Source organism: Anser brachyrhynchus (assembly GCF_964034855.1).
Source record: "Anser brachyrhynchus genome assembly, chromosome: 1".
Lineage (NCBI taxonomy): Eukaryota > Metazoa > Chordata > Aves > Anseriformes > Anatidae > Anser > Anser brachyrhynchus.
In genome coordinates, this window is record NC_137694.1 from 121,546,617 (window position 1) to 121,618,705 (window position 72,089).

The window sequence follows — 72,089 nt, forward strand, 5'->3', positions numbered from 1 at the left end:
CTGCCTGTCTTCTCTCAGCTCATTGAGAAGGAAAATGTTTTTAACAACAGTCTTGCCAAAGCTATCCAAAAAAAGGAACCCAGACGTAAAAGGGGACAGAAAAATGCTAACACTGTCCATCGCCTTATTGCAGCACCGCATTGCTGCCCAGCTGGCACAGCTGGAGTCCTGTGCTTCTGCACAGATGCCAGGATGCATGGCTTGTGGCAGTCACAACCTGTGCAGGTCATTCAGAGTAGCTAGTGGGAAGGCCAATTCTATGTGGGAAATTTGGGGCTGACCGACACCCTGCTCTTGGCAAGGCCTATGTAAAGGTCTTGTAGAAATGGTACACAGAGATAAGTACGTGCTGGCTGTGTCTGGAAAATAAATACAGAAATAACAAGTAATAATAATAGAATACAAAGAAGCTGGTTGTGTTTTACCCTGTATTCTTTAAGGACATCTGGATGAATTTATACCTCTCTCCTACTCCCCTGTGTTTTGAGAAAGCAGGATCTGGATCCAATGACTGCCGTGCAAGAGCAAACCCTGGCGTACTGGTACCTGGAAAACTGCAGTTACTTCTGATTTCTGCTTGCTCAGGCTGGCTGTGGCTAGGAGGCTCAGCTCAAAGCCTCAGCACCGCTGCTGTGGCTGGCAGTCAGCAGTACCACCAGCAGCAGAAGACAAACAGAAGGTTACTTGGTCCACCTCGTCGTTCCTCACATGCAGCGCGTGAGGTCTGCAGAGGTTACTCCCCTAGGCTGTATCACAGGCAGGGAGCTGAGGCTGAAGATACTCCTGCTAAATTGCAGAGTATTCCTGGTGGTGTCTGAATAATTTTCTGGTCAGAGGGGTCATGGGGAAGGGAAGGAGAGATATATTTCTTTGCAGAACGAAAAGCTGACCTGTCTAGCATTACTAATGTCACCAGTTGGGCTAGGAAGCCCACCGTTGAAGCTGCTGGGGACTTAGTGCTTGGAGCCAGTCTCCTGGGCTTTTCCCTCAATCCCCTTTCCCATGGAATGGGAGTTTTACTTCTCCAGGCCAGCCAGAATTTGACAAGGCCATCTAGTGAGTTTGTCTCACTGTGAATCAAGAGTTTTGTGTCCAGAGGTATCTCCTTCCATTTTCCCTGGCAATGGGGCTGCCCTGTGCAGTCCTCTGGGGTTTGACAGAGCCCTTCATGAACACCTGCCCATCCTTTGCTTTGCGGTTTGTACGTGGGAGGGTTTTGAGGTGACGAGGAAGGTGAAGGCTAAGGCCTGTTAAGCTCCATTCCCTTTCCTCCAAGAGACTTTGAACTGTCTTTGGGGGCTTTCTGCTAGCTACATCCCTTCTGTGGCAAAACTGGGAGGGGATGATCTGGCTTCATGCACTTGTAAAAAGCTTGAGAACTAAGAGCATTAGCTTCTCCACGCTGGCTAAAAAAAGGCTTGCTAAACCCATTGAAACCAATTGAGGAGCAGAGCTAAGTTAATCCCGGAAAATGCTCACGGTAGCTCAGTGACGCACAGCCATGCACATGCAAAATGGTGCTGCTAATGATCTGCTTGAGAAGAACTAGGAGAAGATGCAATTAAATTTTGGGGTGGGGGACAGCTTTTGAGGTTGCCTGGGTGGTAGTGAGGGCTGCTGCTGTGAAACTTCTCACCCTGCGTCCTTAACATTTTGCCCTTTCTCATGTACGATTTTCTCTGTTGGGAATTTTTGACATTTTCCCATCTGCCTTCTGAATTCAGGCTCACGGAGAACAGGAACCAGACATATGCCTTCTCCTTTGTAAGGGCTGTGGGTTCTGGTCTCACCTCTGAAAAACATTTTACACTGTGTTACCACTATTTGTTATCACACAGAGGTACAAACAGCACCCAAGTACCTGACGTGGGACTAAGGCCCCTCTGTTGCAGACACTGTACTTTCAAGGATAACAGATAGTCTCCATTTTTAACTCACGGTTTAAGTATCAGAAAGCATATTCAAACTTGTAACTGCATTCATACTGGATTAAACATATTTGGGTGAAACATCCACTCTTCATTTAAGGTAATTGTGAGAAGCCATAAACTTTTCCATGAAATTAGCTTGCTGAAGCAATAGCACCCTCCAGCCAAAACATGGGTTCATATCAAGGCTGGGATGAAGACGTGTGAAGCTCCTAAGGAAAGTGTATTGTGTGGAAGGATGAGGCTTGCTAGATGTATCTTTAATAGAGGGCTCTGTGTCTGTAGATACAAAAACACAAAGGAGGAGAAAAAAAAAAAAAGCAGGATAAAAAATAAACAAAAAGAAGCAGAAATAAAACCTCAGAGGCGGATACAGAATTGCTGAGTGCAGGACCCTGGGAAATATTTGAGAGAATAGGCGTTTAGGGTCTGAAAAGGGCCTGGAGGTTTGGGAAAGAGGGCTACTGGCTGTGTGTGACTCCCCTTGGGAACAAGCAGACTGCTTTTTGGGCAGTCCTTTTCAACTAAAAGAACTGCATCCAGGAAGAAACTGTTGTCAGTTCTTTCGATAGAATCAGCTCAACAGACCTCAAGGCTTTGCTAGTGGCTTGAGTTTAAAAAAAGTTTAGAAAGAAATCTTAGAATAAGAATTTGCTACTTTTGCTCATTTTTAACATACTTCATTTCCAACAGTGAGTTCTCAATAAGCAAATAAAAGTGTCTGCAATGGAAATTATCTTCTAAAAACTATACTGCTCCAATAACAAACAGAAATCTCCCATGTGATGTGATGTATCCTATCACGACTGCACCACACTACCTGAATTTCAAATTCCAAATGACTTATCACACCTCTGTTTGGTTTCAGTTTCTTTGAATTAGTTTTTGTTGCCTTTCTGTACAAGGAAGACAGCCAGTTAAAGCCCACAAGAACCAAGCAAACATTATCCTCCTTATACAAACACCACAGAAACCCTCCGACACTGTTTGTTCACTGACATGGTTTCCATAGGGGCCACTCCCTCAAGTCCCTGTTTAATTTTCAAATTTGCCCTGGAACCAGATTATTCAATTACATTCTCACCACGTGAAGTTCTGCGAAGGCAGCTTAAGCACAGAGTTTCCAAACTGCGACGTGGTAAGACACAAGGTGTCTTCTCTAGTGCGTCACCTACCCACCCCAGCTTTCCACGGGTAATCGGAATGAGGATGATGACTCTGCAGCTTAGCTGATGGAGCTTTTAAGGATCTCAGCTATCTCACTGACAAACTAGGAGGTGTCAAGCATTGCTTCATATGTCACTTTGCCATAAATACGATAGCTTAAGTAATCACAAGCTGGCATTAACTCTCCACCAGACTGATGGCTATGAAAGGTTGGAGCTCTGGCCACTGTCTTGGAAGAGATCCCTACTTCTGTTGCTGTTTTCCCTCCATAGTTTGGACACAAGCTGAGAAGGCAGGATAGCCCAAAATCTCTCCACCTGCAGCATCACGAATAGCATAGACTGTGTAATGTGGGCCTAGGGAAAGTCATCTGGGTATGCATGTCATCTTCTCAGCTGGCCAGGCAGGCTCTTTTGGTGCTTATACAGGGCAAATGACAACTAGAAAATAAAAAGACAAAATCTAGCACTGAAATGAGTTTCTGATCAGTGGTCATATTTGCTCGACTTGCAAGGAGAGTAAGAGATGTTATTAACAGCTCTAAATAAAGTTACCGATACTTGCTTGAAGGCATCACCCAACCTGTCCCATGGCATGTTAGACACCTGATATCTACATACGTACATCTCCCTCTTCTTCTCCTGGTCAGTCCAAATCTGTCTGAGCAGCTACAGTGAGCAGCAGCAGAACCACTTGGTTTCTCAGGCTTACACACCCTTTTGCAGCTCTCTGTATAGCAAAGGCATTTCCACCATGCTGTTTCTTAGACATGTATTTAAGAACGTTATGGGCAAAGAAAAAGCTAAACAGCACAAACTGCTTTATTGGATCTCAGAGAAGTAGCTATTAGTGAGACCTCATAGTGGAAACCAAAGACCAGAGTCCAAAATCCTGCAAAATTTTTATCAAAGGTTGTGTTTGGGTGAGTTTTAAACACAATGGCCTGCACTCTTCTCGTCCTTTCTCTCTGTAAATCATAAACAACTTTCCTGATATTAATAGAGGGTACGCTGCAAAAAACTTTCTACTGGAGTGGGAAATCACATCTACTGTTTTCCCAAATTAGTGTGCCTCCCTTTCCCCTCCATGGCAATGACTTGATATGATAGACATCTTCTAACTTGTGTTACCCTCCCTTTGCATTCTTCACATAGTGACATTTCTTCTACTTCTCCATGCTGTGCTACCCTCTAATACGATGACAAGGCAAAGTGTGGAACAGGGTGAGAAAAAATCCTGAGGCTGTTTTCATTAACATGGAGAAAAGATTCAGAATAGTCCTTGGAAGTGTTTTTTTTTTATTTCTTAAAAACAAACAAACAAACAAACAAACAAAAAACAGCAGAGACACATCAATAGCACTTATTCTGTTGTTTTAAATCAGTTCTGATCCATCCATCAAGACCAACTAGGTTGAGAACTTCAGGTGGCCATAAGGCCCTAGTGCATAGACATGTTTTGCTGCTATCCTTGTCACCGAGTTCAAGGGCTCATTTTCCTGAGGAAGACATGGAGGAAGTCCCCTTAGGAACAGAAGTTTTCCTGTTCTTCCCAAAGGAGGAAATATTCATGAGTAACATCTGGAGGTCTTATATCACCAGGACGTGACAGGTTTGGTTTTCCCCACTCGTGCAGCATGATGCCTCTCGTGACTTGAAGGCTTAGATACAGCCCTGCCCATTCCTCAAGAGCTCACATGCCGTGGCTGGATCGTACTTCAAGTGTGGGCAGAGTTAGGCTGCAAACGTCCCTTCCCATCCAGGACAGCATACCCCAGACCCCATGCCTAGCCAGGCTCTGACCTCTTTGCTGAGGCTGCTAGCCTCCAGGATGAGTGATTTTTCATCAACAAAGAGAGACATGGAAAGGCACAGATCCTACTAATATAGGCAGATGGAGGCTTTTGTTAATTACGCTGACAAATTCCCTTGGAAAAGCTGCAGCATGCAGGCAAGGTACCTATCCAATTCCCTGGATAGCCAGAGGCTAGCCAGAAAGCACAAGCCCAGGAACCTGCCCAGCATGCTTAACATGAGTGAATTTCCTTCAGACCGTGAATACCAATTAGAAGCTACTTGTGGTATTACTTTGCTGGAAATACGACTGGTAGCAACCCTTTCACTGGGTGAGTCAGAGCTGTCACCCAGACACCAAAGTGAGAAAGCAGAGCTTCATGAGCACTCTTTGCAAACTGCCAATGAGTCCTTTTGTAAATATGACCCTGATTTAATTGCCTAAGCATGAGGGAACTTCTTTAGGAAGGGAGGCTGTTTGGCTGGGTAAAACCAGTAATCACTGGTCACCACCAGACTGGTCTGGTTTGAGCCATTTACCAAAAATTAATATAAGTGTATACCTGATCCAATCCACGTCTGTCTGTCTCTCCTTATTACAGTCATTTCACAAACAGCACAGAATATGCAACAGGACAAGATCTTAACGCACTTGTTAGAACATAACACTCCATCATTGTCAGGCAGATAACCGAAAGCCCAATGCTGAGGATACAGTGCACTTTTAAAAGGGCATAAACAATTTAGCACAAATGAAAAATAAATCTGGCCTGTCTTAATAAAGACCTCGTAAATTTACTGATGAATTACAATGAGATATATGAAGGTTGGAAAGATATCAGTCTAAAACAGGCTTTTTCATCAGACAGTGCTGTTTTCCCACTTCAAACAAATAAGGGCAGGAGTGGGGGTGAATAAGCCAGGTTACAAATGAGAGCAAGAATCAAAATTCTTAGCAGTAAGTCCTCTCTTTCAGAAGCAAGGAAGCTCCTCTTTGATGCTGGTAGAAAGAACATTATTAAGCATATTTGGAGACGCACATAAAAACATATCAAGCAGTAAAGGCTACTCACTATCCTTCCAATTTTGTGCATTTTAAATACAAACATAAATACATACACGTATGTAGCCCTGTGTGTGTGTGTGCTTGTGGCCCCTGGTGTCTGAGACTTAGAGCTTGTCGCGGTGTACTCCCCCTGCCCCCCACCCAACCTGAGCTGTATCCCTGCTTGGGCGATAACCATCAGCGGCAATCGTGATGAAAGCATCCAGTCATGACAGTCGTGACAGCTGAATCGGGCTCAGGGTGGATTTGGGGGAGATAGATCCAAGGGCTAACAGCACATATGGCTGGCATGCAAATATGACTAGTAGTCAATCATCCCACCCCATAAATAAGGGACAGCCCGGAGCCCGTTGAGCTCTTTGCAGTGGGCTGCATGCCAGGATCTTCCCCTTGAGCAGGGGTGCCTCTCAAGGTTACTTCTCGAGGTCGAGAGACTCCTTACCTGTGACAGACACTCAGTAAGTGACTAATAGCTGTCTTGTTGAAACTGCAAGTAATTTGCTAACCATGCGGAAACTTTGTAATCTTAACTAAGTGATACAAAGGATTGATTGTGTATATAATCCTTTAGGGGGAAAACATTAAGTTTGGGACTGGGATAGGATCTGGTTGTATTTACACTCCTCAGAGTTTGGACACCAAAAGGGACTCCCGTCTGAACCTCGTGACTGAACGTGAGGGTCTCCCTGATGCTTTTAGTCTGACCCTGTCCTCTAAGCAGTAAATAATCAAGGTACCTTGCCATCACAAAACTAGTCAATGTTGCATTTACGATTAGAACTTTGTTAAATCTCTGTCTCGTTCATGATTAAGCACTACTAAATCACTATTTTCATCAATAAATATATTGCTGCCCCTCTCTTATGAGTGAAGTGCATAATTCCTTTCCCAACAGAGCATCACAGAGGGTAGAGTAGTACCATCTACCAGCCCATCAATAGTTTCTTGCCCCTGTATGGGCTGTTGCAGGGTAGGAAATCAATGCTCCACACAAGCAAGATGACAAGACACTAAGTGCTGGAGGCGTTGCTTTTCTCCTCTTTGCAAAGACGATGGGGAAACGGAAATACGTTCCACTTTGGTAATAGGCATTGACACAGTCAAGTAACAAAATCACTGCAGGGGGTTGTGTCGAGACCCTTTGGAGAGCTAAAATGGTGTGTAGCAGGCCAGGCAAGGTGTGCACTGCTTAGGGAGATCCTGTCTCAGGTGGAGCTCAGCCCAGTAACACATCACCAGCGCCTCATCTCTGTGCAGCGTTTTGTCACTCCATCCAAGGACGTACGAGGAACAACTTTGCTAGGCTCTGCCCTCCAAATCCCAGTTCTTCATTCATGCAAAACAGACAGCAATGATTTTGCATTTTGATCTACATTTGCTCATGCCAGTCAACCTTTTCTCCTAGAATCTTTGCAGTCAACCCTCCATTGCAGCAGAGACAGAAACGCCCTTAATCCTCAGGAAAACCTTGGGTTTTAATGATCGTATCATCCTCTCCTGTCTGAAATAGCTCTAGGTGTTTTTTTCAGATGGGAAAAATGTTTTTTTGTATGGCAAAGCTTTGCAGAGGGCTATTGTTTGCAGAGTTAGGAACCTCCCAGTGCCAGAGCAAAAAATTAGGCAGTTTGCATGCAAGGTGTCCCTGGGGCAATGAAAATGCAGATAAAAATTCAGAAAGGATAACATTAAAGCTTAACTTCATTACATAACACTAGGTGTGCATTTCCATAGTTTGACTGTGTTTGGTGTTAGGAGGAGCAGGTCTTTCTCACAAAATTTACCAAGTATTCACTTTTCTTTCAATTTAAATTGCCAATGGATCCAAAGCTTGATTCAAAGGTAATACTGCTATGCTTGCTAAAGAAGCTTATGTTAAGGATTTTCTGTTTCTGCACTCGTCATGTCCTATGCCTCATCTTCCTATATAAATCTATTGTTGCCTTTTGAGCTATGTGCATCTGCAAACATTATGCTCCAAAGATATCACGTGTCCTTTTACAGTGGCACTGAGTAAGGAAAAGCTCAAATCATGACATGAAGTTGCTCTCTCATTGCATATCTCTCCAGTCTGACACAATGAACTTTTGCCTCTTAGTTTGCACCTGTTCCTCTCACCTGGTCATAGAAAACAAAAAATACAGTATCAACAATTTTGGTGAGAACATGCAAAAGGAGATTTTACAGAATTAGCATGTTGGGCATAGTGAATTGCTTCTTAATGGAGCAGACACAGTGGTTTAGTAGTTCTGGGAATATACTCAATTTTTGTAATTATTGATGAGAAAAAGAGTGAAAGAAAAGAGAAGAGACACGAAGAGAGACGTTCTTTTCCATCTGGGAAATATGAAACTAATTGTTTTTTCTCTTAAGACCATGCACAGAGAATAACAACGTTTCATAAGTATTTTCAAATAAATTTATATTGTGAATCAAAAAACCCTATCCCAAACCAATTCTAAAGACTGAATCTCACAAATAAATTTTGCCTTAGAGATTTCAAGTTCAGAAATAAATCCAGGATTTTAAATGGTCAGAAAACAGTGCTAATTCTGTCACTTCTGAACAAAATTTCCTCTGCTTGAAAAAAAAATAAAATCTTGGATTTACTTGTTTAGAATGCCTCCTAGATAGAAAATGATGTAGCTTTAGAAGCTTCAGTTTATGCCAGATCTACAAGTTAGGCCAGGTTAAGCCATGGAATTAGCTACAGTCAGCAGGAGCCACCTGTATATCAAAGGAAGAAATATGGTCCTTAGTAACTGAGAAAAAGAAAGCAGAATTTTTGTAGTGGAAGGGAGAGACCAGCATCTCTCTCATCCCTCATTAAGGAGCAAAGTGAACAAGCTTCTTTTAGAAGGATAAATTTTAATCAAATGAGTGAACTGAAAAAAAAATATCTAATGAAGACTAGGAAGGTACGTGGGCTATATTTCAAGCTGAGAAATATAACGATGAACTACCACCACCACCCCCTAACTTGGTTTTCCCTCATTTTTGAGAATATGGTGTATTGCACATTTTTTTTTCAGAATTGAAACAAATCAACAAATTTATCTCTGATGGCATTGTTGACAGGCATCTGAAGCATTACAGAGAGAAGCACCAGGCAGGACTTAAGATCCCTTATAATGAAGAATATTAGAACCTAATTTTAGCTTTACAACCTTACAGGTGAAGTAGAGAGGATAAACTTCTTTAAAGAAACCCAGCAAGCAGATAGCCTGGACTTACTCACAGACTGCACCTCCCAGGGTGGCTAGTTCAAATTAAATCATTAGCTGAGAAGGAATAATCCTGGATAGGTTCAGAAAACCAGCTTTAAATTTGGCCTGCTAGCAAAATTCTGAATGTATTTACTCTGGATTCCATTTCTCAACCCATATTAAAGCTCCATAGCATAATCAATTATGGGCTTATTGCAAAGTACAATAGGATTCAATCTCCAGGAATGCCTCCGGGTATGTCTTAGAAGGACGATAAAACTAACAGTAATGGGTCTACAACTTCTAAGGCTAATTTCCACAGTTACAAATTTTATAAATAAATAGAAGGAATGTCAACTCTCAGTCACTCAGCTTGTGGTCTCTCATACTGATAACTCTTCTCTTCTCAGATACTTTCTGTTTCTCTGATATATTCCGCTTTCTGTTCTGAAGCCCCTGGGACTTGTTCAAGGCATTCTCATTCCTACCTTTGACATCGCTAAATGGAGCAAAGAACTAACACAGGCAGAAATATAGCCCCAACGCAGACAGAGCTCCCAAGGAGGAGGCAGCTCTGCAGACCTGGGGCTGAAGGGGTGCCTGGGGCCCATAGCTGGGGCTGGGGCTGAAGGGGTGATGCTCCGTGGGAGAGGGACAATCACTTGCAGTCAAGTGAGCAGGTGGAGGAACAGGCTGGCAAGCAAGGGTTGCAGGGTGATGTGGACAAGGGGAATCTCATGATCAAAAAACAGGGCTAAAATGTGCCCATCCCACGTGTATGCACACAAATAAGGAAGCTCTTACAAGACAGCATGGTGGAGGAAATTCTCATACTTTGGAAATCAGCACATCTGAGTGCCTCTCTGAAGTGCATCCTGGGCTGCATTAGGCAAAATGTCTCCAGCAGGCTGAGGGAGATGATCCTTACCCTCTGCTCAGCCCTGGTGGGACACATCTGGACTGTTGGGTCCAGTGCTGAGCTCCCCAGCACCAGAGAGATAGCAACATACTGGAGCAAGTCCAGCAAAGGGCCATGCACATGATTAAGGGTTGGAGCATCTCTCCTATGAGGAGACACTAAGAGAGCTGAGACTGCTCAGTATGGAGAAGAGAAGGCTCAGAGGGGATCAATAGGTTTAAGTATCTGATGTCAAGTGTAAAGAAGATAGAGCCAGGCTGTTCTTTGTGGTTCCCAGTGACAAAGTGAGGCAACAGGCTAAAATACTGGATATTCCATTAAAACATAAGAAAAAGGTTCTTGTGCTGTAGGGGTGCTTGAACACTGCAGCAGGTTGTCCAGAGAGTTTGTGGAGTCTCCATCCCTGGAGAAATTCAAAACCTGGCTGGATGTGCTCTGAACAACCTGCTCTATGTGGCTTTGACTCGATCAAGGGGGCTGGGACTAGGCAATCTCTGGAGATGGCTACCTGTTTCAACTGTTCTCTGACTCTGCCCTTCCTCTCTTCTCTCCTCCCTCCTGTGCTCTCAGAGAAATTGTCCCACAGGTTCCCACACCAGTGCAGCTCTTCTCAGAGATGCCAACACAGGCAAAGTCGTAGGCTACTGTTTCTTGATGGTGTGGTTAAAATCCCAACAGTATTTTGTCTGTGTTAACATTCCCAGTGTTCTTATCCTGAGAGGGTTTGCACCAGAAGCAGTAAGACCAGAGACAGGAGGAGCAAATACACTTCAGGTTGCTTTGGAACCCCCAATAAAATGTAATCCATTGTACATTGTTAGAATTTTTGACAACAAATGTTGGTCTTAAAAGATATGATTAAATAACATAGGGAGATAACACGCAGTTGAAACGGCCAAAAACCAATATCGAATCCTCATGCGGTCTTCAAGATCTAATATGATCTAATGGCCTGGAGCACAAGTCCTATAAGGAGCGGCTGAGGGAACTGGGGTTGTTTGGTCTGGAGAAGAGGAGGCTCAGGGCAGACCTTATTGCTCCCTACGGCTGCCTGAAAGGAAGGTGTGGGGAGCTGGGGGTCGGCCTCTTCTCGCAGATAACTAGAGATAGGACCAGAGGGAATGGCCTTGAGTCATGTCAGGGGAGGTTCAGGTTGGAAATGAGGAGACATTTCTTCTCAGAAAGAGCAGTCAGGCGTTGGGATGGGTTGCCCAGGGAGGTGGTGGAGTCACCGTCCCTGGGGGTGTTCAAGGAAAGGTTGGACCCGGTGCTTAGGGACATGGTTTAGTGGGTGACATTGGTAATAGGGGGGTGGTTGGACCAGAAGAGATCTCTTAGAGGTCTTTTCCAACCTTATTGATTCTATGATTCTAATAAACACAAGATCAAACTGGAATCTGAGAATGTCCAAATCCTCACCTCTGCTGTTCGCTTGGTTGTCTAGCATCACACCAGTCATTTGACTTTTCTTTCTATAATATCACTGACATACACAGTCCTACTTGCTCCTACACGTGCTGTGAAACGGGGTTTAAAATAATTAACTACCCACACTTCTTATTTGATAGCAGAATTAATTAGTTCCTTTGTCTGTGAAGATTTCTAATGCTGCTGTTGCCATCAGAGTATTCCTTCTAGACAGTAACTGCATTTTATGAGAATACTAATACTGTTTCTTTGCAGTTACACAAAGGAAGTCTCATCACCTACAAACAGCATCTTGCTTTGCATTAGGTGTTTACATGCGAGAAGGGGAAACCTTGTGGGGGAAATTCCCAAAATCTTTCACCAGGAAACCCTCAGTGAAAGCAAAATTTATAGGAGTCCCATGTGGGTTTATAATCATGCATGTATTTCTCTCCCTGCCCAAGTTCAGCAAGAACTGTGCTTCTGCACTTTGAGACACCTGTACCTTAAAACACTACGTACACTTTCACCTGTTGGTACACAATGGTTATGCATAGTGAAATAGCAAGATACCTATTCATCATTCAAAGCCTTTCTAGGTCAGCTTTTCAAAAAGAAAGAAAGATCATTTTGGGTGTCTCTTTTTGTAGAGGTGGAAATTGTCAGAGAGCATTCTAGCTGCTTCACAACTCACAAACCTGTGGTATCATGTTATAAAGAATTGTGGGGTTGCAAGTCACAGGCAACACCAAGACTAACACATGAATACTTTATGTGGGTTTTCAATTTATTACCCCACTGACCATGCTTTTCTGCTTCATTTTTAGCAGAATCCCACAGACTGGGAACTTCTCATGTAGATAAAGCATCTTACCTTCTCCATTTTCCAGCAAATCCAGCACCTTGCTAGTACTGGTAGGCCAATGACTGCAGGAAAAGGACCCATTTGCTTTTTTGTCTGTCAATGTAATCCCCCCTTGAAATGCCAGTGACAAAATTTTGCATGGAAAGACCTGTGAAAAAGTTTTTGTGTGTGTCATTAATGGTGTGTTCCCAGTTCTGGACTCGGTAGTTCCACCTATGCCACAAAAAGACGGCATCATTTTTCCAGGACCTCAGTGTTACCCAGGGGAACTCGCTCTCTGAGGGTGCAGCTGCCCTGCCAGGCTGGCAGGACTGTGAGGTGCAAAGCCCGAATCATCAAACTGCCCGGGAGTGCAGGCAGGATCACTACGAGAGTGAGAAGCAACACAGGACAACATGGTAGTCTCCTGGGTCTTCAATATGTCTGTCATGTAGAGCTGAACAATATAGACCTTTTAATTAGAGGTGGAGACGGATACCTCATGCATCCATGCCAGAAATATCCAACCCGCTTGCTTTAAATAGCTTTTCATCCATGGCCGAGCTCTTTAAACTTTCTCCTTTTATTAAAACAGCTCAACTGAGACCATTTTAATGTGCCCCCATCTAGTTATTTTATTGGAAAATATTAAAAGTGTGGACCAGGTGAAATTAAATGCTTTGAAAGTGGAAATCAAGCAGTACTTTCAGTTTTTAAAAGCAGCTTCCCCTCCTTGTGCTGATGCACTTAATATTATCCTCTTATTTAAGAGGTATTGTTTGAGCTAAAATTGTGAATAACACTGTAATGGGCACGAACAAAGGAAATGATAAGTAAGAAAAATATAGCTCGTTAGAGAGAGTGTGATTAAAAGGATAAATGGACTTCCAAAGGCTTGGGCCATTTTTCTCTGGTTATTAACCACTCCTCTTAGCATTCCCTCCACAACACGCCAAGGCTGGATGGGAACAAAGGCTGGAGAAGCCAAGGATAGCAGGTCCTCTGCTGGCTGCTGGGAGCAGCGTGTCACCTCCGGGGAAGGGCTGAAAGGGGTGCACAGGACAGACCCCTTCCTGCTCAGCACAGCAGCCCTGTCTGTTTTGTGGGAAGGACTGGGTTGCTGCAGATACCCCTCCCCAGACTGGCACGTCCTGGCTGAAGGCCTAGCCAGGCTGGTGGAGTCTTTGTCCTAGGTTAAAAGCTCCCTCCCGAGTTACTCTTCCATCAGTAGGGTGGTTTCCTGCACTGAGTGAGACTGGCAAGGTGGTATGTATGTACCAGGAAGCTTTGTATGCCAGGCAATTGGGCTACTCGATGACCCTTCCCTAGGTGAAAACCCATGCCAGCACCTCAGGGCATACAGGGGAAGCTGTGGGAAGACAGTGGATGGTCGAGCCTTGTGTGTGAGTCAGGAGGGAGCTGATGTCCCGGGGTTAACGTCAGGTTAAAGTCCACAGCCAAGGGACAGCAATGCCCACACACCTCTATCAAACCATCTGGGCAGCCAGCTTTCAAGGTACTTCTAATTCCAGGTGAGAAAGGCTAAGACAAGGGTGTGTGTGTGTGTATGTTAGGACAGTAATTGGCAAGAAACTAACTCCAAAAAGGCCTACATTAAAAAGTTTTCTCAGCCATGTTTAAAATCTCTCCCCTGTTTACCTCTGGAGCACTGCTTGTGCTTTAGGACCCATCCGTGATAAATCCTGAGCTCTCAACACTGAGCTCATTTATAGAGGACAAGAACAAGGCCTTGGGTGCCATCGTCACGGACACAGAATCACTGCGATGGTGCTAACAGTGCTGGTCCCAGCCCTGTGCCAGGTGGTGTACATGTTCAGGGAGGGATGGGAACCCAACCACACCGCTTCTCCCCGGTGAGTGCTGCTCCAGCCGTGCTGCTTTCAGTTCAGTCATCAGCAAACCCTGGAAGAGCTGTCCAGACACATCGTATAGTGTTACTATAGTAGTACAGTATAGCTGGTATAGCGCCAGTGACACAAAAGGGCACGTTTTGGTGCCAGCAGGTGGTGCAGGCTGGTTGGTAAAACATGGCTATCCCACCTGTCCTGGCGGAGCACTGGTGTAAGCTGCACCAGGCCAGCTGGGAGCGAGGTGAGGGCTTCCTCAAAGGCAGCATGACAAAGCTGGCCTTTGGTGAACATGATGGAAGATGCAGCAAATCCTTTTTATGCAGGTCCCACTGAAAGGACAGCTGTGTGTGTTCATATTATGATATTGTGGTGCTCTCACAATAAAGGAAAGGAGAGCTACAGGAATAGTACTTCTCCCAGATTTGGGGCTGTGCCTTTTTTTTTTTTTTTTTTTAATGAGCAAAGCAATAAAGACATAGCGATACAAATCAAAAATGTAAAATATGACTTCGATTTGACCTAAAGAGGATATGGGATACGGACAATAAATAAAACATTTCTGAAACTGAGGAATAAATCTAGCTCTGGGAATTCTCAGGGAGGGGAAAAAAACATTCATAAAAATTCACTCCTCTCTGAGCTGCAGCCCTGAACCTCCCATGCACTAGATGGGAGACACTGATAAATCTGGGAGGCCATACGTGCCAACCAGCTCATATGTTTTCAGTGAGCAATGACAGGGAGCCAAATTGCTTTATTCCGATTAGTGAAGGTCCTCTGACTGCGAAATACACTGTGCGAAAAAAAATATTGAGTTTTAGTTCGCTGACACATCAATTTAAGAGAATTATTGCTCTCACACAGAGGCCAAAGCATGTATCTCCCTTCATGTATGTGCAGTAAAAACTAATTGTCAACTTTTATGTAGGGGCGAAAGGGGAGCGAGGGATGGGAAGAGTACCCCTCCAACCTGCGGCTGTGCGCTCTGACTTGCGCGGTATCTCACAGTGCAAACAGCTGTGAACGACTGGCATTTTGCTTTACTCCTAAGCACAAAATAAACTCTCCATAAACAGCCTAAGCATGACTTGCATTTTTGAGTTGTATTTTCTAGAAAGCTCTTTCATCCAGCTCCTTAGCCATAAAGTCTCACAGATGGTGAAAGGGACCACTAATGAAACCCACGACCAGATTGTCTCCCGCTGCAGCTTAAATCTCGCATCCTTTACTTGCAGAAGTAATTTAGGGGTGGGGGGGTGCCCATGTGCTCGTGATATGTGGTCATTTCAGTGCCTCGTCCGGTCCGGTCTGCAACCTCGTCATGTGATGGAGCTGATTCAATTATGCCATTTCCTGACTTGCCATGATGCTCCCCTCGCTCGGAGAGACGGGGGCGGGGAGTCCTACACACACTAATACCACTCAGACAATAGGCATGCGAAATTGATGTTCATGCAATATCTCGAAGTCTCCGGAGATTTGTATTTTAGCTATTGTACGGAGCGCTTTGCTTTCATTGCCTCTCTCCTTCACCTTTGTTTCCCAGCTCACCGTCTCATCTTCCGTCTTGGCTGGGGCTCCTGGCTGCTGTGGGATTGTTCATTGCATATTCAGTAGATCTACCGGTGCAAAGCAACTCATTTTCACCACCTGAAATTCACACCGTGAAGGCAGAAATAATCAAATATTTAAAAAAAAAAACTGGCGAAGCAAAACACTGCACATTAATTATTGTGATAGTTATAGGATAATAACTAATTATTAATTATGCTTTCCAGCAATTCCTGCCTGGTATTTTGTTGAAATCATCACCTAGGCATTGAAATTTGTATTAATTCTTCTAATGCTGCATTTTACAATCGCGATATATAGCATGCTCCCGTTTTTACTGGAGTGTTTTTCCCTGTGATAAAATAGGAACTGGTCTTCCCTACGATGAGAAAAGAAGAATCTACACAGCATATTTCTCTGGCACAACCAGAAAAAGGAAAAGAGAGAGAGAAAAATAAATGCCTTTTTCTAATCTCAGTTTCCTCTTATTGCCAGTAATTTCGCCACTTCTCCATTTTCTCACAGCAGACTGCCTTTGATTTGCTTTCAAAATGAAGGCCTTGCTGACAGACAACTGTAGGAACAAAGGGGTCCAAACAGAAGAGAAGGTACATGGGGTGCTGGCCATGGGGGAAGAGAGGGGATGTGCCTGGATGCGGCAGGGAGAAAAGAGGAGCTGTCAGGGAGTTAAGGAGGCTGGGAGAAGGGCATGCAAGAGGCAAAAGAGAGAGAAGGGGAGAGAAAAGGGATGGAAAGAAAGGGGACAAATGAAAAGCGAGGTGTGGCAGCACATGGAGACATCGCCTTGCTGAGACAAAGGGAGGATGCAGGATGCTGCACGGGGCCTGTTGAGATGTCCCTGCTAAAGGGGAATAAGATCCAGAAGGAAGGTAGGAAAATGGCTTTAGGAAGAGGATACAGACCCTCACAGCACACTCCTCATGGCTGGGAGCTCAGAGGAAGCACGAGGGCTTCCCCAGCCCACACGGCCGTTCTGTGGCCTGGGCCACAGACCCAGCGCTTCCTTCTCTGGGGTGCTTCCAAAGATGCAGTCGCCAGACTCAGGCAGGTCACCCAGGGGAGCAGGCATGGAGATGAGGATGGGGAGAGTAGGGGAGAATCACTACCGAGCCCTCACCTTTGCTCTTCTCCCTGCTCTCCCAACTCCAGCAGCCGCTGGCTTTGTGGTTCTGGGAGCAAGGGGAGAGCGGGACCAAAGGCTGCTACCTGGTGGAGGTGTCCCTCCTGGTGAGGGCTGGCTCGTCCTCCTCTCCTGGTGACCCGAGCTGAACAGGGAGGGATGGGAACACCACCATCACAGGCATTTCTGTGCCTTGTGTCCCTGGGGAAAACCCAGTCCTGATGGCTTGGCCAGGGGCAAGGTGGAAGCAGGCCCCCATACCACCTGGGCACCATGGAAGCACGGCAGTGCGACAGGGAGCTGGGGACACCAACAGGAGTGGGCCGTAAGGTAGTGACGGGATGCAAAAACATGCCATAGGGGAGAATTGGGGGGGCAGCTGCAGACAGGGTCAGGGCTGACTTTGCTGGATTTAGGGAAGCTGAAGTACTTTCTCTAGGCTCAAAGCAATTTGGGTTGTTCCGTCTAGGGGAGATGAAGAGCTGGAAACAGAGACAAGTGTTTGGGTTAGAGCAAAGCACATCAGAAATGCATGCATGGCAGGAGGCAGAAGTACTGCAGGATTAAAAAAAAAAAAAGTCTTAATAGTTTTACAGTCACTACGTGAAAGACCTAAACAGTAGTTAAGCATTCAGACCTTAACAGCCAGAACAGAAAGGGAAATTTCCTAATGACAGCATTTCCTACCCAGTCCTTTATCCATACCAGAGATGCATAACAGGAGCTGGGCAATCTAATGGAGATTAACTGCTCAAAAGTAATAAAAAACCCAACACTTCCACACGGCACTGGCTGCTGCCTCAGCTCCCCATCCCCTGGCAGCTTCCCAAACACACAAGTTCATACCGTGAATGCTGAATTGGAAAAGCTGGAGGGCAGAGCTCCTGTGGAAACCACAGGGGGAGAGCATGCACGAAGAAAAAGCTTTCTGCATGACAGGATTTAAACTGGAAGGCACTTCTACTGGGGAAATAGCCCCACATGCCAACACTGAGCCAGGAAAAAATGGCCTCGCTGGAGTGTTGTTGATTAATCCTACCGTGACCCAAAGAAACAGCAATTTGCTACTTAATTGTAGCTAGCCACAAAAAGGAAAAGAAAAAGAAAAAAAGAAGAAAGAGAACAGTAAGAGAGCATTTCTTCACTACATCTAGGTCAGTTTTTTTATTATTATTATTATTATTTATTTTTGGTCTTGGTGATTTATTGCACATGCAGAGTGTAGGTATTTATTTAAATAATAGATATATACCTACCTCCAGGTACAGAATCTGGCATGCTACAAAGCATGTAAACAGATTAAAGCTGGGCTTGGTGCCCAGTTAAGAAACAACAACCTTTAAAGGCTCGGGTCTCAGCAGAAGAGAAGAGTCCCAAGATGAGGTAGGAGGGTCAGGAAGCTGTAATGCACCTGTACGGGACTGTCTGATTGGTCCTATTACATCTGCCTACGGGTTTCCAGCTAAATATTGAGGCTTCCTTATGATAAGCCTCATATACCTACATTGTGGGAGACATTCCTTGCTACCTACAAAGACGAGACAGCTGAGTCATGAAAGAGGAATAAGAGACTTAAAGAAGATATGGGATTTGCCCCAAGTTGAATGCAAGATTGGAATTAACTACAGACAACTTTTTTGAATTAACTACAGACTCCTGAAATCCAGCATGGCACATTGAACCTTCCTTCAGGAAGGAAGGTCAACCTTCCTTCTCTAACCTTACACTGTGCCTTCAAAGACAGGGAAAGGAAATTCAGGTTTAAAATCTGAAGCTGTTCAGGACAGCATTGAGATGAGATGGGAAAAAATGCTAGAAAAGATGTCTAAGTTGAGAAAAAGTCATCCGGGACAGAAAGCAAGGACAATCCTGTATTTGTCTCACCTGCTGTAGAAGGACATGGCAAAGCAGTAGTCACTCAACAGCTTCTGGCCTGGATAATTAAAACCTTTATGTAATATCAGGTAAAAGAGTAAACAGTCTTTCCATGGCGTACTGAATTCAACCCCCCTCTTTGTACTTGCAGCTCCGGGCTGTAGATTTTTTTTTTTCTTTTTCCAGAGCATCTTGAACAGATAATCAGAGCATGCTGACATTCAGCAGTAATCAATTAGCACCTACTTTAGATTAAATTGAGAATATGTAAATTGGGCTCCTCATCAGGCACCACAGTCAACATTTCAGAGACACTCACTGTGCTCTGAACATATCAAACAGATGAAACGTAGAAGTTGTTCAAAATCCTATTCCAAAATGGGCGGCAGGGTGGGCTATACCAACCATTTAAGATTACTTTTATCTGTTTTATTTTTTTTTTTCTAATCTTAGCTTATGTTAAATTAGCCTCTACAATTCTTCTGCCAACCTAAGACAAACCTGACCTTTTATACAGAGTTACGCACATATATAACATGACAAAATGCACCACTTATAAATAAACACTAGGAACCTGACCCCTAAAGAGTGCATTACTGTGTTCCCCTGGTTGTCCTTTGGTCCTGCTTGCAGTGAACACACAGCCACGACCACGTGTCAAGAGATCAAGCTGCTCCTTGTAATGTTTGGGACAACTTCACACTTCTTCATAAAAAGACAAGGAGGAGTATCATTGGTGTCATCCCACTCCCAGTGCCACAGCACCCACACCTATTGGTTAGATAAGTTTCTGCTGGACCCAGCACAGAAGTTCCGCTTTGGTAGGTGTTCAATAGAAAAGGCTCACAGGAACCACTTCTTCAAACACTGAGCGAGGAGCTTGGCAAGAGACATATAATTATTCTTATCATTGGGATTTTTCCTGTCTTCACAGCAAACTTTGTTAGATCCCTCCTTGGGTCAGCCCGCCTGACCTCTCACTATAAATTAAAAATGTTGGTTCTTCACCACACCACCTCCATAGCATCCAGCCCCAGCTGATCACATTTAGAGACAGAGACAAAGACTGGGCCCCACCTAAAGTAGATATTGTAGTCTGTGCTCGTTAAAAGGAGCATTAAACCTGTGCGAGGATGAAGGAAAGCACAATTCTGTTAAAAATACATATATCTGAGTGTTTTTTAGAATCCTTTTTGTCTCTAGAGAACACCATCTTACACAGAAAGGCTTTTCTTTTGGACTGATTGCCATGACCACAGGGGTTTTGCATTTTATTCTGACTCAACAAAAGCTGTATGTTTCAGCTCCCCCTTCTCCCCCCATATTGCAGGTGAGATTGTTTCTCCAGTGACCAGTTCATCATTCTTGCTCAGATGTATCCTATTTACATAACTCATAAGGCGTTAACCAAAACGTACCCCTCAAACCAAGTCACACGCACGCGTACACATATATTTGTATAAGGCTGTCATACCATGCCTGCAATAGCATAACAACACACAGCAGATAGATTATACTTGTCCCACAGTTTGTTTTTGTGATTAGCAGACACGATGCAGATCCAATAGATATTAGCATGTCCAGGAAGTACTCACGATAAATTGCCGAGCTACTAATAATTTAGATATTTTTATGACTGTTCAGTGGTGGCTAATTTTGTCTAATAAAATCCCATTAAGTTGCTGCTTGGTCCTTTTCCTTCCTCCAAGTCCCTGAATGGGACTTATATGCTAATTGCAACCAGTATATGCTAATTAGACCTCATTTCCATTTCTTAAAGAGATAAGCGCCGTTCTGTGCCAACCAATCATCAACTCATCCCACCTCTGCAGCAACCTTTCGGCCTGGCTCGCCCACAAGTGCCCCGAAACCCTGAGCTCTGCTCCCTGCAGCGGTGGCAGGGTCCCCAAGAGAACGAGGCAAGGGAAGGGAAAAGGAAGGCAAGGCGAGGCGAGGGTCCCCGCTGGCACTGCTCTTGCAGCCCACCCAGCCAAGGTGCGGGAGGGGAACGCTGCGCTCTCCTGCTCTTTGGGTTACGCTCAAGGCATTTACAAGCATCTTTTCAGACAGCAAGCCGAAGGAGGAGGTGGTGCAGCCCCTTCTGCAGTGCACGCAGCCGGGCTGCCAGCCACCCCGGCAGCTCTCCATCACGCCCAGCCCACGCGGGCTCATTAGAGCTTCGGGGAAGCAATCACAAGTTTATCATGCTTGAAGGGGCTGCGAGTCTCCTTGCGCTGCCTAATGTGATTTCGCCGCACTGCAATGTAGTCAGAATTAGATCCATATTAAAGATCGGTTAGCGGAGAGAGAGGGAGCAAGAGCAGGAGCGGCAAGCACCAGTCAGGTTTTGAAAAGCACAAGGTGCCTTTTGAGCTGCTGGCTGCAGCATCGTACGCTTTGCTCTGGGGAGGGTGACCTTCAAAACCCCGGGATGAGATTTGTCAAGATTTTTGCACTGAATACATAAGAGTTCAGATAAATTCCATGTTGCGTGTTAAGCTGGCAGCCTTGCTTTGTGGTGTCAGGACCAGAGCCTGAGCTCGCTGGTGGTTGGGTAAAAGCCCACTGGAGAAGGAATCGCTCCACAAAAGTCAGAAGGGCGGCTCCCAAGCTGCTCAGGTGTAAATACAGAGCAGTGCCACCAGCACAGTGTGACTCGACAGGGAGTTCAGGCAGATTGTTTACCAGCACGTACTGCTTCCTATAAAAGACATTTCTTGAAATTACTTAAAAATGACATTTCCCCTCTGCCCTTCCCAGAAAGCTAATTGTAATATTTTACTGTTTGAAGAAGACAATTGCAAAGTCAAAAGAGCTGGGAACATTAGCGATGTCATTGTTTGAAAAAGAAGCAGCCTTGAAACATCATTTGCAAATCTATTCATTATTCTGAAATGCTAAATGCAGTAAGAGCGGGTTTAGCATCTGTCTGCTAACTAACTCCCTTATTATTACCCAGTGGAAGAAGAAAAACATAGACGAGCAGTGCATTACTTCAGGAAACCTGAATGTTGCGGATATGAAGGGTTCCCAAAACATGCAGAACCCTCCACCCCCAGCCCAGACGGGGCTCCTCAAGTCTCTGCTTTGTGCTGCGTTTGACAAATGAGGCTAGGCTGGCTTCTGATTTTTGTGGGCAAAAATGAATCCCTGATGTTGTCTCAGGGAGCTCGGCGATGTTACGCCGGGGATGAATTTGCCCACGTATGCCTCACACTAATGCAATTCTCCCCGTAACCAAAATCATTATCCGCCCGATTTCCCCTCCACCTCTCTTATCTCTCTCTTCTGTACGTACACACACACTCGCACGCACGCACGCACGCACACGCGCTCCCTTTCGCTGGCATGTCAGTCACAGCTATCTCTGCAGGAGGGCTGAACTTCATCCCTCTGTGTCTCCAGACAGGCCCACAAATCGCCGATGCGAATACACGGCGGGTCGCCGGAATCCTCCACACGGGGAAACAGGACAAAAGGGCAGCACCTCCTCTGGTGGTGGTCGGGGAGCAAACCCTCCACCGGAGATAACGTTTAATGGCGAGGTGGGGGGAGAGGCAGAGTGGGGATCTGGCAGCTCTCCAGCCTCAGATAGCCTGCGGCAGTATCAGCTGCACGCTGGTGCCACCAGGGAGTGTCAGCAGCAGCAGCAGCAGGAGCAGCGCGGGGACGCTTGTGCGAGATGGAAGGAGAGGGAAAGGGCACGCGAGGCGAAAATCCATCAATACGTAAAAAAAAAAATATCGCTAAGGCTACTCTCTTTCAGTAAAATTAAATGGGCTGGAGGGGGGTTCCTGAAGAGCAGGTCTTTCTATTGCTCGCACATCTCTCTTTATGCCTCTCCCTTCTGCTATTACTGATTATTTAACTCTGTAGCTGCACTTTAACTTCAGACAGCACTCCAGGATACGGTCGGTTTGAAGGAGGCCATACAAAATGAAATTTTATATATTATTGCGTTGTATTGTTCAGCATTTTAAAGAGGTAAATTAATCACTAAACTGCTGTTCTGTGCTTTAAACTACCAGCTGTTCAGTGCTCTGAATTACAAGATTTATCCTTCAGGATTTTTTTTAATCATTTTTTTCCACCTTTCGTATAAAGACTTTATAGGGAAATAAGAACGTGCTGGGGAGCGGAGGAGGGGATTAAGAGACAAAGAATCACACTGTGCTTTGGTCTTCATCCCACATCAGATGACTTGGTGACAGCCCTTCCCCTGTGGGCTTTACAGCTTAATTACCTGGATTGTGGGCTTTCCCATTCCCACTCCTTCCAATCACCCTTAGACTTTATTAGTATTTAGACCGTCTTGCTTAGTCTGCTGAGTTTTCCCTTCACCCCGGCAGCTGTAGCGTTAAACACACACAAAAGGCCGTTGGTAAGCCCTCATCACCGCGATCCGTGCTGAAATCAAACAACACAAAGTCTGACCACAGCGGGGACCTTTTTTCATTACAGGTAGAAGCGAGGCAATAAAAAGAAATGCGAGGGGGAGGGGGGGATGTTTGCAAATGCTCTCCGAGGTGCCCACAAGTCCGCTCCCTTGAAGAAAGTGTGCGGGGCTCAAGAACAGGGAAAAGGGAGGATGGTAGAGCGGCGATTCTGTGCATCCAAATCCTCACTGTTACCTTTGGCTCTTCTGAGTTGTTTCTGTGCACTTTGCATTGAAGCCCTGCAGTGAGCCCTGGGTTAAGGTGTACGAGCCATCTGACATCTCCCCTGTCTGTGTACGTGCCTGCTGGTAGCTCACCTGCAGCGTGTGCATGAAGCATCCACACCGGGATCCGTTCAGGGATGCTGCTGGGAAGTTAAACCAGCGTGCTGAGCTCAGTTTGTTCCCAGCCCAGCCGGGTGGGGTGTCAGGGCCTGACCTCCAGCACAGTGTGTGGCAGGGCCCTCCATTCTCCACCCAGCGGAGAGCACAGACAACCCCAGAAATTTCAACTCCAACATTACGCCCAGAAATTCCTTTCCAACTCCAACGTCACTTCTTCAGCCATTCTGCCTCTACCAGTTTCTCTCTGAGTTGTTTCTGTGCTCTGCTAGAGAAGAAGACCTCTGCAGGGAGCGGTACGTGAGAGGGAGGAGACCAGGTCTCTGCTTTTGTACTGCCGCCAACCCTTAGCAAATGACACATCTGTGCTCCAGTTTGGCCTCTCCTCTGCAAAACTGAGTTAGCAGGGCCAGCAGGGCCAGCCTATTCCTGCAGAGTGCTCTGGGATGTCTGGATGGAAAGTCCTCATCTAAGTTCTAAGTTCTCCCCCTCCAGGCAGAGAGAGGTGCTAACTGCTTGAGCCGAAGGCCTGGGTCACCATCACTGCAGTAACTCAGAGGCTCCTGAAGGCAGCACCACCTCCTCCCACCTCCATCCCTCAAAGCGTCTTGTGGCCAGCAGGCAGGGCTGTTCTCTGCCTGTAGTATCTGCCCAAGCATCCTTCCCCACACACATCCCCAGAAAACCTCACGTGCTGGCCTCTTCATGCTCGTGTATGCGTCCTGACTGTCATCTTCTCAACCTCTTCTGTGCTTACACCCAAACCTGCCTTTTTCCCCTTCCCATTGCTCTGAAAGGGCTCACAGGCTGCACTTCTGAAAGGCATTTGCCAGTGCAGCTACATCGGTGCCATTAATGCCATTAACACATCCTAGCTGAGGACGGGCTACACACAGCCTGTCATGGGCAGCAGCATGCCCAGCAGGCAGGCACCTGACAGCACACGTGGCTACAGACAAAGCCAGACGAATGCTGGAGGGAATACACCTTCCTCTGAAGTAACTGTTCTCACTGCTCTCACTGTTACACACCCAGCCATTTTGAGGAAAGAAATGAGCATTTCAATGTAACACAGACCTTTATTTCACCTCTACCTGAAACCAAGAGAGAGAAGAAAGGAAAGACATTATGAGTTCTTCCATGTGCTAGATATCTACATTATACGCCATCTACTATGTTAACATAATAAGTATAATCTGTTCAGGAGGATCTTTATTTGCTTTACACTAGGTGACCACACAGCCCAGTTTTTCCTGGGAGAACCTGGATCACCCCAAGGAAAATCTTTGGCATGTTCATTTGTCTTGGGCATTCTTCAAGGCAAAAAAATCTTACCCTTTTTCAAAGCCCACTACAGAAATGGAATTAGGACCCTTAACCCCATGCTGCCTCATTCATTAAGAGATAAATGAAAATCAGGGTGGAGAGGAAGCGGAAAATATTAGTGGCCCCGGCTTCTCCAGTCCCCTGTTACGTGGGAATTTGGTGCAGCACTTGCATCTACAACATCCCTTAAAATACCCCCAAACACCTAGCCACTCACTGCCACAGCTACTGCCAAGATCACAGGCCCACCTTGCTAGGCTGGAGATGAGCACACAGTAAGAGCCTGTCTTCTTCCCTCAAAATCTTGATTCAAAGAGAAGTGCACAAAACCCTAACAGACAATAAGGGGAAAAGGGGGGAATGGAGGCACTAGGATAGCAAATGATGAACCCAGCATACCTTATTCTTATCCTGCTGTCAGGAGGCTCTTAGGATTCCTACTGCCTCAAAGGGTGTGTGTGTGAGTTTGGACAAGAGAAATCACCTTTCCCCAAATGCTGGAAAGCATTTGTTAGCTGGCGTCTTGTGTGAGTCAGGGTGATAAAAGCAGCTCTTGGAGAGAGGTAAAGAAAGCAGTCTGAAGGAAGGCAGGAGGAGAGCCTTGGGCATGACTGGAAAGAGCAATTTCAGTGATTCATAAGGACAGTATGTCGTGAACTGTGTACTATAATGCAAGTCAGTAGGTTACTTGGTCACCTCAAAACCACTGCAGAAAACCTACCCTTCGTCATGGCATGCTCTGAATTTTAAACTCCCCCCTTGAAAATCATTTGAAGACTCTCCAAAATGTTCAGATGCAGAAAGCTTGGTGAACTGAATTGTGGAGATAATGCAGAAAGTCTTACGATAACTTATTAATCTTGAAAATGTCTATGTGATGAGCTTGTTACCACTATGCTTTCTAAACCTTCCATAAGGTATCAGTTCAAAAAGAGTTTGCCACACTGATAAAAAAAAAAATCTTATGACATTTCAGTTTTCAAATCTTTCCTCTTCTCTGTGTTACTAGCAAGTTAGAATCAATTTCACATACAGTTCTTTGGAAATATTGTCTGCAATTATTAACTTCAATCAAAAGAAGGAAGACAGCCAAGCCTTAAAGAAAATTTATATCAACTTCCTGAGCATTTGGAAAAATCACCCAAAGACATGTATCCGAACATTCTGTGTTTCCTACTGTAATGTTACCTTGGAGAAAGCAGCTTTAAAAGAGCAGTAAAGCCTTTCATACGCTCTAACCACATGTGCAGCATAAAGTTGATTGTAGTACTAAGTCTGGACTCAACAAGGCATTACATGAAAGATCAAGGGCCCAATTCTACATTGTTTGCTTCTGATGTAGTGAGGCACAACACTGCAAGTGTCACTACATCATTATCTATGTCCTTTATAGATGTTCTGCATAAGAATAAATCAGTCTTCCTTAAAATTTTGTGTGTGAGTGTTTTGCGTTGTGCAGCACCAGAGCTTATCATGTCATCCATAGGCTAATGTAGCAGGTTGGTGGGCTAAAAAGGTGCTATAGTGCACTGCAGCCAGGGCAGGTAGCACTTCAGGGTGCCCTTTAAAGCACAAGACCTAGCGTAATCCACAGATCACAGTTTGACTTCCCTAATCATCATGGCCAAATTTGGAGGCCACCAATAGCCTAATTAACCAAGGGACAAAATTGTGGAGATTCTCCACATGACAGACCAGCAGTGAAACAGTGAAACCACCAGTAGACACCAAGACACTGGAGCACCTCCTGCTTGTTGCATATGAAGAAACTGCAGAGCCAAAATCCTGGCACCAGCTTCCCACTGGATATGTATATTTAGAAAAATATATATATGATATGTATATTTAGAAAAATATATATATGAAGAAGCAGAAAAGAAAAACAATATAAAAAGTCTTCCAAAAGAACATTACCCATGGTGAAATCAATACAGAGGTGTGAGAAGCTGTTCAGAGAAGCAAGAAAATCACTACAATTAGCCAAAGCAAAGCTGGAGAAGAAATCTTCAGGTGAGCTGGGCTAGCAAACAAGAAAAGAATGGAGCTCACCAGTAGTCAGAGACATGCAAAAGTCACTACTTACTCTCTCCTTGGCCCGAAGAATTATCTGAAAATAAAGCACTGGGTGTCTATGGTATGTTCATGTGCTTCTTGCCTGGGTGTAGGCTGGGGTGGAAGGCTTTTGACTTAGTGTGTGGACCTGACTGCCTCAACTTTGTGACGTGTAGAACATATTGCACACACACATATGAGAGATTTACCACATCCATTCACAGACTGTTCTTCCCTACACAGATGGTGTTTATTACCTGAATTTGCTTCAGATTTTTTTTTTTTTCCTGGGGAATTATTGAATAATCAACTTATCTCTCACATAATCCCTTCCTTATTAACCAAAGCAAACCCCGACACATCTAATAGAAGACCTGCACAAAAAAATAGCATACATAACAATTGGGCAGAAGCAATTTTTTCTTTAAATCTCAGATGTATAATGGCATTTTTTTTACCTAATGCCACATCAAAATTTGATCAGATAAAGAGATGTAGAGTTGCCCTCATATTGAATTTTAGAGAATTAAGAAACCACAACTCCCCTGACCAAACAGATTTCAGAAGAAAGAAACACCACTCATCCCAGATCCCAAAATGTAACCCTGAGTACAATGCATATTCATGATAGAGGAATGAAAAGATATGGTCTTTTTGAACACACTCTGGAAAGAGGTATAGAGGAAGAGAATAATAAAACAATATGAAATCTGGATTATATTTAGTTGAAGATTTATGTGCAATTTAAAATCAAATTGGATAGCTCTGTGAATGAGATGTGCTAACACATGATAACATCATAATATGCTGCATGGGATATTTTTCTGAAGAGTTTTCTCAAGCCACGAGCAATGTGGGGGCACAAGAAAGCTCAGCACAGCTTATCCAGATCAACATCTCTCTTCAAGACGGACAATGAGATTTTTAACAAAACCATTAGTCATTTGATTGAAGGCAATTTGACCAAAATTGATTCCCCCTGATCCAAAGGAATTAATTTCAAAGACTGCAGGGTGTTTTCATGCAACATGAAAGGACTCCTTTTGTGTTGCGTGAGATTCAGACCCCACAGATCCGCTCTTCTTCAGCTTCCATCTGTGCATGGAAAATCATCGACAGTCAGTTGTCCAGATATTTAACGTTTCAGAGAAATAATTTATTACGGGTCTCTGGCACTTTTTCTATAACCACGTAGCAATAAACAAATGCCACCCATGCTACTAATTGCTGTGCTTTCAGGAAAATGTAAGAAAAAGACTGCAGAAGTAAAGAATAACATAGAGGGTAATATATATATAAAAACAAATTTATTTCTGATGGTATACTGCTTTCTTGTTTGGTTGGTTGATGACCTGGAGCGTCCCTAAGACATGGTGGACTAGAATTTCCCCCCATTTGTACTGCTCTGACTGCATTAACCTGAACTGATGACGATATGAAGAAAGAATTGAGCTCTATTTTGGGGTTTCCAGACTTCATAAAACACATCACTACAGCTGTCTGTGCCACCCTGGACCACTTTTGGACTCAGCAGAGAGCGGGGAGCAGTGGGTGACCAATGACAATGACAGCACCAATTGCCACAGAAACTACCACAGAGGGAACCAGTGCGCGTATGGATCCTCGGACTCTCTTCCAACCAGTATAATTTAGGACACGGCACAACTAAGCTTGCTCTCATAAGCAGACAGCCATGTTAAGATGGCACTACGGAAAGAAACTCCAGCACGCTTGGTGCTTCCAAGCCCTGTGCCAGCCTTGATAGATAGCTCTGCACTGAGCCGTACATACAGACATACCAAACCAAATCTGTTTACAGGGCTACTGTGTTCTTCCCACAGGTCCTCGTTCCTCTTAGATCATTTAGTCTTTGCCACCAAATTACTATCAGCTATGTTCATAGTGTCAAATCAAAATCAAGCCCTTTTTCTTTAAGCTGCTTGGGCTAGGCCCAGTGTCCTTGGGTATCATGTTCTGTAGGCACATTTGAGCGATCCCAAAACAGCCACTGTGTTGAGTAGAAGAGATGCCAAATCCTATACAGCAAGGAAAAGTGACCACAGGGTTATTTTTAAATCTGACCCCTTTCTGAAATTTAGGCACTGCATGCTTTCTGGGACCTGTAATTTCACCTCCTCCCCTGAAGGTAAATATCTCTGCCTTGCAGAATTTGAAGAGTGGTCACTGTTTCACTCAGGGCAAATAACCTTTTCACCTAGGACTTAGCAGAATTAGTTGTAAATGAGTATCCTCTGTATGAGGGGACACAAACTCGTATTTCCACTGTCCTATATGAGGTGTGCTACCCACCAGGCTCTGAGCTAGCCCAGATGAAAATACAAGATGCATTAGGTCATCAAGAGAAATCAGGCCTGGTAGCTATGGCTCTTACTTAGGGGAGAGGTGCACTCTGTTTCTGATTATACATTGAACATGTCTTGGGTTAAATACATTAGCAGCTCTCACATCTGAGACCTGAACCCAGAATTCCTGTCTCTTGGGTGAGTGCCCTGGTTTCTAGTCTAACAAGTCAGGCATAGGTTCGTTCCTTCATTCTGGACCAACTGACTTCACACTGCAGCAGCTTTAACAACAGGAATGCCATATGCACTTTTCTGCCCAAATTAGTTTTTAATTTGGTAGATTGGCTACTATTGGGGAAAGTGTGGATTTGAGACACTTTGGCAGGGCCTTGTGAATAAATGCTGCAAATCAGCAGGCTATTGTATACAAGGTGCCTGCCCCTGTCACCTTCTCCTGACAAGTCTTAAAAGAAAAGTAAGGTTTTTACTTCATTCTGCTTGCATCCTACATGCCAGATGTGCCATGACAGTACTTAGCACCATAGATCTCCCTGGGGAAATAAGCACTGCATGCATAGTTGCTGGGTTAAAGATGGGATTGGTATCACCCTGCACAGTTTCCTCTGGACTGAGGTATTTCTGGGCATGAGCCAGAGTACAGTTTCAGCCAGCTGAAGAATATTAGTTTATGACATACAAGATGAGGTGGACTCCTTCAGGTATGCAGTTTTGCACTTAGGCACCTACATTTCAGTTATGTGCCATGTTATGTCTGTAGGTCCTTTTTGGGATCATACCTTTTCGGCTTCTTTCACGTTCTGTTTTCAGAGAGGATAAAAGGTTTCAGGATCATTTCTGCAACCTGCATAGAAAATAATTGCCTTTGGAGAGTACATTCATTCTTTCCTTCTCTCCTCATTACAGAATTTAAAATTATAAAGGCAAATCTCTCTTTCTGTTATTCTTGGGGTTAAAGAAATTGGAGGAATGAAAAAAAAAAAAGCTTGATTTTTATTTGTAAAAAACAGTAACTAGCATACTAAATGTATTCTTAAACTTTTCATTTAAGGATATAAGCAAACATTTAACTGCCTATCATTGGGGAGAAATCTCTACTAACAGTTTATTTCCCAGCTATGAAATTCCTTTTTCGGTAGCATCACTTCTAGTCACTGATGAATGCATGACCCTAGACAAGGAGATTATGCACCAGGGCACTGATGCCATTTGGGGATTTCCAGCTGAGTAGCAGGAGCTGCCATATTTTCGCAGAGACCAGGAACAAAGAACAGATCTGCTGTTATCTGTTAGAAGACGATAGCTGGTCACCAAATAATAATCTCTCAGAGCTGAACGCTCATTTCTGCTCAACTCTGAACCACTGCTACCTTATCCTTCTGGCAGTCCTTTCAGTCACCAGCACTTCAGAAAGAATCTCTGGTTCTGCACAGAAAAAATAATAGGTATCTATGCTGAGCATGAAGACACAACGAAAGACAGGGATCAACACAGGAACGGATACAACATTTTGCTGGAGTTTAACTTGAGTTTAACCTGAGCAGAAGGGATGAGTACACACACAGAACTGTGCTATGAACAGAGTGCTGTATGTCTCCTGCAAGCAGTAAGACCTGAAAGTGTCCTGATGGAGCATGAATGTGCAACGTAGTGGAATAGCACAGACATCACCTCTGTCCTATCTCAGGAGCAGGGACAATTTTAGAGAAGACACCTTTTGCCCTTTCTCTCTAGGAATAAGTATACTAGATATATTGCTAAACTGGATAAGCAGAAAGGAAAGGGGAGAAAAAGCACGACTCTACCACTGTCACAGTAGTAGTGGTTTGTAAATGAAGATGCACATTTGGGAATTTCAGCAGTTTTCCAGTCAGATGGTGAAGTTCTGGGGTGCTGTATTAAAAACAGCAGTGTTCAAGTCTTCGTAAGCGAATGCTCAGTATTTTCCAAGAAGACTTTAACCTCAGCTAGAGCAGAGCAAAAGTAGGCTGCAATTTCAGCTGCAAACATCTCTCCAGATTCTGCATCCTCTCTGTTTCCTTATAAATAATTTGCAAAGCAAAAGTGAGAACCTTTGGTCCCTGATGTGGTTGCTGTGTCTCTAAGACCTCACTCTCACTATCAAGGGAAATTCTCTTTGTAAGGAATTGGAAAAAGGGACAAGGCACTCTGGGATTTCTGGAGGAGAAGTAATTCAGGTTGTGCAAACCCAACCAAAGGGAGCCCTTTGCAAGCTTTGAGGCCCATCTAGCCTTCATTCGCGATTCAGAAACAGATGAAAGTGATGTGGACAGACAGATGAGGCAGGTAGCATGAGCTTGTATGGCCCTGGAAAATACAAAACTTCGGTACAGAGAAATGTGAAGTATTTTAGAGAATCTGAAATCCCTTCTGAAGTTTGCTAGAACCACTGGGCCCTCATTGAATGCAAACAAGAAATATGATGTGCAGTATTGACTCATATCTGAAAAGATTAATTTAGTATTGCAGCTGTTTCAGAAAAGTGATACAGAAGATGGGAAGAAGCTCAGATATTAAACTGAGAAAAGACACCTATTTTATTTTAAACTAGGATCGGGAAGGATCTGAGATCTAAACAGTTCAGTTTGCCTTGCAGTAACCTGTCAGTTTAGGACCCAACCTCATATTCTGGAGGGTGTTGTGCCCACCTTAGGATGATTCATCTTTTTCCACACAGAAAGTGGTACACTGCAGCTCTGCAATTTCAGTTATGTAAAACTAGTACCAGCTCAGATGGATTTTTCTGCTACTTATGACAATATTGCAGTGGAGTGTATATTCAAATTCAAAGGAGAAGGAAATGGAAGAAGAAGGATGTGGTGAGTAAAGTCTACAGTAGTGCTTTGATCCCTTATGGAAAAGCCCTATGGACTATTACAGAAAAGAAATGCCAACAAACAGAATTCTAACAACATTCCTCTGAGATTTAGAAAAACACATTCCTGCCCTTTAGAATCTTACTGAACAGGACAAACTGGAGAAAATCACATTAGCCTTGACATAGCAACAGCTTTTCATCTGAGGTACTTTATTCGCGTAGTAGTTCAGCATCTCACACTAGTAATTACTTAAACTTCATGTCTGTTAGGCATAGAGATCCTCTTGCCCCCTTTTACAGATGAAAGAATCGAAAGTTAGTGTAGGATCTTGGCTTAGGAATAGGATAGGTCTGCCTGAATCAGCATTGGCAGAGTATCTGTACTTTCTGTTTCCACTCTCAGGGTTGTAAATTACATACAATAGAAAAATTACATTATGATATCTGTCCAGGTATTCTAGAAGTGAAAATAGTGGCCTTTCTAATTTTGAGTTTTCAGTTCATTTGATGGAAGTTTTCTGAACTTCTTCTATAGGGTGTTAGACTGAGACCCCATTTGATACTCCTCAGATAGAGTTGCTATTGACAGCTAACCCACCCAAGAAGGACATACTCCAGCAGTAACAGATTCAGTATGCATTTAATCTCACAGCTCCAGAGATGGGCTACAGGGAAAACAAGCAAAAAACAAAAAAAACAAAAACCAACAAACAACAACACAGAAAACCTTTATAGTCTTCTGCTCTCATATGTCTTCAACTCTTATTAGCTATGAGCTCTACCATAGCAAAGAAGAGATGCTACACGAAATCCTGTTGCACAGTACAATGTAGAAAAAGTCAAATTAGCTATAGTTAGAGGAATATCCTTCCCCTCTGAGGAAGAAATTGAGCATCTCCCCAGGGCCATTCTCCCTCCTAGAATACATGGCAGCTATTATCTCCTCCACTTCACTCTTGAATGTCTTGGGGCCACTTCTCCCTTCAGAAAATGTACTCTCCTCAGCACTGGTGAGGCCACACCTGGAGTACTGCTTCCGGTTCTGCCCCTCACCCGGTGCATGGACATACTGAGGGAGTCCAGTGTAGGGTCATGAAGCTGATGAAGGGAATGGAGCATTTCTACTGTGAGGAGAGGCTGAGAGCTGGGGCTGTTCAGCCCACAGAAGAGTAGGCTCAGGGGGATCTCATCAATGTCCACAAATAACTGAAGGGAGGGTGCAGTGAAGATGGACCAAGGCCCTGCCCAGCACCAGGACCAGAGGCAGTGGGCACAAAGTGGAGCCCAGGAGGCTCCCTCTGAGCCCCAGGCAGCCCTTCTGTGCTGTGCGGGTGAGGAGCCCTGGCACAGGCTGCCCAGAGAGCTGTGGGGTCTCCTCCTTGGGGACCTCCAAAAGCCGCCTGGGCACGGCCTTGGACAGCCTGCTCTGGGTGGCCCTGCTCGGGCAGGGCTTGGAGCGGGTGGCCTCTTGAGCTCCCTGCCAGCCTCAGCCATCCTGTGATGCTGTAATTCCATGAAAGTTGTAGCTGTGCTCACCCTCTTGGTATTTGGTATTTGGGAGGCTTCAGAAGAGTAAAACATGTATCCAAAGCAACAGGTTTTGCTGATGATATTCTTCTTGTTCTGTAAGAAATTTCCAGTGGCAGTGAATTAGGCGGATATGTATCTAGCATAATGTCTAAAGGTACATAAGACTGCTGAAAATTTGGTACTATAGAAAGCTACAAAACAATGCAGCCCTACTGGTTAGGCTTATGACCTAAGAGGACCATCACACCCTCTTTCCCCATTACTACCCCAATCACTACTAAGAAAAGGCTATCTCCTTCGGTTCCATTGCAGCCCCAGCTATAATTCTGATGCACAGGTGCATGCGCCACCACATGTCTCTCATCTAGCCAAAATCTCCCTGCTAGCTAGCAAAAAACAAATCCTATTGCACATACCTATGATGTAACTAAAATATTCTTAGTCAGGATGCCAAAGGCATATAAACATTGGCAGCACTGCCGCTTTTGAAATCCACAGTGGCAAAAGGATTGCTGGTAGTTTACAAAACACAGCAGCTGACACACTCCTCTTGGTTGTCTGCCAGCTTGCTGTCCTGAGATCCCCTCTCACAGTCTTTTTTGACTTTGACACAATCAGACTGTGGTACCGACCTGTCCCCTGGCTGTCCTCAGGTCCCCTGCTTCTCCAGATAATCAGAGTGTGTCAGTGAGGGCAGGCGTGAGGCTGCGGGTGGGATGTGAGGTAAGTCACACGAACCCTGAATCTTAAAGGAGGATGACAAAGACATAGGAGACAAGTCTGATTATATGGCCCAGGAATGGTCAAGTAGGAAAGAGGTTTGGTGGGTACCATAGAAAAAGGTTTGTAGCCTTTCAGGCTTACCCAGTTATCTAAACATGATCTTAATTAAAACATGGAGGCCAAATCCTTCCCTGGGACAAGTATCCGTGAGGAACTCCTAGCAGCTCAGTAAGGGCAGAGTTATCTTGACTCCAAGATAATTAAAAAAACAACTTTTATAGCATCTGACTAATAGGATTGCAGCCTTCCAGCAAGCCTGAAGGAACTGTGGGCTTATCAGGAATGCCAGCTCTTATGTCATCATTAACTAATGACCAACTGTTCATGCCCACCCAGAGATTAAAGCAAAAATTTGCACATGTACTCTCTGCTTATTCTTATGTTTCCCTAATAGACTTACAACACAGAAATGTGCAGTAGGGCCTGATCCCACACTCATAGTAAATTCATATGAATGTCAGTGTGATTTGAGGACATATAAAGAACATAAGCTTGGGAAACTGGTGTGTGAGAATTTCATGTTTTAATTTCAAAAAAGGTGCATGTGTTATAAGTGCAGGTGGTCCTGAAGGCTCTTAGAAATACCAAAACACTCAATCATCGATCCCATGGCAATCACGTTGCTAGTTGATTGTATTTGTGCATGTGTTTAACCTTTTAATACAGAGCTTTCTACATAATTTTTTAGCTTGTTCATTTACCATATATGCTTAATGATGGATTGTGACGCATTAAAATCTCTGAACAGATAACCAAATGTAGTTCATTTTTGTGAAAACATATATTGCAAATATTTTGTTAATAGCCATGCAGTCATGCTTGCAAAAACATGTGGCTAAAAGTATATATCATCTCCAGGACTGTGTGAAGGGCGGGTTTAAATCCCTACTGCTCAGCTTCTGAGCAGGAAGCAGGCAAAGTTTTCGCAACCATTTATAAATCTGGACCCAAGCTTGAAAACTTTTACAGAGCAATAACCAAAAGCTGAGAGTATCACAACCTAGAACTACACATGCGTATGTGTGAATTCTGTTACGGTACAGTGCTCTGGGTACCTTGTTTGCCTGTGCAGAGGTATAGAGCTGTGCAATCAAAAGATTAGAGTGCTGCTGCCTCCCTTAGTTATCCTTGCAGCTGAGAGCTCTTTCCAGGTAAGGCATGGCCAGAAATACAGGCTTCACGTAGCCAGAAGAACAAGGTAAGGTTTGGTCAATTGTCTCTGACCTCAGAAGAAGTGTACTTAAGTTGTTGAATGGCCCTTTGCTCTCAGATACTCCGGTTAAATTAGAAAATGTGGTTCAACTATGTGAGTTTAGTTACAGGGGTAACAAATTAGACAGTTTGCAGTACATGTGTTTTAAATGGGATCACTTGGAAAAAAAACTGCTGATCTATTTAAGAGGGAATTTCTAAGGTAATTTCCTCCTGTGGGGAGATTTGAACAGTTTGTCTTCCTCTCACTTGCCAAGTACTGCTCTCTAGCTACTTCCCCCTTTGGACTCTCCTAAATTCACTGGATGGCATAATTTTTCCACAAACAAATCAGAAAAGAAACTCTCTTGGACTTAGTCATTTCTGAATCTGTCCTGCACTTTGTCACTGGTAAAAGTACTGAACATGAAACCATTCTCACCTATTTATTGCCAGACAAAACCAGTCTGCAGTATGTCTATCTCACAAGTTGTCAGACCTTCAGGGTAGGAATGGTTTTTATTTGCATTATCCAGTACTGCACTCCTTGACAGGACACTGAGCAAAAAAATTAAACAGCATTAGCATCTCCAAAGGGGCAGTCATTTGTTACATCTAAAGAGAGGACATTTATTTTCTATGCTGCTTTTGAGTATTGCTTCCATTTAAAGAGTGGGAGGCCAGGCTCTTGGCTGGAATTAAGTCCGATGACATCCTGTAGACCTGCACCAGCTGAAGGTGCATCTGCTGGTAAGGCACTGGGGGGTCTCTAGTCTCCATTTTCCTCCTTAAATTTCAAGAAAGAAGATAAAGAATGGTTTCACCAAGTGATACCTAACTGGAGCATGGCATGCAGGCCAGGTGCATGGTATGTGTCCCACCTCTGCTGGCTTCTTCTTCAGGTCAGCCCCAGTGCCTTACAGCACTCTCCAGGAATTGGGAGCAGCAGCAAATGCAGACCAGAGACACCCGAGGCAGGGCTGGAGAAAGTCTGCCTTGCCTGGGGAAAGAGGTGGCAGCCCCAGGGCAGGGAGGAGTGGGACGGAGAACTGGTCCAACCCGCTGCAGTTAGGGGTTCCAGCTTCACCGCTGGTTCCCAGCTGGTGAGAGTGACAGGGGCAGAGGCTTTCTCCACAGGGTTTTAGGAAACCTTTGGTGGAGAAGTACCTCCCCGCTCTTTAATCTCTTAATGAGAGATAAGACTTGGGATGGGCCACAACATTCAGAGAATTAGGGGAGAGTTTTTCTCGTCACACAAATTGTCCGGTGGGATTTTAGAAGACATACTGAGAAAGAAAAACATTCTTGTTCATCACATTCCCTTAAGCGCTTCCACATCTTCAGAGAGAGGTGCAGGCTGTTTTCCTGCCGTGAAACCCGATCACACCTTATTGAAGTTGTGGACAAGGTTCGAGGGTGGCTGAGTACACTTGTGTTCTGGTGGAGTCGGTGTGAGGGCCAGGGCTTGCTTATTGCCTTGATGTAGCAACAGGAGGAAACAGGCTGAGAGAAAAGAAAAAAAGAAAGAAAAAAAAAAAAAGGAAAAAAAAAAAAAGGTTTGTTTTAAGTGGTACAGTTGAGAGCAAAAAATTGAGCCTTGTGTTTATCAGTCTGTTCCCCTAACTGCTGGCTCTCTGCAACTCCTGCAGGCCCTGGAAGAAGTGTGTGTGAGGGGTGGGAGGGGAGAGGAGGAAGCCGAGGTCTGGCCGGGGTGCAGTCCCGCTGGAGGAGGTGCTCTGCAGCGATGACTGCGACATAAAACTTGTGGTGCAAGGGGTGAGAGCAGTCATATCAGGTGAATGCACGTAGGATCAGGCTGGTTCGAACTTCGGCCTGAATCTTCTGTTTGCTCAGTTTACGCTAGGGTAATAACAATAACGCCAGAGAACTCCTTGATAAACACTGGTGTCACCCTAAGGAGAGGGGGTCAGTCTCCTTGTCCCTCAGCCTCTCTTCCTGCTTGCCATCACGCCTGCCCTTTCAGCCTGCAGATGACACTCACTGCAAGCACTTGGGTGCAAGCACTCAGACAATTTCACTTACCTTATGACTAAGTCAGCAGGTAACACACGGGGCTCCCCATGTCACGGGCTCGTTTGCTTCAGAAAACCCCAGGAACTAAACCTCCAGAGCTCAGTTCTGCTCTTACCAGAGTAAATTCAAGGCATTGCAGCGAATTCAGAGGAGATAATTCAAAGAGAAATGGGGCAGCTGACAGTGGCTTGGCCAGGTGAACGTAAACAAAAGAATATCTGGCTTCTTTTAGGCTTAACTGAAATAAATTTGCTTTTCTAAGCTTGGCTCCTGTTCCCTGTCACCCCATGAAAAGGCATCTTTCTGTATGGGGAACACTGACAGATTAGCACATTTATTTGGTGGCAGTGCTAGTTTAGCAGGCTGAATCTCTCCCCTGTTCCCTCCCTGTTGTGTTGGGACAAATGCTTGCTCAGCTGTGTAGGCGGTGGCTTGGGGAGCTGATGGACTGGACTGAAGTGGGTCTGGTCTGGCTGAAAAATAACTCAGCTTCCCCCCAGCCTCCCAAGGTCACTCTTTGAGGGGTTCATTTCTCCGGGCTGGATTATTGAGCAACCACACTGCTGCAGGGAGAGTGCAAAGGAGGGGACAGGAAACCCCGAGGGTCTTCAGCTGTACCAAACCACCGCTTAACAAAGCCTGGCGAGTGAGGTGCCTACATGAAACCCCATGTAGGCACCCCCATTCCTGGCTCTGCCACATCAAAATAAATGTGCCAACTTCCATTGGCCAGTGGTGGTGGCTGCAGGGCCCCTTCTGGGAGTTCTTTTTAAACCTGAGCTAATTCAGAGTTAAAGGAACTTGTAGGCAGGGGTAATATCCCTGTCTTGCATGTTCACCTCGAGCACTTTGTCAAAATTAGCATTTCCAGGAGGAATGACCTCTGCTGCCTGGCTTCAAAGGTACAGCAGTGGTGCACCGAGTTTATCTCCAGAAAGAGTCAATCAGACAACAGAGATTAACAAGAATTAAACAGTTCCTTTAAGGTGGAGGCTTCCTCACACAAGGTCCTTTCTTTCCTGTAAGTTATACATGTGGATCAGCACGTGGGCTCCTGACAGCATCTCTCTGTGCTGAAAATGCAACCTCAGGAAAGCTGAGGAAGGCCAGTAGGCAACCAAAAAGAAAGCAAATATTTTTACCCAGACCACAGACTAGACCGTCACTTGTGCACCGGGCACGCCACGCTCACTGCTTGTGTAAGCCCCTACTGGGCCATTCTGCTGCAGCTGGAGGACTGGCAAGGCTCACTTTGCCTTCACTACGGGCTGTGAACGTGCTGTGATCAGCAGTGGCTCCGTGCAGCTGCCCCACATCGTGTGGGAGCACGGGCCTTCCCAAACATACCTGCCTCACCGCTGCTGCCTGCTCACACCGGCCCTGCCGTGATACCTGTCCACAGGCCAACAAAACTCAATTTAAAATGCCCCCCCCCCCAGCCTCGAGCACGTCTGTAAGGAGGTGTGTGTGTAAATGGGGAGTAAATAGGGAGGGAAGCAGCAAGGTGCTGAGGGTGGAGCAGTGAGGCTACACGCGGTGCTGCGCAGGCTTCCCGCAGCAGAGAACGGCACTGCGTTCCTGCGGGGATTTCGTTTGGCCCGTGTGACATCCCTGCCTAGGCAGCTTTTTCTTACAAGTCAGGATTATCACTGATCCCCACTGTCGGCTGGGATAAGAGAGCCCCGAGGCTATGGGAGAGAAGGCAGCTCTCCATCTCCTGTGTATCACCCTCATCCCTGGTAAAGGGCACAGACAAATTAGTCAACCTTAAGGGTTATTCTAATTTATAGCAGCAAAGAATGGGCCTCTGGGAGCCATTATACTAGGCAAGGGTAATTGGAGAGCTAACACCCTTTAGCTAGATGTCCTTCTCTGAATGCTTTTTTATGTGGGAAGTGCCAGGAAGAAGCCAAATGGCACCACTTTGGATAAATTCCCTGTCGGGCACATCCTCTGCCCCTCATCCACAGCAGCATTACCATCTCTTGTGTTAAAAGGCACCGGCATTGCTCCATGCCTGCATAGTACGGGTCTGTTCTAAGATAACTTATGCCTCTCCCCTGTTACACAAAGCACTTTCTTGTGGAGAATGAGGGCTTCAGTTCAATCGGCGCGCAACCTGCCCTGCTCCAGCATTTCCCACGGCTGCTCCTGTACCCAGAGCTTACATCTGCTGCCTCTCACCTTTGATCTCAAGCACCTCTCCTCCTGTTTTGCAATGGGCTCAGCCACACCGAAGATCAACTGACCGGGGCATATCACCCATCTACCCTCTCTATTCCCAGGATGAATTTGCAGGAAAAGTGTGCAGAGGGGATTATATAACACATAAGGAGGCTTTTCCAAGACATCAAGGTGGACGCTGATCGCTGTTTGAGTGGTAGATACTCGCTAGCTTAGCCACACCTGTGCATCAGGTGCAATTGCAACAGTTAGCAGTTTTGCCTCTCCCCGTAAGCCTGATGGTTGAGTCAGTATGTGCCAGTAACAATTTCTATTTTTTTAAGTAGAGGTAGCTCAAAAGCCAGCTAATTGAGTGTCTAGTGCTCAGAGTTGTGCAACACAACGCAGTACAGCATAGAGTATGACACGAAATCAGCTAACCTGGATCATCTTACAACTACAGACATTTCCATGTGTCTGTTTTAAGAACCACAAAGACCACGTTATGCTACAATTTTAGTTGCTTAAATCTAAAGTAAATTTCACCAGAACTGATTTCCACTGATACCAGTCCAAAGGAGATAAGAATTAGGCTCTTATTCCAGCTTTACACCAGAAGAACTCAGAGCAGAATGTACAGTTTTCTCCTAGTAATATCTAATGATCAAATCAAGCAAAAATGAAATTTGACAAGCAGCTGGTTTGATAAAATTTCTAGGTACAGAATCTAATTATCTGCCTCTTGCAATTTACATAGTAGTTCAGACCCACGCTAAGTGACTTTAAGTCTCTACTCTTCTAAGCCAAGTATGTCTCATGCCCAAAATAGAAAAAGTAGAAATGGTTGTACAGTGCATGAGGCAGTACAGTATTAGCTTCAGTGCAACTACATTGTCTCCTTCCTTGTGAAAATTTACATCCATGAAAGTTCTCATGTTGCAATCATGGCGATGTATTTTTCTGTGTAAAAAAAAAAAAAAAAAAAAAAAAAGTTTTCATAATTATTCTGAGAAAAATGGTGAGCTATTAAAAAAGAGTACTTTGGAAAACCGTTTAAACATTGTTTGTGTTTGTGTATAAGGCCATATCTTCAGCTATTATAAACTGATCATAAAGAACATTTGGGAATTCTAAAGAAAGCATGGCAGGAAACAGAACTGATGACCCACACCTTTGTCTACTTTAACGTATTTATCATGCTACTAAACTAAATAAAAATCTGACTTCTAATATTTATGATAAGAAATGTGAAGGGAGATCTAAGAAAACATGAGCTTATGCCACTCCAAAATTCTGGCAGAGCTGAAGGAAATGGGTGTGATTTCTGGGATCAGTAGAGCTCTGTGGTCTCATTTCTATAAAGCGCGTGCAAGAAGAAGCAAAAGTAAGATTGCAGTGGCCACTTCAGGCCAATGGATGGGTGCTTAAAAGCACAAAGGACCAAGCAGCTGGCTCAGACACAGTAGCCAAGTGTACACCTGGCAGGGAGAATTCGGTAGACGTGCGTACTAGAGAAGTTTGTAATCAATGTTTCCTGTGTGGACTGGACAGCTAACTCGTTAGGAAGAGAAAAGGCAAAGCACTGAAAAGATTTGCAACAGGCAGCAGGTACACTTCACATCAAGCTGCTTTCTCCACAGCACCACGTTTAGTAACACTGCAACTATCCTAATTTATCCAACAGTCTCATTACAAGCAAAATTATTAACTGAAGGTACACAGAGCTGTTGCAAGACAAGATGGAGCAAGACGCACAGGACATTAGCTAGTTTGAGGCTGACCCTGCACACCTTCAGTAACTCCAAGGGAGCTCATTCCACTTCAGCCTTGGAGAGATACCTTGCACTTACCAGAGAGCTGAAGTCCAAATGCTAGGACTAAACACGATCTAGATGACATGCTGCAGATTTACGTATAACATTGTCGTGGAGATAAGCCTTTGAGAGCCTGAAATACAAACCCAGCTTTTTTCCTTATTACTTCTGGGAAGTTTTTTTTTTTTTTTTTTTTTTTTTTTTTTCTTTTAATCAATGAGGTCAACACTGATTTTCATAATCTGATAAAAGTATTATGGTAAATTTTACAAATCACTTGCATCACATGTACCTAAAATAGAGCTAAATTAGCAGGTTAAAAAATAAACAAGGAAAGTAATTAATTAAAGCTGGGAAAGCACAATAATCATATGATCTTTAATTTATGGAAGGTATTTCAGACTGAAGTCCCCACACCCAGGCATACCTCTCCTACATTTCTCTTAATATTTAAGCTACCTGCTTGTTGATCAACAACATTCGTTCCTTAGGTTACTGCAAGAAGAAAAAGCAAGTGACAGAAACTTGGAGATTCAATGTTAACCACAAAAATGACATAGTGCCCACACCAAATAGAATGGTTGAAGCCTGGCCCCTACAGAGCTGTGCAATGAGAGCAAGTTGAATTACTTTGCCATGAAAATTCAATTTTCATTGACTTCTACCAAGTATCACCCAGAGTCATGGAGCACAATGTCTACTTGATAGCCACTCCCTCATACTAAGGAAAAGAAAGGGAATGCAGGGAGACTAGTGCTGACTGTGGTGATCAAAGAGACAGTAGAGAGAGCACATCCTTCTCTACGTTTTTCTGGAATCAAAATGCAATGGTTATTCTTTCCCCAGCATCACCTTTGTGATGATGGGAAGTGTGAAGAGGTGCCAAAGTGTTATTCATCCACTCACGGAATATTCACACAATGATGAGCTCTTCAGTGGAGAGTAAAGGCAGCATCAGGGTCCCCTTTCCACTTGGGATACAGCAGCTCCTCTTCCTACTACAGACACCACTTTAAGTTTGTTAAGAAAAAAAAAATCAGTTTAGAAACCCAGTTTCCCCAGGAAACAGCTTGAGATTATTTTATCACACATCTTCTGGAACGTTGTTACTCCAGACTATGAGGAATTGCAATCAGAGCAAAAAAAAACCACTTGAATGGTGGGTTCACTGTCCATGACACAACCATTTTACATAACTTTGAATTTAAAAGCACAGTTTGAATTTTTTTTTTTTTTTTAATACACACAAACAGGCTTCACCTTAGAGTTAAGTAGGGGTGACTTCCAAAACAGTGCTTGATTGCATCTAATTTCTATTACTAATAAGGGAAACTATGAGTTGACAGGAACACGCATTTCCCCAGCCACGTGGCAAGAACAGCATTCACTTGCTGGCCTGTGTTCGGAAGTACTATAAAGAAAAATTCTGTAACAAATAAAAATATATATATATATACTCTCCTGACAGTTAGATGAAATACCAAACAGAACAGAAAACAAAACAAAGCTGACACTCTGCCACCTCTTTCTGAAGTTTTCTCTTGCTTCTGCAACAGACAGCTACACCACTGAAGGCAGGCACTAGCACATGCACTTGCCTGCTGCTGAGCCTGGATTTAAACCATAAACTGTAATTTAAATGCTCTGACTGGTTCTGGTGAGTCTGATTCTTCCCATAACAGAACAGAAGTCTTCCAGGTACCCCATCCGGTTGTGGAGCACAACCTGAGCAGCTCACGGTTGGAAGCAGGACCTAAGAAGGTTGGTGGAGGCAATTACACTGCTTAGGTTAGGGCTATATTGAGGGAAAACATACAGAGCAGGGTTAGTGCCTCTTATAAAGTAGACCAGATGCGATAGAGGAGTTGCCGAAGTGTGCTCTCCTCTTTCCCAGCTCTGGAAGCTGAGACTGAATATATTACAGTCTTCTGGATTGTTTTGAATAATCTGTTAATAAGTTTGTGCTGGGGACAGAGACATGGTCACAAACTGTCACGCTGGCCATCTGGTCCTGCTGTAAGCTGCCCATCAGCTCGTACAGCCCATGCTCACTGTCATGGAGCATGTGAGCCCATGCTTACCTGTTGGGAGCCCTGGGACGTCCAGTCTGCAACAAGGGAGGCTGAAACTTCAAGCTGTGTCCCTTAGTCCTGCCTTGCATGTTCTGACAAGACTCTGGATATCCCAGTCAGGCAACCCCTTGTCTAAATGTTGGCAGAAACAGAACCATGAGTGTGACACGCAGATCAGCAACAGAAAAATAAAACATCAAATAAAGGCTGGGGGAGGTTTTGTTGGAATTTTTCTAATAAAAGCAGAAGTTGCTTATCAGAAGGAATAAAATATCTTGTGAATAAAAAGGAACTCATTTCAGCTGTCTCTTTAAACTTTTCTGCGCACCTCTTCTTCTGTAAAAATCTTGAAATACGCCTGCCTCCATTTACAATGCGCCAGTGTTGCAGTTTACACCCAGTCCTCTGAGGCACGTGGATGTTTCTGCGTATTGCCAGGCAACTAGAGCTCTCAGTGACATAAAAGAAATTGGAGATCTTCTGCAGAAGATAATTAGTACCTAGACAGATACTCTGAGAACCCGATTCAAAGAGAGATGTGTGACTCCTCTGCTTACACACCTGTATCCTTGGAAGAGTGATGCATAAGTGCTTGCTAACTTTTCTGGAGAGAGCATTAACATTTTTTTTTTTTTCTGATCAGGCCCTTTCTGACACAAACTGCAAGTCAAACAGAGACTTTCAAGAGTGAAAGCAAAGCATCCATGCAAAGCTCTGTCTTTAGCCTGAAACACGAACGAGTGCATGTCCTGATGAAAGGCTAAGCACTGCGCAGAGCTAGTGAGATCAGAGGATTTCCTCGCAACACAGTCTCAGCCAGCTTTTATATTTCGTTTCATTTTGCACTGCAATAAAAGCATCCACTGAGCGGCAACGAGCAACCTGCTTCAGTGGCAGGCACCAGCCTACCCTTCCACCAGCCAACGGGGGAACCTGTGGGGCAGCCAGGAACCTGCCCAGCTTGCATGTTAGTTCGGTCCCCATATCCTTGGGAGGGTAGAAGGTGAAATCCAGCAGCATGGCCACTCCCCAGACAGACAGCTACAGATGCCAAGCAGTCATTTTACTCACCCACATGGAAATGATTCGAGTCACCACCTTCCCAGGCAAGCCAGACAGGAGGCCTGCCAAAATCTGAGTTTCTGATGAGGCAGGGATGTCCCAGATAGACAGTTTCATCATCGGAACAGCATTTGCCAGAAGAAAAGGGTTTCCCTAATAGTGAGATGAGGAGAAAGCATAGCAGCAGATGATTAAAGGAGGACAGAAGGGTGCGTTGCCTCAGAAGGCATCCTCTTCCTGGTTGTAGCTAGGTCGAGAGCCTACCCATAGGAAGTTTTTGTACACCAAATATGAGCACTTTTCCTCATGCAAGCAAGCCAGGACAGGACTGGCATGAGTGGGATGGAGGTTTTTGGGACCACACCTAGCTCACAGAAACTTGAGTTGGAGCCAGCTGTGGTACGCGCCAATAAAAGCTGCAATCAGTGGCAGCTTTCGTCCTAAAGGTGTCCGGGCTGAATTTCCTTCCAAAGTAATGGAAGATAAGCCAGCAAAAAGGCATGTAAGTGGGTTTATTTTTTACAAGAGACTTTAGAGCACAGGCCTGTCTCTTCCTGTGGTGGCTGGGATGCTAGGCAGCCCAGCACAGGGACGAAGTCCATGGCACACTTAGGTGTAACAAACTGCAGTTCAGGTGATAGGGAGGCTGGATGACCAAACATCCCTTCCCTGCCAAAGAGCTCTGTTTGGAAGAAGGGGTGAGGAGGAGGGTGCACACCCTGCATTTAGAGCCACCGTCTCTTTTATTTGCTAATGACTGAAACTAGTGGCAGACTCATACCCCTGATACCATCTCAGGACTCTGGAAGTGGCTGTTGCAACAGGGCTGGGAGAAATGTTATGGCTCTATTGTTTATTCACTACAGGTTGAGTTGCAGGTTTTAGCCTGGCCACCAAAATGAGATCTTTGGAGAAATTAAACATCTACAATCAGAGTGTTGAAAAACAAATCAAACCTGAAAATTCTCCAAAGTCTGGATTTTGAAAATATGCAAATGCAACATCAACATCCCTGCAGAGATATAACTGTAGCCAAAAGAAGAATGTGGCCACTTTCTGTGCTTGCATAGTCCCATCAATATTTATTTGTTGTGACTTGCACTCTCATGACTCTAGCACAGTGGAAATTGCTCATTGAACATGTCCAAAATCAATTGACCTTGATTCTAGTCCTGAGTGAGAATTATGCGAACAAAGTATTTTTAACTTGCAGATTTCATCAGTATTAAATCATATGCAAATGAATCCAAGTGTAACTTGATAATATAAAAGTTTGTTTTCTAAGTTTGTTTTCTACTTTTTTTTTTTTTCAGAAACTTGATAAATATATTTTTCTCCAAAATGACAAATTTTTGCCTCAGGCAAAGGCCAGCATAGAAAATTTAATCCAGAGGAATATTTTTTTCTGGAAATTTTAAGCACAAGAAAACCATTGCAAGGTAAGTGCAAGGAGAGCCTGAACTTTCACTATCAACAAAGGTTTTAGTACACGCTACATGAGACTATCTGCCTGAAAACAATCCCAAGAAAACCCAATTAATGGTAAGCAATCTTGAGCTTCCTTAAAGATTACATGCAGAACAAAATGCCTTGTGTGGGATTTTTCTTCATATTTCCCCTTTGCTGTTTTTTCACCCTCTTCTAATTTGCAGCAGTTTCTGCTTATGAAGCATCCACAAAGCAAGATCCCTTGCACACAGTAAAGACTCAATTGCTGTTAATCTGATTTGATGTTTATCGTGCAAGCATCCTTTACTATGCTGAGGAACCAGCACTGAGAGCTTCAGAGGGGTCTATGGACAGAAGCACAGGAAGCATTCTGAGAAAACATTTCCTGAACTACGTCTGACAGGCCACATCAGTTTATGAAAACCCCCACAGGCTTCCCTTGGCCAAAACACTGCCACTCCTCTGTTTCTACACCACAGCATTTTGCTGGGCAATAGCATTTTTTTAAACATGGACTAACTGAGAGGCAAAGGTTTGGCATTCAAGGGGGAGCTAAGAGTCCTCTTACCCCCTGGGTCCTGGGAGAAGCAGAAGATCTGACCCAGCCTGTCTGGATGCCGAACCTCTGCACCGCAGAGGGATCCTCGTTTGTTCCAACAGGACGAGTGGGCACTGGGCTGTGTCCCCAGCTGGCATAAATCACAGCAGCCCTCCTGAAATCAATGCAATTACGGCAATTTTCATAGATTCATAGATCTGCAAGTCAGAAGGGAGCATTGTGATTTACACATTGGTTATAGCTATGATCTATGCTGTAAATGAGGATTTATACCAGTCATGAGGATCTAGCCCTTCCATGCATTTCAAGGAGTCTAATCTTCTACTCAGACAAATTCTACAGAGCAACTGCTTCACTGCAGAAAATTTTTAGCCCTGCAGGGAAGTAGCAGAGCCCTGAAGATCCACATGGAAGGGGAAGGGTTATTTACACCTCGATGAGAGGCTGAGAGGGGCAAAAAAAAAAACAAAAAAAAAAACAACAAAGTACTGCCTAGAGCAGAGGACTGGGTCAGGGACCAACAGAAGTGGTTGAGCAAGGAAGGAATGACAGCTAGATGGAAAGCACCAGCTCAGCGTGCCCTCTTCAACGTGCTCAGGCAGCCCAGAGGCCTCCCGCTTCTCTCTCATCCAACACCAGCACTCTCCTCAACCTTGTCTGCCTTCATTGCTTGGTACTGCCATTCTGTAGCCATGTTACCAAAGTGTGCCTCACATCCTTGATTTCAATTCACCTCTGACCACCCAAGATACTGGCTGACAGCACCCTCTGTCTTCTCACTGCTCTGCAGCTCACATCACTGTGACCATGTGCTGTCCCATGCTTACTGCAGGCACTGGCCTTCCCAGCATGAGTCCCTCCCCAAGCTCATGGCACTGGGGAAAAGCTCCCTCCCCTGATCTCTGACAGTGAGATCCTGAAGGACAGGATTAGTACAGGGAGAAAATGAGGGAACCTTTTAGAAACTCCCTTCTTCCTCAAAGGAAGGAAAGCAACAAAAGTGATGGGTCCCGTCCAGTGCTCCAGGTAACCGGCACAGGACAGCTACTGAGAAAGGATGTCCAAGCAATGAGTCTAGAGGTAGTCAAATAAGCTGTGGTCATTTAGCTTCATCTCGCAGAACAAAACAGGGCTGGCTTGAACAGAGCAGTCCTTCTTCACTGCCAGGAAGCTGTTTATGCTGTTTATGAACAGGGAGAAAGGGGGTTAGCTCGGCCTACTTGCGGCCTACGGAACGGCATCAGAGGGTTGGCCGCCTCCCCTACTGTGCCAATGCCTCTGCTTAATCTTAACTCACCCGACTCAAACCAGTGTCAATGAGACAGAAAGCTGCTGTAGGCTTAGGTAGGGCCGGGGAATTTTTGAGGCCTTAGTGAAAGAAAGAACATGTATTTATTGCATGGACCAGACTCCAGGCTGATGTAAATAAGCCTGGCTTCGGGGGCGCTGATTGATGCTTGATGAGAACTAGCAATTTGTGCGGCCTTCTCAGAAGCACTAAGGCTGCATTTTTGGGGTGTTGCAACTGGATCCAGGCTGTCATGTGCTTACTTTCAATAGCTGTGGTTACCCAAATAGGCGCAGGCATTTAACATAAGCATTCCTAGAGACTGAAATAAAGCAGCTCTTTCCCTTTCTACACAGTAAATATGAAATGCAGTCTAGAATTTCTCAAGTCAGGCAAACTATATTTTTTTTTGCCTTTAAACCTTGCCCGCAAATACAGCAGTTTGAGAGCAAGGTCCAGTCTCTCCCATATTTCCTAACACAGTCCTTATTCCAAGCCAGAACATACAAAACAGCTCTTGAACTGCATCGAGAATATGAACACAGAGCACTTCTCTTTCCATGATTAATTCAATTCACAATGCTTAAGGTAGAGTCTACAAACACATACACATACACGCGCAGCAGCAGTCTACCAAATTATGCAAAGCATTTACCTCATTTCTAGTTTTGCAATCAACCCTCAATTTGATTAGCAGCATGCTGACGCTCACCTGGGAGATTTTTCAAAACTGACTTTTGCTGTTATGAATGCACATTTCAGTCATCCTCGACCAATGCAGCAGCAACCTCCCAAGGTCCCGGGGGGGAGGGAAAATATGAGGAGGTAGCTGGGAAACACACTCCTCCTCTGGCCTTTCTGGTTTACATCTGCACTGGATCCCTCTTAATTTCTTTGCCAGGTCATCTCGGACACGAAGAGCAGAGGGGGGACAATAAACACTCATCCCCTCTCCACATACACATCCTCTTGTGGAAAACGTCTCCATCTCTGGAATCTCTTTTGCCATTTCCCTAATTGCAGGCTCATGCCAAAGGATTTGAAGCGAGGCACGAGAACTCCTATTTACAACCAATTATTTCCTAAAATGCTTGATTTCTGATCACTGTTTAATTCCTCCCAATGTTGCTGTTAATAATTACAACACCTTAAATGGCAACCCAAAATACAAGTCAGTGGTGCACAGAATACAAAGAAAAATATTGCAGCCTTAGAAAATAGGGATGCACACAGCACACCGGCCTGCCTCAGAACATGGAAACAGTTCTGAAATGTTAAGGAAGAGGTAATCCATTTTTTCCTGGACAGGTGCTCTTTCTGTGGCATACATTTGCACAGTGACTGTGACTTGACTGCATGGTAGAACTGACAGTAGCACCACTGGGCATGAAATGAAGGACTCCTAAAAAAAGTGTGGAAAGCAGCTGAAAGTAATCTGAATCCCTCTAGAAAGCATTAGGAAGACACGAGTTACTCCAGGATAGCTTACAATTACTCAAGTCACATTGAAATCAAAGAAACCAAGGAATCAAACCTGATTCCTCAGAATCAAACATGAGTCCAGAACAGCGACCAATCCAAAGCAAAAGTACCCTCTTGGCATCAGAAGGTTTTGCTCTGCACCCAAAATTGAGGGCAAAATGAATTATCCTTTAGAAGCAGAGGTGCTACAAAAGTCTGCATGTCTGCCTGGGGGTAAGGGGAAGACTGCCATTTTAAAAATAAATAAAACTATCTTTTCAAGTGAAAATAAAAAATAAGATAGCAACATTTCTGCAGAACCAGAAAATCTGCACTTCTGCAGTACCGAGGCACTAGAATATGGAATATGTATACAGAAATATGTATATACAGTAGTAAATGTTGCAATAGAAAAGTCCATATCTAAACAAGGAAATCATAATACATTTTCACGTGCACAAATGAAACAATTTGACATTATCACAGTGAAATGAGAAAGTCAAAAGATAATTGTTTCTTACTTCCCTATTTTAAATTTTGACACTTTCTATAGAATAATTACATTTTAACAAAAACACTTTTATCAAGGGAAGACCATTCCACTGATCTTTATTTTTTTTTCCAATCTGTTCTACTGAAAAGCTTATCACAACAAAGCTACACGAGGCAAATCTTTGTGTTCTCCTCTTGTACCAGTATGCTTACCAGGAACTTTTCTTCCCCTTGGTTTTCTAGTCTGCTTCTGCAGCACAGATAGTACCATCTCTTCCCTGTTCATCTGTTTCAGGTCAGGGAAGAATCTCACACGATCAAATTCATCAGCCTGCCCATGGATTATGATAGACCTCTTATTTTCTAATATGAGAATTCAACCATGGCAGCTAAAACTTAAACAGCTGATTATTTTTTTATTCCTGGATTCCTGTCAGGTCTTTCAGTGAAACACTGGTCCCACACTCATTTCCCCTGAAACTCTCCATGTTCTGTCTCTTCTGGTGTTAAAAAAGATGCAGTATTCTCTGCTTCTGTCCTCCAATAAGCAGCTATACGGACTTCTACAACATGACTTCCACTCATGGACTATCCACATCAATAAAGATGCAAAGTCAAAGGATATCAGCTGCGAACGAACAATGGAAGAAGCACAATGCTTCAGGACACAAGTCGACCTGGTACAGCTCAGCGGAAGCCCACACTCCCCCAAGGATCACCTGAGAAGTGTGGGCTTTGTAAAGGCTGTATGGGAGGCCAATACTAAATAGCCAGGGACTGCTGGAAGTATTCAGCAGGCAGTGTTCTCCCTTCAGGGTATCAAAAAAGAGTGCTATTCTCCTTATTGTCTGAAGGAGATGCATTACTAGGGCTCTAGCTGTTTCTGCTGAAGGAAGTTACTAAAGCATTTTTCACAAGGGGTGCACATGCCCCAGCCACGTCCCCGCTGAGTAAATGCTTTCAGTCTACCTAATTCCTTCTTACAGCTTCCACAGAACACGGCATTTTTCACTGCCTCTCCCCAACTGTTGTGCAGCATCATTCTGTGCTTCCAAACATCTGACACGTCATCTCTGTGATGGATTAAAGTGTTCACAGAGATTATGCAGGTGCCTTGGAGGCTCCAGAGCTAAAGCTTGTCTAGCTCTGAAACTTTAAAACATGCTCTAATTTCCTGGAAATTCATGTAAAAATTAATGTGTTCTGAAGCTGAACCACGTTAAAAGTGGAGCTTGACTTCTCTGGGTGACTCACACCAACCACATTTTTGCTTCCTCCACTGAACGTTATAAAGTTCCCCCAGTTTGAAACAGTCAGGCTCTGCTGGCCTAGAGTAGCCTTTTACTACCCTGGCACCCGTCAGTCTGCAATACAAAAGTGAAATGGGGCAGTTTTACATAACCTGGATTTAAAATTCCAGCTTCAGTGGCAAGAGACAGATGGAACCCAAAATCAGTCATGGAGGGAAGCCCAGGGGAAAGTGTTCTGGGGCAACTCAGCACCGTAAGAATTGCCTGTGGAGAGAAAATGTTTGCATGTTTTCTCCATCCTGGTTACAGACATAGTCAGCTGTGGCTGTGTCACGAAGCACAGGGCAGTAGGAGCACTATGCAGGCACTACACTTGCACAGCTTCACTGATTGCTGGTGCTGACCTGGCTTCTGTCCTGGAAAGCCATCTACTCCCTTGTGCAATTCTCCTTTCGGGACCAAGTTGGCCCTAACAAAACCTCAAAGTTCCTCAGGATGTGGAAGGGCTAGAAGAAAAAGAAACACATGGAGAATAGTACTGAGTATGGGGGACAACAATGAAACAAAGGGAAGAGATGTGAGGGTCACAGGATGAGAAATATTTTGAAAGAGAACTAGGTGGAGCAGACATAATACAGAGCATCCCCAGTAGCACCTAGTTAGAAGCTGGTGTATGAAGCCCACTGATGCTCTGCCCCATGATGTGAGAGGATGATAGCACAGGCATGGGTCGCATGGGTTCTCAGATTTACCATCAAACTTCCCATACTTGGGAGGTGACAAAGAGGTCCACTGATTTTCTGACCCCTCTAGGAACTCTGAAGCTACATATTCAAGCTTTTCCCTGCAAGTCTTTTAAATCAAAGCTGAAGGAAGAACATGAATCCAGAAGCTGGAACTTTAAGAAGCACAGCATACTGCCAAACTTGTCATAAAAAAAAGCACCTGGCAAAACTAGCAACTTTTGTGGTGCTAGTTAATCTCTGGGCTGACTAGTATACAGGGCAAGAAGGCCCTACTGGGCAGAGAGGGCTTGCAAGCTGAAACAGGTATAAAGGTTAGGGTTGCTTTAATTGTAGCTTCCCTGCTTTCTCCTGATTGTTTTAAAATAATTGCATGTACCATATGATCTAAAATTTAAATTGTCAGAGCTCTGTGCCCCTCTTCTGATTTTTGTCTTTCTTTCCAGGCTTACATTACATGCAGCACCTGGTTTTGCATTAATGTGTATCATGTGAAACTCTTTACTTGAATATACAGTGTAAACAAGTGCAAGATTTGACTGGCAGATAGATTTGTAAAATCTGATTTTTTTATGGAAAACGTTGTAAAATCATCTTATGCATTTTCACATAGTGTCCTTTGTCTAGCTCAGAAAACACTAACAATAAACAATGCAGTGCACAGCATATATTTTTTCAAACTATTTTGGGCATGCTCTTTCATTTTGCATGGCATATAGCCTTAGGCTATATTACATGTTATATTGTAACAGTCAGTTACATTACTTTTTTTTTTCAAATGAATCCATTTTTTATTGCACAAACCCATTTACATAGCTGTTTTGTATGTGTGTGTCCCCATGGATTTCCCTCAAAACAACAACAACAACAAAACCAAATCAATCAAATAAAGCCTGACAACAGTAAGTTTCTGCATTGAGCTTCAAAATTTTGTCAAGTTCAAGGATAATTTTTTTCCCCTCTAAAAACTGTAGGACCGACTTTTCTCTAGCTCATACCACATTTATATTATTGCAGGTTTATTATTTTATTGAAAAACTGTAAATGGATACCAGAAAACATGAGATCGAAATCAAGCTAAAAGCTTTGCCATTAAGATACTGATATAACCCACATGGCAAGAATGAAAACATACATATCAAGGTGGCCAAAATAGGGATATGTAATGGGATTTGTAGAGTCTTACCAGCTAGCCTTTAAGCTTCCACCACGTAACAATGAAGCCAACTGCTATAAATTAACATTTCAGCAGTGTTAACTCTGAATGAATGGCAAGTAGAAAGATACCATGAATGATGTAACTGTTAGATCAGCCCAGTGATATGCAAACAGCAGACTATGATCCAGATGAGTAAATTAAATGAGTAAATGAGTGAGTCAGTAAATTTTGTCCAGATTTTGGTAAGACCCCAAATATATGACGTTCCCCATTTTGCTGAAGGAGATCCTTCTTTTCTTGGGGTCTGTTGGAGAGCAGCTGCCACCATTGCCAAACTCACAGACAATAATACAGCACCTGGCTGGTTTAGCAGATCTGGAACTCCAGTGGAGCAAGTGCACAGGTTCCTCCTGAGGTGACCTACATAAAATTACCTATAAGCCTCGAGAAAGCTAGTGGACCTTCACGACACATTTCACTAGATGTTAGCAAAAGGTTTAGAGATCTTGAGCTCTATGCTATCCTCTAATTTTATGAGGACTGTACAGTGTTCTTTTCTGCTTGTGCAGGGCTCTATTATAAAAATATATATTTTTTCTCTTTCAAAAAAAATCATGTCCTTCTTTAAACAGTACCACAGAAATAAAAGAAAATACAGGGAAACATGCAAAGTTCTGTACAATGTGTGCAAGAAATGAGTATTTATCATTGTGTGAATACCTAATTAGGCCAAATGTAGCTCAACATCAAAACAGCAAAGCTGTGGGTTAAAGCATGCAGCATTCCACACAGCACTGCAAAGATGCAGGCAAGAATGTGCAATGAAACCCCTGTGAAGTAAGAACCATCAAGCAGTCGAGTAAAAATGTCCTGCAACGGTGAAGACCTTAGCTGTGCAGCCACTCTAACCTCTTCATTGCAGTCCTTCTGGTGCTCCACCCATTCCCAGTCATGCATTTCTTGCCTGTCCTCCCAGCAAGTGTAGGCCTCCAACCTGTACAGACATCTGCTTGTCTTCACTGAACTGAATGTGTGGGCATAAGGTGTACTCAAGGCAGACCTCTCGGGAAAAACACTGACCTGGTTTGTCAGCTCAGACCCAGCATCAAACTAATCTGGTTACGCCAGTTCCAGCCCAGGCTGGCTTGTGTTTGTTAGCATGGGGCTCACAAAAAGAAAACCCATGATTGCCAGCACCTATCCATACACCTGGGAGGCCAGATTGCTCTGTGCAGAGTGTGCCTGTCTGCACTTGGTTTGGGGCAGAATTTAGAGCAGTACATGGCAAAATGTTGAGAAAATCTGTTGCTCCTGCATGGGGTAGTATCTTTTGTATCTTGAGATTTATGCTTGCAAGCAATCTGAACAAGAAACTTGGTTCAAGTCCAGATACCAGATTAGCCCTAAAAGCATTACCTGAGAGAGCATGAGGGCAACAAAGGACTTGGTGTAATGTAGAGTGATGCTGTGTAAGATGTGCACAACCTTAATATAGAATGCACTTTGTACAGCATGCTTATAAGAAAGCTTCAGCTGGCAAAAGCATCCAAATTTTTCTGTCTCTGGGAGGTCCTATTCTTAATAGTCCCTATTCTAGCTCTATCTCTTTTTTAGCACTCCATCTAACAGATAAAAAACAGTGTCACATGAACAAGATTTCAAAAGTGGTTCTACCACCCCTCACCCTGTCCTCAGAAAACTTTCTTTCTTTCTTACCTAGTGTGGTTGCAAGAATCACAGATGTCCATTTCTCCTCTCCTGCAAAGGAAAAATGGCAAATCATTCCCTCACTACCTTCTTGCAATATGGTTCCCTTCTTTCTTACGAAGACTTTCTCTTTCTTCCACAGCCTACTTCCTACTGTTCACTGCCAAAAACAGCGGATCCCTTCCTGAGCTTCCAGGGTATCCTTCCTACCAGATTCTACCGCAGTTTATTCTTCTTTGATACTGCCTGGGGATCTGACTTATCATTTTTGTGATTGCTCCTTTGCATCAAAGCCTCATCTAATACTTGCTCTCTCTATGGGAAAAAGTGTGGATAGAAGAGCTACAACTATCCAGTGAGCCCTGGAAATATGAAAAACAGAGATAGGTTAAAGGTATCCATCCACTGCATCCACATTTTTCTTGGAGTGACCCAGAATGGCCTATCTGGGCAACAGCAGCAGCTCAGAATGGAACCTGGCTCACATTAAAAGGCTGGTGAGGGGCATACAATGCATTTTCTAATGTGTCCTTGTCAGTGATGTGGTCTCACACCTTTTCTCTACCTTGTGCCATTTTGCAGTTGGCCCCACTCAGGTCTGAAACCACTCCTAAGTAGCAGTTACCTGAGCTGCCCCATCAACAAGCCTGCTCAAATAACAGAACAAGAAGCAGAGGGAGAAAGGCTGGAAGGAGGCAAGCACGCTGGCCCAGACCCTCAGCTCTTAAACTGATTCACTTGTAATTTTGCTGCATGCATGTTAGTAAGAGATTAGCTGCCTTATTCCACTATCCATTTTTGTGCTTCTCAGAGAAGCGTATTCTTTGGCTCTTTTAAACAGCAAGCTGGGCGCATGCTAGATGTGCCCCCCCATGTTTAATTCTGCTTTCTGAACTGTGCATTTTGAATGCTTTTACAGTGCACCATATGCAATTAGAGACAGTCCCACAGGGCAGAGGTGCAGGCTGCATTCTGAGATATTCCTCTGCCGTAGAAAATAAACAGCAGCCTCTGAGACAATTTCTCTGCCAAAATAATTTTAGCATTTCACTGTCACACAGCAGGCGATCTGGGTGGGGAGAGAATACATTGAGAGGTGCTGCTGCGGCAACCTCAGGAGGCTGGTTATTTTAAAATGCACCAGACAATTAATTAATTTTCCTTTAAAAAATGTTGTAAAAATGTAGTTCGAGGTATTACACTTTCATAACAAAGTCTCTATTATAAATGAGCCTCTCCTTTCCAGACAGGGCTGTAATTAGATTGCCTGCGGTGATGATGAATGGCCAAGGTGAATTCACTTCTGGGGAAATGTGCAACAACAACCCATGTGCAAAATGCAGGGCTACCTGTGGTCGCCACCTGAGAAATCTCCCTGCCACGACCCCACACTGCTGGCACAGGGGGGGGACAGAGGCTGCCCCAGACGGGGCAGCAGGGAAACCGTGGGCACAGGCTCTGGCGCTGTGTCCAAAATGGCCCCCGCCAGGAGGAGGCACCTCGCTCACACCAGCCTTTGCCCCCTTCGGCCCCTGCAGCCACGGGGGGCATGGCAGCTCTGTCAGGAGCTGTGGTGACCATTAGTTAACCTGCACAGGAGGTGCAGGCAGGCCCCGCGGCCCTGTGGCCCAGCCTTCCCTCAGGCAATGCCGCCCATGTCTGTGCGGCCGGGGCCTGCTGGCTGAGGGCCGCAGCGCGGCACAGCGGGCACGCAGCCCGGCTTTCCTTCATAACGAGCCGCAGCCCGGGGCGTCTCCGCGCGGCTTTATTACTGTGATTAATATTAGTGCGATGAATCCCCCCTCCTCCTCGTCTCTCTTTGCCTGCTGCACAGTAAATGCCGTTTCAGAGGGAGGGCAGTGGGAGAGCGCTGAGTGCCCTCCTAACCAGTCAGTGCTCTCTTTAGTGGGTGGCTTTACATGCATTGCTGTCAAGGAGAAGCTCTCTGGTTTGTGGCAGTGGTTGTGGCTGCATTTTAAAAGCAACATTTTACAGGGGGCAACGGTGAACTGGAAGGATGTAGGTCAAACGGGGATCAATCCTGTACAGAAATCACTCAGTGTTCAGCGATGTTGTTGATAAAGGGCATCAACATTTGGCCTGCCAAAATGCTTAAGCTTTGCACTTTTTCAGAAGTTTCTGCTTTCCCTAAATAATGACTCCCCCCCCACCCCCGCCTTCTCAACCTTACTGTTGTTCATTACACAACAGACAATGCCTGGAAATGAAGAGCTCCATCCGAAATCTGCTATAAAAAGAAGAAATTGTCCCCAGGAAAGATCCATTTCAGTAAATGGTGAGTGTGATGCAAAATGAAAGTTGTGCTGAAATCATTAGCTCTGAGAACATTGAAAGGACTGAAGAGGTATAAGCTGAAATATAAGAATTATAAGCAGCATTGTCATTTATGGTTACAAAAACTCTTAACGTGGACAACATCATTGGCACAATGAGGCAGGTGATGGCTGCAGCAGCAGCAGCAGCACGTTTCTGCTCTGTGGATTTTCCCAGCATTAATAAAAATAGTCTACTTGGAAGATGAAACAGCTGCTTGCAAAAGGGCCTCTGGCTCCCCACACAACACTGTTCGGTGTGGCATGAATGTTAAACCTTAGGAAAGAACACTGGATATGAAAATTGCAGGCCACACTAATACGTAGTCTGATCCATTTTAACCACATGTTTTTATGAGCTTCCCATTCCTTCTTTTGCCCTGAACAACTTTCTGAACAACCCTAAAACTCCCCGCATCAATTAATGTAAATGTGACAAGATTCTCTGATATGTAGGGTAAGGTGTCTTTCAGCCTCATTAGAGAAGGGAAGGGCTTTCCATTCCCATCTCCCGATTTTGATGGAAATAGTATACAACATGTTTTATCTTTGTGAAACAATAAGAGCGAAGGGGCTGTGAGCCAGGGCTGCCAGCTAAGAGTTGGTGATGGAATTTAATTGGTTAGTAACAAAATTTTAGTGCTGAGACAGCTTGTTTACATCTATTTAATGTCATTGCCTCCTGAATTTGTCTATCAGGGAGTGCTGCCTGACTGCTTCAGCCAGATAACAGACTGGTTTGTGCCACTTCCAGATTTATCTTCTCTTCTGGCCACAAACAGCCTCTTTGCAGCCTCTTTTCAGTTGCTGTCTATTAGCTTCCTTTTCGTTTGAGCTGCACGGAGGTGCACTCTGTCCCTGCTCATGTGGCCCCTGTGGCCTTTCACCTGCTGGTACTGCTGCTTTAATCGCATCCTTTGTCTCTGTTCTGGCTTCGTGTCTTTTGTTTGCCATCCCATGGACCTGTGGCAGTTTGCACTTCTGTGTTTCCAAAGCTTGGTCCTTTCCTCACTTGCAAATCCAGAGAAGGGCATCTTATTTAAGTGAGGCATTTCAGCTCTGAAGCTAAAATTGTGCAAGGACCTTGGGAACTGGATCTCGGGAACATGGAATTACTGAGTGTGCTCATTACTTTATGGGAGTGGGCCCGTAATGCGCTACTATTTTCCAGCATTTGCTTTTCTTTGAGCTGTAGCTGCCTGCTCCCTAGAATGCCTTTAAAAGGCAAACGGGATAGGAAAATGCATTTGTTCAGGTTTCTGTGCCTGTTGCACAGTGCTGTATGCCAGTAGGGCTGGGGCTCACATGCAGCAGTCTCTGACTAAGCGCTCTTTAACTGGTGAGTGACAGTATTTGCAAACCTGAGAGTTCAAGCATGAGAGGGAAAAGGAATGCAAGTTTAGAGGCAGACCACAGCACAGCTCAGCGCATAATGCATGTGTCTGTGTGCAGATGCGCCAGAAAGTACCAATGAATTGTAAAGTACCGTAATTGGCCCCATTGACATTCAGGTGGTGTGCCAAACAAAGAGCAACTTACATATCCAAGTGGGCACACAAAGATTGGTTCCACAGTTCAAGGGGAAAAAGTATGAGTCAATATCACTAAAGTGCTCCTGCAGGAAAGCTGAAGTCAATGGTCTGCTACCTGTTCCACACGGGAGGAGATTCTGAAACCTTTGTAAGACTGTGAGAGTGGTCTCCACAAATGGCTCTGCTACTGTTGTATTATAACAGCAAGGAGGTAGCAGTAAGTTTTCTTAAAGTGGGAGGCAATTGTTTATGAAAGGCTGCCAGAGGAACCATCAGGTGTACCTGAAAAAACAGAGGCACGGCATGATTTTCAGGTTTAAAAGTTCAACGAAAAGCAGTTGAATGGTTCTTTAACCTCTTTGAATCTTGGTGAATCCCAAATTTCACTATTTGGGTCTTGATGGGAGGATTACTTGGCCAATGCTTGCAATTGTGAGCATTTCCAAATCCTTCAGCTAAACGCTGAGGAAATTGAATCAGGATTAATAAAAGGTCTTGTTACAGAAATAGGTGCTGGCATGGAAAAGGGATTCCAGCCTTCTGACTACTGACACATGCACGTTCATCAGGCTCACAGTGTCTGTTTTGTTTAGACTGAGTAAGAGTTATTACATAAGGTTTAACTATTGCTTACATGAACTTCTAATGATAATCTACTGCCTCGTTACAAAATAATCAGCCTTGCAGAGACCCTGAGGCTTAGCTGCTTCTCTGTGATGTCCTCAGAACCAAGTTACAAGAGGAGCAGTTTTGGACTGCAACGTATAATGCAGATAGATGTTGTCAGGAGCTATTAATAGGCTAAAGGAAATGGAGGAAATTGTTCCTGGAAACAGTAAAGAAAGAGGATCTAGTTAAAGTAGATCCCATTAAAAAAGAAGCTGTTTGAAAAATAATGTACCTTTTCAGAAGTCAGAAGAATACTTAGGAGAGCCATGCACCTTCCATATCTGTCATTAGCTGGTATTTGGAGATTTAAAACATTACAGATGTACCCAACAGAGTCTTTCACAGTGACAGAGCCTTGGAAGATAGCACTGGAGGGGTACTCTTTGGGTAAGGGTGGCTAAGAGCAACCGTGACATTGGATAATCACTTTTGTTGGTGACGGCTAACTTACGCACAGCTCTACCACTGAAAATATTTAATAACATTCCTCTGTCATCACGTTTTGTTAGGCAGGAGCATAGACCAAAACTGGCATGTGTCAGGTCCCATGCTGCTGTGGGACTGGGGAGAGAGCCTGCAGTCACCTAGCTGTGACAGAACTTTTAAAGCTGGCCGACTGTTTTTGGTTAAGTGAATTACAGGATGTTCTTCCCCGTCCCCTGGGGCTCTTACACCTATGTGCTACCTTTACAAAATGAGGCCCTTTTTCCTTGGGGGAGAAAAGAGAATACCCTTCATACAATTTTACTTTGCCCATAAGGGCACCAACCAGCCATGACGTATTCATGGCAACTAACAAGGTTTGTAAATATACCATGTCTAGGAAGTCACTGGTGGCAGATGTTTTTTCTCCATCACTGCACACAAGCTTTGTAAGGAGGAACACCCTTTCGGCACAGTAGCAAAGGAAAAATGCAGTGATGTCTTGCCGTAGAGAGAGAAAAGACATTGCAGAGCTGAGCGCTTGGGGAGGTGGGCTCATTTAGAAAATTAAACATGACCTTTTAAGCGGAAAATGGATGGATGTAGAGCAGACACCCCATCAGCTGTGTGAGACAAAAATGTTACAATCTGGCTAAAAGCACCTCATGCTTTTTTAAACTCTAGATATTATAAAAAGCTGTGGGCAAGTAATTTTGTCCGGTTCCTACGAGTATTAATGTATGCAGCCATTCGCAACAAGAAAAGAAGCAGTGTCTAATAATAATCATGATGCATTTTCAGCACTTAAAGGAGGATATTTAGCCCTGATGCAATCAATACAGTTGTGCGGGAGTCTGACTTCCCTGCTACCTCCATCCTGCAGGTCCCTGCATGCCCTTACCTTTCAGTGGCTACAGCTCAGCCAGCACTGAACTACCTTCACAGGGCTCTGGCAGGCTCATCCCCCAGCCGAGGAAGCGAGCACCCACAGCAGTGCATGCTGCTTCTCCAGCTCCCTTCAAGCCTTGTTTCCTTCTCAGGCTCAACCCGATATGTTTCAAGAGCACGGCCAGGATGTACCAGGTCCCCCATGCAGGATCTGAGAAGCGCTCTCCAGCTCAAGGAAGGTGAGCAAACGCTCAGTGCTTCTTAAGAAGAGATTCTTCAAGGAGATGCAGAGCAAGATGTAGGGCTAAAGATGAGCTCGATGTCTACGGAGTGCAAGAGCTGTACAGTCATTGATGAATCCACTGCAGTACTTGAGGTGAAGAATGAACCCCTGCCCTACCCAAGGCCCCCATCCCACTCCACAACCTCTGTTTACCCTCCTTGGGTGTGATACAATCTTTTCCCCTGAGGTTAGGGGCAGCTGGAGAACCAAAGCTGACACTCGCTCTGTGTGTGGGGTTGTCTACTGCCCTTTGGCTGCTGCCTGCATTTAGTCCACTCCATTCAGCTGTTGGGTCTTGTCACAGTCCTAGCCACCTGGCTAACTGAGTCAGGGGTTGCCGGAAAATGTTAAAAAAGCCCCACAACAAATCCACCTGCCCTCCTGCCTCTGCTTCACCTCTTAGAGAGCCTGTGAAAGAATACAACCCTGCGGCTATGCTTCCAGCACTGTGAGACTAGGGGTTATTGCGTGCTGCTGTGGCAGAGGCCTCAGCAAGCCTTTGATTTCAGGCTGCCCTCCTTTTTTAGTAGTGGTTTTCCTTCATCCAAAGTGGCCTGACCAGAAAAGCCCATACCCCCACTGATGCTGCTCTGGAGACTTCATTTGTATGTAGGAGCTCGTCCTGTGGCCGCTCATGACCCATTTGAAAATGGAGCCAAACCATTCAAGGAATGCACAAGCTTGGTGCCCTCCTCTGTACAGCCCGTGTAACACTGGTTCCCAGCAAGGAGGTACAGCAGGGAAGGAGGGCAGGAAAGCTTCAAAGAGTCATCCTTTTTATTTCTATGTTTACATATTCAGAAGAAAAAAGAAAAAAAAAAGTGAAAAACTCTATTAGAAATAGCAGCCATGCTCTATATGCTGACCTTGCATAAAAATGGTAATCAAAGAACCTTTGTAGTTTACAGCTCCAATTGAATCGTACAGAGAATATACTTTTGGACCACTGAGTGACAGGGAGAGCAGTGCTACTAACGGGCTTACAGTGATGTCATTCTGGGGGAAAAAAAAAAAAAAGGAAAAAGAACCAGCTGAAAATGAGTTGCAATGAAAGAAATGTCTTTTCATATTAAAATATTATTAAAGATGGACATTTAGAGCCCTATCGCTGCTGGATGCAAGTCAGCACAACTGTCCTGACGTCAGGAGTGCTGTGCCAATGCACTCTGTCCTAAGAGCTTTTCCTTTGACTGTGCTCTGCTTTGGGCTGATGGGTTTCCATGTGTCACTTCCACCCTCTGCCTGGACCAAGCATGCAAGTCCTAGCAGCGGTATACCAAAGGGCTGGGACACGGCCAGGAGCCACTGGCTTAGGATGTTTCCTTCTGTTTGAGAGCCACACCTGTCTACAGCACATTTTCTCAGGAAAATAGTATTTGCCACTAAAAGCAGTAGTACGTGAGCTGTGAGGTGGGTGCAAAACTGATATCCTTACCTGGCCAGAGAGAAAATTGCATTCCCTCAGCAACAGGCAGCAAGTTCGTGGCAGCTGCAATTAGGCCTCTGGTCATCTCTCTCCAGGCCCCCAGCCTGCAACTCCAGCTCACAGTGCCCTCAGGAAGTGGCTCTGAAGAACGAGCACTTTACCTTGAAACAGAGCAGATTGCACCAGACACAAGATATTAAAAAAGAAGAAAAAAAATCGAGCGGCAGAGTGCACTCGGTGCCCCCGCAAGGTCTCCACTTACACACAAACCATTTCAAATCAGCCAAGTTAAACACTGGCCTGCACTATCCCCACACTCGGTACATTTCCCAAGGACACAGTATAAATGCTTCCATCAAGGCACAGCTTAATTTATTTGTTTGCTTCTCTCCTTGCTCACGAGAAAGCATTTTTGTTTAAATGGGGAGAATAAATAGTCTCCTGACCCTTCTCTCTGCAGCACATGCTCCAGCGCTACCCTGTGTTTATGAGGCTAATGGGGGAGAATGCTGTGGGAGGCCCTTGTTAAAACACTGCCAGCGCCTTCCCTTTCATAATGCAGTGATTCGGGGCTGCATTGTGTTTGTAGAAGCAGGAGGAAGAGGAGGCTAATAAAAAAAAATCCATTATCAGAGCTTTCTGTGTGTAAGGACAGCCGGTCAAAATGCAGGGAAGACAACAAATACCTTGAAATAAAGAGCCCATGATGGAGATAAATAATCATGGGGCTCATTCAACAAGAGCCTGCTGTTCAGAAATCCACTGGAACAGCTGCAGCTTACACGTCATTATACTTCTGATCAGTGAGCATTAGGAGCCTTTTTGTGAGTCCCTTGTTTGTTATATTAATCACTGCAAAAACAGACTCTGCAGACATAAAGCCAGGCATGAAATGTGGGGACTGTCCTCACCCCAGCTTTGCCAGTCAGTCTCGATTTTAGTCTTTTTTACTCTACTTATTTTTTTTTTCAGTGATAAAGGGAGACATACATCTTACCCATTAACCTACAAGGATTTTTGGTTTTTAAATCATCTGTTGGTAGAATTTTATATGGTGTCAAGTCTTCTGACTTGGAGACACTCATGGACATCTCTAGCTATGAAGGTAAGGTCTCAGGTCTTACCTATCAAGCTTATTTCTGCACTATAAATAAATCTTCTGGCCTTAGCCATGTTGTGGCATTGTGGCAACATGCGGCAACATGTGGGGGAAAAAAATGCCTTCCCCCCTCCAATTCTTCTGGGAACATGCTGATAGAAAACAGAGGATCCCTGAAAACCAAAGGGGAAAGAAGGTGCCTGGCTTTGACTGCAATGAGAAAGGTGCATCTTTCATTCACAAACAGAGGAAAGCAATGATTTATCATTGCTCAAGGAAGCAATAAAAGCAGGCTGGGATCCCCATTGCGCTCTTGTTAAAAGTGTCTTCTTTAGGCTTTGGATGTGGGGCTGGGTGAAAATCTTTTGGGTCCCAAAGTGGAATATTACTTAGGCAGAGCCACGAGGTGTCCTTCCTTTTGCTTACTTCGTGGTGGTAGCCCGTAAACCACACAGAGTGACGAGGTAGAAGCAACGCAGCCTACCCCAGCAGATATTCTGTTGGACAGGAGAGGGCAATAAAACTATGTCCACTGCCTTTTTCCTGTCCAGCCACCAAAGTTCATTTGCGAGTTCATGTCACTGTGGTTCCTGTAAAGCCGCAGATTTTGTATCGAAAACACGTCTGAGATGCGTGGGGGGTCTGCTGTAGACACAGACAGTTGTCATGTAATGAGTGGTATTCGATCCGTTCTGTAAGGCTTCGTGTGGATCTGCACGGGCTCAGTCTTTAAATACAGGAACAATAGTGATGTACTTGCAGGAAGCCCCAGTTTCTGTGTCTCTCTGTATTACAAATTGATCGACAGTACCCAGCTTCTGGCTCTGGATTTGCTCCTGGCCACATTCTGACTCCACACCACCCTGCCACCTCCTCCCCAAAGCTCTGGTTTCTCAACACAAGGGAAATGTGGGCGTGCTGGCTGACAGCAAGCAGTGATATGCTGCAGGCAGGTACCCAGTACGGACCACTGCAAAGGCAGGGACTTGGCACGTTCAGTGGCATACCCTGCCATGCTCATGTAGATACGGTCTTCATGGAGTAATCTAATCACTTCACAACAGAATCTTAATTACATAATTCAGCTCTCAATATCTTCTCTAAGATCTATCTGTCTGTCTGTTTCCCACAGCTTTCAACTGCACATTGCACATAACCTGCAGAGTGAAGTCTTCATCCTCCCGATGCTACTACTACCTGAACGCATTCTTCCTGTGCCCGAGAGAGAAGATTCCCTGATGATAATGAAACTTTTGCCCGGGTGCACATACTAATGTGACGAGATGCCTAAGCAGCGGCAAGGCTTCATGCTGAGGAGGGGTTTTTCTGCCGGCTCTAAGCGCGGGATCCTTTGGATGCTGAACATATTCCTGCAGGTCTTCTCCAGTCTCCTATCTCTTCTAGGCTGTAATCTTTTTTCAACAGCGCGAGCATGACGATGCAGCCTATCGAAGCAGGAACCTGAACAGGAAGTCAGCGGTTAACCATAGCTGAGCAGGCAATCGACATGTAAAAATACAGTGCGATGTATTTCCAAGATGTTTATTTAAGATCCTGTGAGAGATAAAATAATATTCTTTTGAAAAAGGATGTGATATAATTAAAAAGGCCTCTTCCACCCCCTTTGCCTGACATTCATTGGCTATTCCTTTCTCTCCTCAGAGCTCCCTGGCAACATCCGAGCAAATAAGCAGCATCAATCACTTACATTCAGCTTGGTTTTCTTTTTTCACCCTTGTTTAATTTAAAAATGCCCCAAAGTTGTTATTATGTTCCCCTGCTCCTAATAAAGAAGAAAATCATAATAAAGAAAAACACAACAAAAACAAAAAAGCAACCAAAAAAACCGCAACAACCACACCACAAAACAAACAAACAAAAAAATAACAAACAGGAATTATTCCTGAGCTGCTTGTGACCCTCCTGACTAAGTATCACAAGCCACAATGTTCCAGTCATCACAACCTCAGCCCCTGACTCCAAAGCTGTGCTTTTCAATGGAACCCGAATAACTTCAGCAGAGGGGGTAGCTTCTGCCAAAATCATTCATAAAAATGATTTATTATTTAGGAGGGCAAGTAAAGCCACTGGGATTTGTCGCTTCCTGCTCAAGACAGGCAAACTACACATCGCCTATGTTAACGCTCTAGAATAAGTTACATACATTGTCACCACTACCAGCAGATCATAGTTGGACTTTTCACCTACCCTATTGTATTACCCCAGAGATTTTTCTAGAGATGTTTTTTCCGTAGGCTTTTGCCCTAGCTAATAATAATAATAATAATAATAATAATAATAATAATAACAACAATAATAAAACCACAATCAAGCAAATGCAAACTATGTGGAGAAGAAGAGAAGAGACCTATTCCCAGGTTAGAACAACATGTCTAGGAAAAGTAAAAATTTATACTAAGGGGTTATCCTCTGGGCTGTGCTGGAATGGCTAGCAAACATTTACTTCATAGAAGAAAAAGTCTTCTATGCTGGAAAGCAAACATGCAGCCTCAGTTTCCAAATTAACTGTAATTCTGAGTAACAACGTTAGTTCAAAATGTCAATAGAGGGGTCTCCACAAAATTTCTTCCTTCAAGCTGTTTTGTGCACCATGCATCCCTAGACAGAAGGACACAGGAACTGAGAAACCTGCTCCCTTGTCTTCCTGTAAATCTCTGTGGCTTCTCCAGCATGAAGGAGAGAGGCTGCTGGTGAGAGTGGTGCACACCACTGCCTGTCCTCACCACTGAAACTGTAGACACCAAAGGAGAGTGAAAGGGCTTGACCCAGAGGTGACTGAAGTCACTTAGCAGAGATCTGCCTCTTGGCTTCAAGAAAACTTGGACCGGCCCTAACATAAAAATGCTGGGAATCTCTAAGCTGTGCTCAGACTTCCTAGACAACTACACAGCTACTCTGATGTGTAGCTCAAGACCACAGGGGATTCACACCCCTGCTCTTCGGTGCTGCCCACCACGTCAGAGGGATCCCAGCATCAAAGTCCAGCACTGCAGAAGGCGGCCTGAACGGAAACTCCTACCCGGAGGTGTTTGGCTCCTCTCTCTTTTGTCTTGCAGGCATTTCCCCGGGTCTCGTCCACCAAAGTTGCATACTGTGGGAAGGATTCACGGAGCTGGGGGTGTCACTGCAGCCATTGCAGCTGGCTGAGGAATGCTCAGTGCCTGTGAGGAGCGAGGATGCCTCCCCAAGCCTTTGTCCAGCACTTTGCCAGCACAGGAGGGGCTCCGCAGGCAGACAGTCTGTCCATACCCTGGCCCAGCTTCCATTAGCTGTTAATTGCCCTGCAAAAAGACTGGCTCGGGGCTCCCCTGTCTTTTCCATGCCGTGACCCCTTGTTTGAGCACAAAAGAAGATTTTTGACCTCTCCTCCCATATCTCCCAGAAAAAAGAGGATGCAGAAGGGGAGTGTTCAACCCCCTGCTGCAGGCTGTAGCCCAGAGGTTAAGGGACTCAGAGCTAGGACATCTACTTTGCTTTATAAACAGCATTTTTAACACTGCAGCATAAGTAGCAGCAAGCGGAAGAGCTTTGCTCTGGAAAATGCTGCCACAGAGTGCAGCCTAGTAGGAGACGGGGTTTCTCAGCCTGCCAGTAGTAGCAATCCAATACACCCGCAGGAACAGCTGTGACGCCTGGTGATCTCCGGGTCAACGCCACTCTGTCTAATCAACATTTCCACCCTGTCCTTGAGAGCCCCATGCACCTCCGGGAGCAGCAGCGCAAACCCACATTTCCCACTGAATCCCAAGGACGGCGGCGGACTGTGCGCTGCAGAGCCATTTAGCACACCTCCTGCTACAGAGCCGGCACAAAGCTGGGGGAGAAAGATATCAAAACGAGCCTCTCCCACTATCTCTTCTCTCCACAGGTCACAGTGACCAGCAAAGGTGCCCTGCCCCACACACAGCAGTAATCTGATAGCAAGGGTCTCCTTGCCTCTCGGATGAAAGACGTGCCAAATGCAGCCCTGCATGCACCCACAGCAAGGCAGTGGTGCTGCCAGCACTGCCTCTGCCGAGAGGGGTGGGCATCACTCAGAAGGCCCGGAAAGTAGTCTCTGCCAGGCCCAGGCAGCCTGGCGACAAGGCTCTGGCTCAGATCCTTTGTCTTGGTGCTAGGGGCTGGAATTAATCAGAGGATTTGGGAATTATTATCATTTGTCATCAAGATGGAATGTGGAAAGTTTTGCAGAGCAGAAATTGATGTGAAGTCAGTCGCTCCCACAGCATCATTCACACACACCTCTGCAAAGCACATTTTTTCTTCTGTTTTCATTTTATTTTTTTTATTTTTTATATTCAAGTTAGACCCAACTGGCTCCTTGGCAATGCATGGGTGTGGGCAAAGCCAGCACTCACGTCCAGGTGGCCTGATGCTGCACCTCCCAATTCCACTTGTCAGGAACTTTGCCACAGGAGACCTATTTGGATTGCAACTTTACCTCGAGGTTCGGTTTCAGCTGTAGTGGAAAATCACAGGCAAAGCAAGAACTCACAGAAGATATCTTGTTTTGCACAAGTCACAAGTTATAATTAAAGTATGCTGTGTGTATGTAAGAAACATACATGCAGAAAAAGGCCAATTTAAGGATGCACATGTGATGATAATTTAGGTACCTAATTTGTTAATATCTGATTTCTCAGTCTTTGCTTCTACTTTCAGTAAAATGGAAAATGGTCTTCTTGTATATTTGATACAAGAATATGTGACATTTGTTTTCTGGTCTTCTCCCAGTCCTTCGTGCCTATCCCCAAGCATAAAGTCTGCGTGTCAGCAGCTCCGTGAACTTCGTGTATGAATGAGCAATATTCAAGATACAAAAGAATTGTGAAAGCCCAGTTGCAGCCAAGGCGATAACATTTAGCAATAAACCATTGAAATTGGACCGATGACAAAGAAACGTCCTTGCAGTGGAGCTAGCTTCTGAAGAAATTAAACAAACTTTGTCAGGAGGAACTGATGCTACTTGCACGTTGGGAAGGCAGGCACAAGGGCTGGAGTCATGCAAGCACACCCTCATGTGGGAGCGGTGCTGGGGCCCCACGCCAGGGCTGGAAATGGAAAGAGTGATCAGTACAGCCCTACCGATGTGATGCTACACCCACTGCACAAAGCCCTGCAGATTGCTAAGGTAATCACAGCCCTCATCCTTCTGGGCCCGGGTGCCTGGCCATGTGCTGAGCAGCGCAGGCACCGTGGCGGTGGTGATACATGTTCTCAGCCATCGTCACGATGCCAAGCCCTGAAGGATGTCCCAGGTGGGTCGAGGAAATGAACCAAGACCAACAAGCACCTCCAGTTGTTTCCCCTCTCATACAGCCTGTCTCTTTCTGTTTCCTCTGTGTCAGAAACACAAAACTCATGCCCTGCTCACCTAACCAGGACGATTCCCAGGGAAGAGACTGAGCACATCACTTTCCAGCAATTCCCACGGTGAAATGAAGCTGGGGCAGCAGCATCCTCGCGCACCTGTACAATTACACTCCTCCTCTGTCCCAAGGGATGTTTGCACAGGCCCACTGGCTAGTTACAGCAGCTGGTTAGGAGTAATGGTGGGGTGATGGAGGTAGTTGTCCTGCTTCGTTTACGTGACGTAAGGCTTTCCATTCTGTCCGTGTTAAAAGGAGGGAGTTGGAGGAGAGAAAGAAAAAAGGAAATGTCACAACGTAGAGTACAAAAAGGGTGGCGGTCACCAGTGATACTGTATAATCAAAACCACTTGTGTTGTGCTAACTATCTTTGACAAATAATCAAGAGCAGTTTGAACTCTTTGCTGCTGCTGGGGCCAGCCCTGGATCATGACAGCCCCGGTGCAGGATGGTGGAAGAGGAGATGCTGCCACTGCTCTGTCAGGGCTGTTTTCCTGACTCCGCTTTTGCAAAGCCTGCAGTAGCAGCCATGCTGTGTACGAGCCCCAGCCCAGTAGGTAGCTCCCAGTCTTGGTCCTGCTGTTTTCCCCCCCTGAAGCCAGAGAAATCCCCACACCATCAGGGCATCTCCTCTCCTTGTGACAGACCAGCTGCCTGATACCTCCACCATCACAGTCCCTCGTGTACACAAACACCTCCCAGGTGCAGGCGGCTCCAAACCCCCACTGTGGCTCCAGAGCTGGAAAGGGCAAGTGGCAGGGTGTGATGCTACCCGTGCCTTCCATCCAAAGAGCCAACCCCACCAAGCCCTTCTGCTGGCGAAGCCCAGCCAGCTGCACATTTAAACCACGGGGCTGCAGTGGAGGCATGCAAACCACACAGCTGGCACCCCCTTCTCCCCAGAGAGGCCGTGTTCCCATCCTGCGGCCAACGCGTGGAGGTATTGCTTCCTTGGCAATGCTGCCCCTGTGGTAGCTTCTCCCTCTGGCACCAGCAGCCCAGCTCGCGGGGACAATTATTGCAGACTGAAACGCAAACAGAAAACAGGCGTCTGCTCCGCTTTGATTTTTAAAAGAAGCCCGGTCCCTTTTTCGAATTATTCAGCTCTCAAGTTTCAAAGGCAGGGAGGAGACGTCGTGTGCAACAATCACGCTTTTTTTCCCTCCCTGTAATTTGTGGTGTGGCTTCTGCTCCTGGTGTCAGGGAGTAACTTTTCAAACAGAATTAAAGAATAGCAAGCACTGAGCGCCTCTGGGTGAACAAGCTGTTTTCTTTACACCTGAAGACATTACAAGAGAATCCCAGCCTCTATTAACACCACTGCCTAGCTTTCATGGTGGCAGAGGAAAGCTTTTGAATATGAACTCTGACTGCTCAGAAAACAGAAGTCGAATGAGAAACACAGAGAATACATCAGTCATGGGAAGCCTATTAGTGCAGACGTGGCTGCATGCAAACGCGATTGAATCCGTCAGCAGCCTATTTGTAAATGTTTGTAAATACTGGTTTGTGTCGCCTGGGTATTGCAAATCCTCTAAATTTTTGCGTTCCCAGAATCCCCGCTCTCTCCCGAAAACTCCCATTGGTTTCAAGCTGACATCTCTCAAGGTCACACTGGTCTACTACTCACTATTAAATCCACCTCCCACAGAAGAAACCATTAAAAACATGAGGAATCGGATAGCGAGCTGCTCACCACAGAGCCTGCTTCTCCCAGTGCGTTTGCTGCGCTCTTAGCTGGCACAAAGGGCTCCTGATCCTGAATGGGGCCTCTGGGCACGACTCTGTGTTAAACACTAATTATATTTTGTTAGTTTCTTTTTAAACAAAACCCATGAAACTCATGGATTCCAGGAGTCCCGAGACAAAATGCAGCTTCAGTTACCGTAAACTGCCCCCATATGCAGCAGATCATCTGCCTTGCCTCCTCTGGCATATTCTGGCCCTTAAGGAGGTCAGGCTCGCCTTGGCTTTTCCCTAGAAAAAAAAACCAAAAAAAAAACCAAACACATTGTAATGCTTTGCAAGACACTTGTTTTTAAAGTAACTCAAAAATAAATATGACTGTCTGTCTGCGCAGTTTATTTTTATGAGTCTCGGAGAATTGTATTAATTGCTTAATTTATATTTCCATCAGGGTCCATCAATTAAGAGGAATCAGTGGCATTATTATCCTTGTAGAACACCACATCAGTCAAAAACGAAGCAGAGTCAGAGGTCTAGCTGTTAATCAGGTCACATTTCACTTCCTGTTGACATTTTTATTTCCCTTGCAGAAAATATTTGACGTTAAGTCTCAGATTATGAGCACTATTCACCCAGTGCGAGCAGCGCAGAGGAGCCGTCCTGCCAGCGCAGCTGGGAAGTGTGCGCGGAGTCACTTGTGAGGCACCTCTCCGAGCGGCGCAGGGAGGATCGACAGCTATTCGTCTTGATGATGGATGGGAAATCGCTCCAAGGTGAAGGTCAGATTTCCATCCGCACCTCAGAAAGCAAGAAACAGGACCGGCAAGAGCAGCAGAGGTCATTCTGTTGTGGCTCTGCTGCAAGCTGAGCAATTTGAAGAGTTGCTGCCCTCAGAGGCTGGCCAAGGAGGCAAAAATATCATAATGTGATAAATGCAATCAAGTGTTTACTGGCAACAGGGAAACAGTGGGCTTGGCTAATGGCACAGCAGAGGAGAGTGTGACTGTGGTCAAGGATTCGCTTTAAAGCGAGGCATCACACAGGAAGGACAGCTTTGTAGTTAAGGAAATTGGCTAAGAGATAGGAAGGCTTTCAGTTATTCAGCACTAGATATTCATACGCTTCTTGAGAAACCTTGAATGGGTCATTTAGTTCTGCAGGGGCAGACGTGCTCCTGGGAGAGGCATAAAACATGCCAGCTTGAAGAAGTTGATGCGGGGTGGTTGCAGCACCCTGCGCAACGTGGGGAAGCACGGCCCCCTCCCTCTGCCTCACCAGCTCCTGCCTCACGTACTTGTTAATTTACATCACCGTTACATCAAGGACGTGCTCCGTGACAACCTGCTGACCCAACGCTCACCACCACCCACGGAAATACTTGTTTGCAATCCGCAAGAAGGCTGTAAAAATATTTTCCCTTTTTTCACCATATTGTCTGGACTTCCCAGAGAAGAAGTTTCTGGTACAGTCTGTGGAACCTGAGCAACGTGCTCTGCTCATGAGATAGCTGATTTGTACCTCAA

The 72,089-nt window shown here is 44.8% G+C and overlaps 2 long non-coding RNA genes across 10 annotated transcripts; both read right to left on the reverse strand.

Annotated features, from left to right (window-relative positions):
- Window positions 1-14,298: 14,298 nt before the first annotated feature.
- LOC308199767 lies at window positions 14,299-19,338 on the reverse strand. The gene is made up of 2 exons (XR_013954918.1): window positions 18,775-19,338; window positions 14,299-15,848 (listed from the first exon to the last, which is right to left on the reverse strand). It is a non-coding gene; the product is annotated as an uncharacterized lncRNA (long non-coding RNA).
- Window positions 19,339-27,638: 8,300 nt separating this feature from the next.
- On the reverse strand, window positions 27,639-45,032 carry LOC308199769. 9 transcript variants are annotated; one of them, XR_013954919.1, is made up of 8 exons: window positions 44,739-44,985; window positions 43,677-43,799; window positions 42,502-42,605; window positions 36,027-37,087; window positions 34,243-34,355; window positions 33,617-33,703; window positions 30,021-30,085; window positions 27,639-28,015 (listed from the first exon to the last, which is right to left on the reverse strand). It is a non-coding gene; the product is annotated as an uncharacterized lncRNA (long non-coding RNA). The 9 variants fall into 9 exon arrangements; XR_013954920.1 differs by lacking the exons at window positions 27,639-28,015; window positions 30,021-30,085 and having other exon boundaries at window positions 31,929-33,703; window positions 36,027-36,142; window positions 36,972-37,087; XR_013954921.1 differs by lacking the exons at window positions 27,639-28,015; window positions 30,021-30,085 and having other exon boundaries at window positions 31,932-33,703; window positions 36,027-36,142; window positions 36,424-37,087.
- Between the last annotated feature and the right edge of the window lie 27,057 nt (window positions 45,033-72,089).